This window comes from Lytechinus variegatus, chromosome 13 (genome assembly GCF_018143015.1).
Source record: "Lytechinus variegatus isolate NC3 chromosome 13, Lvar_3.0, whole genome shotgun sequence".
Classification (NCBI taxonomy): domain Eukaryota; kingdom Metazoa; phylum Echinodermata; class Echinoidea; order Temnopleuroida; family Toxopneustidae; genus Lytechinus; species Lytechinus variegatus.
The window spans coordinates 28596410-28668498 of NC_054752.1; the positions used below are offsets into that span (position 1 = coordinate 28596410).

Genomic DNA, 72089 nt, shown 5'->3' on the forward strand with positions numbered 1-72089 from the left:
GACTTATGCTGCACACGGATCATACCCTAACTATAAATACAGAGGCCTATTAACAATAGTAATGCTATAAATCAAAATACAATTTACATTCTGGGAACCCGTGGTCGAAACCAGCAATACCAATGTGCTGCCTTTGGTATTCCTTCGTAAGTTTTAAGAAAACTTACCAGGTCCACCAGAAATAATATAAAACCGTCGGTCCTCTGATTGCCCACTGGCACCCCAAAAAATGTTTTGAGATGTCAGGTAAAACGTAATTGCTGTTGATTTTCTTATAAGAATAAGCAGCAAGCCAGGAATTGTATATCATACCCCGAATTTCTAATCCCCCCACCCAGCACAGCTATACAGGGAGTGGGGGAATGGATAAGCACCCCTATGATTTTCAAAGAAGTTGGGGGATAAACAAAAGAAGTGTATCCAAAAGAAAGCTATTGGTCGTATAATTTTTGTCAATTAAAGGGGGGGGGGAATGTCGTCTTGCCACCCCCCCCCCATCAAAAGACCCTGGTTGCCGCCCTTCGTCTTATCTTGGATCTATACACAGTTGGTCCATGGTCATATCATGGTCATCACCTCCGCCCTTTAATAACTTCACCATATACCAGGCTCAATGCCAATTGAATATTCAGATGCCTTGGGAAGTATTTTTCAGAAATTTGTTTACAATTAGGAAAACCTTGTGAAATTATGCTTCGGCCTTATATTCAGTAACTATTTGGAAGATTTATGGCCACATAGCCAGACGTAAAACTCTTCCTAACTTCCTGCATATCCTGCTCGCCTGGCCTCTGTGCTTCTCGCCGGACGGGTGTAGCGGCAGATCTGTTTCCCCGGCGGATATGGTATCCACTGGCAGGTATCGTTCTTAACGGCAGATATCGTTCTTACTCGGAATCATATCTGCTAGGTTGCGCGGTTTCATTTTTCATTATTTATTTTCCAATTAAAAAAGATAAATGAAAATGGTAAGTCCTATATAATTTTGAAGGAATGGGTACATCGAGAATCGATAGCAAGAACGATATCTGTCGAAGAGAATTAATTCAGAGTCCGCCGGATTTGGAACACGATCAGCCGGCAGATAGTGTACCTATAACCGTATCTGCCTAGCACCAGATCCGCCGCTACACCGGCATAGAGATGTCAACGACGCAACAAGTGGGAATATGGGTATTTGAACATACAGTGCGTCCCAGAAAATGAAACCGATACTTAGGTCCTACATGTTTTTTTGAACCTACATCACAAATATTGACAGTCTCCTCTTTCTTGTGATAAAATTTCATGATTACTCATTTACGCATGGGTTATTAAAACAATTTGAAGAACTGATACCAAAACATTTTATGTCTTTCTGTTTCATATGTGATCTTTAATTTGGTACCTTGATCAAAGTATAATAACCAAAGACGTGACAAAATAACAAGTTTATTTGGAATAATGATTGCATTTACATAATTTCATTTATGCCTTTTCATGAATTGGTGTGCATCAGAGTGTACTCATGGCAGCGCTATTTCGTCGACACAATGGATGGAAATCATAAAGTAAATTAACATTACTTTCCACTTTGTTCTTGGGGTCATTCCATGCCAAATCAAATTTAAAAGTTATTCGCCCGGGGGACAAACTCAAGGTCAAAGTAAAGGTCAAATGTTAATCGCTCCAATGCATTATTTGATGCATATTTTGGATTCTTCTCTGAAATCCGCTTTAAACATGTATGGCACTAAAAGGGGAGAAAATGGTAGCCGTAGCGCGAGAATCGACAGACCAATATATTATCTGTTTTGTGATTGGCCCATGGGGAGTGTTATATGTACCAAATTACACCAAGAAGACTCATCGGGTCGGGTGCAACCACTGGGTGAATCCAGATGAAACGACCCTTTTACAGATTTGGGCATATTTCTGTTTTGTGCTTTTTTGTATACAATTGTAGTGCACAAAACAAAGGTTCATGAACAATGTATTTCATAACAAAGAAATAAATAGTACAATTTTCTTTGGTATACATGAATCATTAGCAAAAGAGACCAAGAATCGTCTTTGCCTCCTATACACAGCGTTCATGATGTCATTGTCTTAATTGGTGTTCACTCGTTTTAGCAATATCCTGCATGCTAGCTTGTAGACCTTGAGGACATACAATATTACAAATTATATTACATTTCTATTCATATTCCTGCCTTAATTGTGGCAATTAATTCTGCTCATTGTTATTCAGATGGCCGTGATGCCCTTTTAAAGGCTAATATTAATTCCATTCTGAATGCATTGTTTTGAGCATATTTGTACATTTATAGTAAGGGGTTCTCACGATATTTGTGTACTATAAGCAGTAAGTGGAATGCATAAAACATCTTCACAACTGCAACAACGTCCAAGTAATATTCTTGGCAATGGCTTGCCTGTGTTACAGCAATTAAAATTTATTGCCATGAATTTCAAATGTAAAGGTGAACATATAGGGGAAGGCGGGGTAAGTTGAGCATAGGGGCAAGTTGAGCCACCAGCCCCAGGCCAATAATGAATGAGTCAGACATTGTGGTGGTGTCATGTATTGATGACCCATAGCATAACCCCTAACCCCACCACATTGTTTTCCACTTTGAAACCAAAAGTAGTTTTTTAGAGGGAAAAGTATGAATTTCAGCTAAAAAAGTAAAAAAGAGTGTGAAATAGATAAGTGCTTTATACACACACACGTCTTTAAATATAGTAAAGACATCATTGACATGATAACAACATTGTTAGTCCAGGTATGGATCTTCATTCTTGTCACAGTCTTAAAAATAAATGTGTGGATAAACTGATGTATGTTTTGATTCATCCAGGAAAGTCAAATTTCGATGGAAAAAATAAATCTATTCATCTGGACTTACTTGTTGAAGCAGAGGACAGTTTCACGTCCGATCCGGGACGCTTATTCAGCTCTTCTGAACTGGCGGGAATTAAAATGTGTGGATACAAAATTATCGCACTAAGTTCGGACTGGGGTAAGTTGAGCCAAACAGCATGGGGCAAGTTGAGCCATGGTAATTCTTATGGTAATGTATCTTAATAAACAAACAAACCATAAAGATTGATTGAAATGCAGGCTGAAAGGAGCAAATTTACATGACTGCTCTTTTTCTTTTAAAGGATGTCAGTATTTATAGAGAATTAGCAAGTGAAAAGACTTAAAACAAAAAATTGACATGCTGCTTCTCCCCCATACATTTTGTACGTAGTTTTTGTGGCTCAACTTACCCCAGACGGTGGCACAACTTACCCCATATATGGGGCATGCTGAGCCATTTGACATCGTTTTTTCAAAGGTCACGATGACTTTCAGTGTGGGGGTAGAAAGTTATATGAAGGTGAGAAACGTTTCCCAAGAATCAAATTTAAAGGCAAGGTACTTATTTCTAATATCAATTCTAACATGCAAAATACAAAAAGTGTCACAACTTACCCCGCCTTCCCCTAATTATGCGTAATAAAATCTTTGCAGCGTTTTAGGATTTGGGTTAAAAATAAGATGCTGAAAACTGCGTTCTCATGGCTTTATTGATCTCATCAACATGATCAAGCAAGAATGCTTGCTCGAAAATCCATTATTTTCCTTATAAGATGTACGCTATTTTTGTTAAAGGCCTGGTCACACCGCCCGAGCGTTATTGGAGCGGTCGTGGAGCGGTAGGGAGAGAGGGTCGAATTTCGCTCAGAAAATTGGGGAAAAATCGAAAGCAAAAATTAAAAACAAAATAAAAACAATCGAAATCGAAAATGGTGAACGGTAGAGAGCGGTGGTGATTTTTTTACCTTCCGCTCCACGACCGCTCCAACAACGCTCGGGCGATGTGTCCATGCAGGCCTTTAAGGCCTGGTCACACCGTCCGAGCGGTCGTGGAGCGGAAGGGAAAGAGAGTCGAATTTCGCTCACAAGACTGGGGGAAAAATCGAAAAAAAAAAACAATCGAAATCGAAAATGGTGAACGGTAGCGAGCGCTGATGATTTTTTCTCTCCGCTCCAGGACCGCTCCAACAACGCTCGGGCGGTGTGACCAGGCCTTTATACATTAAAGCCAGGTGCAGTGGTGGCCCAATGAAAACTGGCGATGGAAGGCTGGCCCGAATTCGAAGTGTTTCGGGGGAGGGGGGGGGGGGGGGACTGTAGTAAAGGGGTCTATTCATTCGTGATTGATTTGTTTCTGGTCTTTTTTAAACATATACCATCACCTTGCTGGCACTTATGGGGGGGGGCTGCAGTAAAGGGGTCCATTCATTCGTGATTAATTTGTTGCTGGCCTTTTTTTAAATATATAGATACACCGTCACCTTGTTGACATTTATGAGAGAATTTGGATTATTATAGAGTAGTAAGATAGTGGGGAGTAAAGACCACCTTAATAGTGATCATCTGTCCCAATCTACTAATTTATAATCTTGCAGTAAGGATAAGAAAACCCTCAAATCACACTTTTCCATTATCTTCAATAGAATTTAACCTTCGCGTTAACGACTGGATTAGCAATGATTTATATCTGGTTTATCTTGCAATAATAAAACCTTAAAAGTTATATCATATAAATAGCGTGCATATCTTCACTCTTATCAGCCATCATTCACGCTGCTGTTACGGCTTTATGAAGGTTTCAACTGTCAAACGTGCATTGAATCTTCATACCATTGTCTTGGTCCGACGCCCGAGGAAATGATATCCCAAATAATGTGTATATCAATAATTTTATATCTGAATTCCCAAACGTTGCGGTGGCCTAAACGAAAAAGAAACACAACTAAAAAAAAAACTATCCTAGCATTTAAACTTTACATCTTGAAAAATCGTAAAGTTTATGGTATTCATAAAATATGTTTTACTTTCATGACCTAAAATTTCTATGATATTATTAGTCATTTTGTTTACTTGCTAAACAATCATGATTTATGTTCTAATATATTTTTTACTTATCCATTGAGCTGTCTTTTTTGTAATTTCTTTACTTATAATATTGTGTGTAGTTTAACCTGGGCGACAGTAGCTTAATAACCCCAATAACTAATTTTGAGAGGGGCAGAAATGGTGCATGGGGCCACAACTTCTGAGAAGCTGCGAGCGAAGCAAGCGAGCAAAATTGTTTTAATAACCCAAATAACTTATTTTGAGAGGGGCAGAAATGGCGCATGGGGCCACAACTTCTGAGAAGCTGCGAGCGAAGCAAGCGAGCAAAATTGTTTTAAAAAGTTTATACGAAAATCTAGTAATGTGACAGATTTTGACATACTATTTAGAAAATGATATCCCAATTTAGAAAATGATATCCCATATACTTCACAATTTTCCTTTAACCCTTCCTTCTCTTCTTTTTTTTATATTTTATCTTGGTCGTGACAATATTTTTTTTGTGGGGGGGGGGGTCCAAGGACACCGGAACAACCCTTTTTCATCCGTAGGGCAGTGGGGAATGTTGTCTATTACCTACATTACCTATATTGTTCATGATTATGTAGCTCGCAAATTATCTGATTATCAATGTATGGGTTTGCGGATGCAATTATATTTCTATAGTCTGATAGTGCGTACATGTGCGTGTATTTAAAGTATATTGAAATTATTAATCAGTGTAATATCTTTACATGTGTCTATTCATGATTCTCATGCAAAATATAATTGCTTTAAATCCCCGGGGTGTTATGACTATTGCCAATTCACAAACAGATTCCCTAAATTAGCCGGACCTAATGGTCGTAATTTGTTGAATCGAGAGTAAACAAATCCAAATAGAAAACAGAGAAGGCATAGAAAATATTTTCTCAAGAGAATAAGTGTCCCATTTGTGTTAAACATGTCAAAGACCTGTTGCATTATGGAAATATATATATGGCTTCGTGTAGTCGTCAGGGCGTTATTATCTGATAGGCAGACTGAGGTTGTTCGACTTCTAACTTCTGGACGATCAGGGATCGTTTTTTTTAACGAAAGTTGACCGAAAAAACTTCATGTTGAAGCCGTCGTCTAAGAGACGTCGCAGAAACATCTCATTTTGGTGAGATATGGGATTAATGTGAGTAAAACAACAACAAGTAATACGTCTTCACTATATCTCATTAGTCCTTCCGGTCTCTTTCTGATCTCCGCGACGTGACGGAGACGTCTGAATAATCGGGAAGTAATTCAGTCTCCGCGACGTCTCTGCAACGATGCCGATGATTTGAAAGCGTCGAGGAGACCTCGCGAAGACTGGAAAAGGACTCCAGATAGTCTTCAAAAACTCGATCATGTTCAATTCTCTTGCGATTCCTCCGACATGTCGGAGACTCCAATTTTTTAAGCAGACGTCATGAAGACGTCTCTACAACCAGTCAAATCTGGAACCTCAAACCAAAATGGGGGCAAAGATCGTAGTCCCACCTGGAAAGACACGTCACCCATTTTGACCTCGTCCATGGTCAAGACTGAATACATGTCTGGTTATAATCATGATAATTAAGGAGGCAGTTCTCCTTGTCTTTCATCAGAGTAACGTAGTCACCTGTTGGCTCCCGTAACGCTGTAGTCTCCTACAGAAGCTGTACAGAGAGTCGTTTTAATATTTTCATTAAAATTTTATAGCTGGTACGTAAAAAAATAATAAAACAGCCTTTTTCAACTCTCCGTACAGCCGCCGTCGGGGAAATGTGACCGCGGCAGTACTTAACTCGTCATTATCATGCTCTAACTTTATTATGCTATACATTTTTTTTTTGTCTCTCCAACGAGTTGTTATTGAACCGACTAGTCTCCCCTTCACCATTATTTTCTGCTAATCATGGCACTTCTGTTCTACCAATGTCATTAATCATCCAAGTATGCCAGGCCCTTCATTTTGTAAGCTTTCAAAGGGATAATCACTACATCAAGTATCATTACCACGGTATCCATAGTAACGGACTAGGGAAATTACTTCTAGTAAATGCCATGATGATTGTCATCCCCCGTCATAAAACGCGGGGATGATTATTATTGCATCATTTATAAAAACTGTTAGCCAGAGGATATTCACCATGTTCACAATAAAGTAGAACAAACTGATATTTTATTTCCACGATTACGTTTAACATGTTTAACGTGTCTAACTACAAATGAAACCGATAGCTGTAACCTATATGGTGGTCATTACTTGGGGCTTTTAAAGACAAATAAAAACACTTCTAATGGACTATGAAATGAGTCACGCTTGCTGCTATGTCAGTACATAATTGAATATACTCGGAGCTCCAAGTTATATTCAATACCATACAGAAATGTTTTATAATATAATAATATAGGATATTTATATTGCGCACATATCCACCTTGTTAGGTACTCAAGGCGCTCCTATATTACCCGGCTAAGCTAGGCGTTCATAGCGCACACAGCTTTTTAAGGAATTATTTCCTACCGGTACCCATTTACCTCACCTGGGTTGAGTGCAGCACATTGTGGATCAGTTTCTTGCTGAAGGAAATTACGCCATAGCTGGGATTCGAACCCACGACCCTCTGTTTCAAAGTTCGAAGACTAATCCACTGGGCCACAACGCTCCACATGGTAATTTTTATTGGGTGATTCAATTATGCCAAGCAAAAGATAATTTATGCGCTGACGTAGCAACATATCTGGGTAATGCCCGACACATTAAAGACCCCCCCCCCCTGATATGGCCGCCGTAAGTTACTGTGCTCTGACAAATCTGAATTCGGATTCATTTACACGGCCTTTCCTTAATGCCCTATCTCACCAACGGAGACGTCGCCGCGACAGTCTCCAACTTATCAGTCGCTGCAGTCGCGGAGACGTCTCGGAGACAAAAATGGCTTGCGCTCTCACCAAGGAGACGTCTCGATGGAACGTTTGAAAGATCATACACCTGACTTGGAGCAGGAGGAGGGATATCAGCACGCGTTCAGTCACGTGGTTTCTGAAGTGGGTCAAACAGTGTGAAGAAGTGTCGCGGAGACGTCTCCGCAATGTATTATAATTTTTTTTGGTCTCCAGCAGGTCTTCGCGATGTCTCTGAGACGTCTCTGAGACATCGCGGAGACATCGCGGCGACGTCTCAGCAGTCGCGGATATCATTAGTCTCCGAGACGTCGCAGCAACTGATGGAGACTTCTCGGAGACTAGAAACAGTCTCCAAAAATATTAAACATGTTTAATCTTCTTGCGACTCCTCGGAGACTCTGTAATTTTCATGAGACGTCTCAGAGATGTCGCGGAGACGTCTCTGCAACTAGCAAAATTTGTAGTCGCGAACTAGTTTCAAGCCCAGTGAGATACCCCCTAAAGTGACGCACCCAATGTCCATAAAAAGGGAAACAGAACAAAAAATGAAATAGATAGTAGATTTGCAGTGTTCATAAATAATAATTTTAGGTTTCAGTCTCATATTAGCTCCACGGTCACCTAAAAAGGCTGCATGCGGTATTAGGGGGAAAACTACTAAGTCTTTAACTTGTATGTTTTCCGAATGCAGTTAAGGTTTCGTTGCCGAACAGCTTATTAATCCATTGTCCATTGGAACCAGATGGTCCCTGTGTAAAGTCTATGAGGGCTACAGAATTCAGTTGTCAAAAGGTTAACTTTGATATCGTGGGATGAAGTGTATGGGAAACGATGCAGCGTGCTAGATGATACTAAACATAATAGTAATACAAAATTCATGTCTAATACGATCTACAACAGAATTCATTTTGATCTCCTTTATGTTGGCAATTTTGATCCTAAATATCTGGCATCGAATAAAAGGATGAATTTCGTTTTATATTTCATGAGGTCAATATGATATAATGCCATAGCCATACATGGCTGGTCATAAACCTTCAATAAGACCTTGTATGTTGATTTTTTTTATCTTAGGTATTAAGAAAATGTGATTGTTTAAATAATATTTCTCAACCTTGCTTTCAATTACGTTTTATTCTTTTTGACACGTGATCCAAATCAGACGACCCTTTAGGGGGACCAAAAATAGAACCATATCATTTGGGTGATACAGTTTTATCCCCTCAATAAAAATATTCTTTGTCTGCAAAGACTCTCAAAACAAAATTCGGTCAACTTACATACCCGATTCGGATTTATTCAGTGTTACATATAGTGGGCACCCGAAATACAGTACGACTGAACGGCCTTTGAACGCTATCCTTGCCGTTTCAACAATTACAACATTCATGAGTTGAAAAACAAAATATTGATATTATCATACGTCGACATGTATGGAGATAGATAAGACGTAAGCTAATTTCTTTTCGAAGATAAATGTATACAAAATTTAATAACATTAGCGAATGAAGGGTGTCAATGAAATTGTGGGTGTTTCATAAAACTGCCCGAAAGTTACGAGCGACGAACGACTGGGATCGTTTCTTGTGATAAATCATATACACTCAATCTTCATTGATGTTGAGTTAGCACATAAGAAAGGATCACCAGTCTTTCGTAAAGTCGCTTGTAACTTACGAACATCTTTATGAAACACTACCTAGGCCCCGTAAGTTGCATAAAAGCATGGAACTATGATAAAAGTTACTTTTTTATTTTTTTTCTCATAGCTATTTCATGTTTCGGTAAAATATCATATGCAGGGGACCAGTGGAGTAACTACGGGGGACATGGGGTCCAAAAAATAAAACGGGGAAGAGGAGGAAAAGAGGGAGAAAGGAAAGGAAACGAAGTGAGGAAAGAAGAAATTAAGTTCATTATAAATGTTATAATATATCATAATTATGCTGTTATATTACATAAGAAGCATTTTTCATAACTTTGTGAGTCATCATTTGCTCAGGGCCTATGTCTTTATTGTTCCAGGTGCTCGCATAGACTGATTTAACGAGATATATAATCCTGATGTACTAAAACCTCCCGTCTTCAAATCAATATACTGTACACCAAATAGATTTCCTCGCAATTCGAATTATTATTATTTCATTTAGTGACATTTGCTTCTTTTTCATGACTACTTAAAGTGATTGCCCTATTTAAGGTCTTAATATAAAACATTTCCTGTCCGTGCAAACATTCGCATTAGTTGATTGGTGAGATGTCTGCTCTTCATGAAATCCTAAAATCAGTCCTTAAAATGTCAATTTTTCTGTTCTCAATATCAAAAATTTTCAGCTCGCGCTTCGCGCTCGCATCATTTGGTTAGTGAAATACGTACGGACTTAGGTAACTCCTGCAAAAAAAAGCCTTAGAATGCCCTCTTCAGGTCTGAATTTCCTAAATTTTCAGCTCGCGCTCGTAGTATTTGATTAGTGAGATGCATAAGATAATCATGATTAGCATGTCTACAAAAAGTGCTAATTGTGTTTAGACGTAATTTTAACAAAATCAGCAAAGGACGGTACTAGCATTAGATGACTATGCTGAGATATACATACTCTAAATGGATTCCTAATGTATATTCCCTGTTTGGGGTCATTATATACAAAAATTTCAGCTCGCGCTTCGTGCCCGCATTGTTTGTTTAGCGAGGCAGGTATGTATCATGATTACAAAAAGAATTGCTTATAATGTCCCTTTTTAGATCTGAATTGAAAAAAAAATCAGCTCGCGCTTTGCGCTCGCATTATTTAATCAGTGAGATACATATCCGTTTAATGGCACTGCATGTCCTTAAAATGTCTATATTAGGTCAGTATACCTGGCAAATGTGTGCGCTTCGCGCGCTCCCTAAGTGACTTGAAAATTTTGCTGGTGCCCCCCCCCCATGCTGTGACCCACGGTACGCCACTGCAGGGGACCCTGATTACAAGCTGTGCTTCTTTGGGGTCCCAAACCTGTCATTTTTGTCAGTTCTTTATAATGTAAAAGTTTATTTTGTTAGTACTTTGTTCTCCTTTTGACTGGTTTGAATAAATTCAAATCAATTCAATTCCAAAGTTATAGAGACTTTGCCATCCAGTGGTAATCCAGTGAAATCCTTGATTTTGATTGGCTGTTGATCATCGTTACCACGGTAATTACCATTGAATTAACATAATAACATAATAGTAACTTTTTGCAACAGGATCCCCATCCTGGTATAGTAAATGCCATGACTGTTGGGATACTTTTTTCCCTCGTGCTATACGTAGCAAAGCGAGTGAGTGATTTCACATTAGTCTGCATATGTGTTAGTTTCCATAATGTTTTCTTTGATCCGTTATTATTTTCATTATATACAGATTTAGGGGGATAGGTGGCACAAAAGTACATCAATCTGATCATGAGGGTATTTAAGACCTACATGTAGGTTAACCATTTGAATTTTTTCGTTCACTTTTAAATATCAGGTTATGTAGCCTAACATTTTTCCATGAAAAGGTGAATCACTTTGGTTTCATCGCGTTACGTGCATTATAATCCTTAAATAATAATTTTGTAAGGATTCAGAAATAAACATTTTTACTTATAATCTACGGTTGGATATAATGGCATACGAACGTGTTATGATTCCATTAGCACATGTATACTGTATATTTGTGGGCGCGTCGTGGTCTAGTGGTTCTGACTCTCGCTTTTCACACAGAGGGTCGTGGGTTCGAATCCTAGCCATGGCGTGTTTACCTTCAGCAAGAAATTTATCCACACTGTGCTGCACTTGACCCAGGTGAGGTAAATGGATACCGGCAGGAAGTAATTCCTCAAAAAGCTGTGCGCACCACAATCGGTAGACTAACTTAGCCGGAGTAATATAGGAGCGTCTTGGGCACCTAGCAAGGTGGATACGTGCGCTATACAAATCCTATATTATTATATCATTTATGTATATAAATGTGACAAGCCTTGTTTATTAACGTGACATCCGACTCTCCTTCATACTTGCAGCAAAATTGGGTCAATGTATTGAGACAGATAATAAGCAAGTTCCCCTAGGTTATACATGCTTAGCAATGACTAAGAAGGTCATTTTAGTAAGGCCATTATCAAGTGGACAAACAAGTTTCGCTAAAATAATGAATAGGCATGCGCTATACGCAACCGATCTTATGAAAGTCAACGGTCTATTTTCTTTTAACAGATACACCATTAAGATAAAACATAGGACAGGGTTGGGCTAAATTGCAAGTTAATTGACCAATTTTCTTATATAGTTAATTGTAATTGTATTTGAACCTTCAAAAGGAAAGTAACTGCAATTAAAAAAACATCAATTTCTCTCGATTACTTGTATATACATTCAATTACTTTACGATAAACTTACTCATGTCAATTGCTTCAGCATCAAAGAGTGTAATCATAATACTAGGCAGAATCCGTGCTCTTTAAAGGTCAAGTCCACCTAAGGAAAATGTTGATTTGAATCAATAGAGAAAAATCAGACAAGCACAATGCTGAAAATTTCATCAAAATCAGATGTAAAATAAGAAAGTTATGACATTTCAAAGTTTCGCTTATTTTCAACAAAATAGTTATACGAACGAGCCCGTTACATCCAAATGAGAGAGTCGATGATGTCACTCACTCACTATTTCTTTTGTTTTTTATTGTTTGAATTATATACAATATTTCAATTCTTACGAATTTGACGATTAGGACCTCCTTGCATGAAGCACAAAATGTTAAAATAATGGAATTCCACGTGTTCAGGGAGGAATGAAACTTCATTTCACATGACAATGGCGAGAAAATCAAAATATTTCATATTTCATATAATATAAAATACAAAAGAAATAGTGAGTAAGTGATGTCATCAACTCTCTCATTTGGATGTAACTAGCTCGTTCATATAACTGTTTTGCTGAAAATAAGCGAAACTTTAAAATGCTATAATTTTCTTATTTTACATCCGATTTTGATGAATTTTCAGTGTTATGCTTGTTGAATTTTTCTCTTTTTATTCAAATCAAGTTTTTGTTGGGGTGGACTTGTCCTTTAACATGAATCTTCATCTTGTCAGTTTAGATTTATGTTGAAATAGGTGGTGCTAGTACATAGACAGTATAAATTGATTTCATCTATATGAGTTTCATGGAATAAGATTGAAATTGTTTGCTAATAAAAATCATAATAGACACGCTATAGTAATAACTCTATACTAGCTCAGAAAGGGCAATTTGTTACGTTATAGATTTATGAATGAGACAGGCTAGTTTTGATAGGTCTTTTGAAAGGATGCCATGCTGAAACCAGATGGGTTCGTCAGGTTTCGAATCAATAGATGGGAGTAAACTTTTAAAAAATGCCGCTCATGAATTACTCAAATAACATGGATCATTTTCCAAATACATGCATGCATCATATTATTCGTTCATCTTTCGTGATTACGTGATTCTAATTTACAAACAAACATAACCTTGGAGTACATCGAAACTGGGCCTGTAGCCAATTAAGGTAAATGATTCTATAATGAAAATTTAAAAGGAAAGGTTTTAAAAGAGTAGCAATCAAACAACGCTAGTGATATATCGAATACAGGGGGGAAATAACCAATTGCAAATCTAAGATGAGTGCTTCTCTTTCGTTTGATTTTAAAAGTAGCGCTCAATCGAGACTTCTTCTCTCAATGCCCATGGTGGGTGTTTTATAAAGCTGTTCTTAAGTTAAAAGCGACTTTAAGAACGACTGGCGAACCTTTCTCACGCTCAAGATAAGCACCAATGAACATTCAATGGTGTATCATTTACCACAAGAAAGGTTCACCAGTCGTTCTTAATGTCACTCTTAACTTACAAACAGCTTTTTGAAAGCCCCCCCCCCCGTTCTGTTCTGCTTTTGTAATGATCTAATGATGATGAAGATCATTAGATATTAATAGCTCTACATTCACAACTAGTTAATCTTCTCTTTATTCATACATTTCCTATATTCATATAGGGCCAATTATGATCAAATATGTGGCACCTTGTCATCATGTTACTTTGAGGGCTACATTTGTCAGCATGGCTGTATGATATAGGCTATAGTAGTTCCTTATTTGCATTCATGTATGTCTTCCTACCACCACTACCACTATTCAACCATGGAGTTATTGTTAATAGCTCTATGATTCAACGTTTCCTCAATATATCATACTCCATAAAACACCTGCAGAAGCACACTGTCTTTATAATGCAAATAAATATAAACTATATCTATAACAGGGGAGGGGCCTTTCATGAAACAGTAGGCGCGATAGCTCAGTCGGTAGAGCGGGGGTTTCGGATTCCGGTGACCCGCAGGTTCGATTCCAAAGTGGTGCGCTAGTGCCCTTTGGTAAGGCATTCATCCTCATTGACAGGTCCCTCGGAGAGGACCTTAAGCCGTTGGTCCCCTGGTTGCTTGCTCACAGGCATTCGTGCTTTCTCAGCAGTCAGGTAAAAAACCTCGGTATAACATATATGTCTATGTCTCCCCCCTCCCTCTGTCTCTCTCCCTTTCCCTCTCCCCCTCCCCCCTCTCTCACTCTCCTCAATTCTCTCCATCTCTCTCTCCTATTCTAGAAAACACCCATCACAGAATCACAATTGATTTAACATATGATATAAACTGCCATGGATCATAAGCAGAATTATTACGTAATGTACACACATCTTACCTCGACCGGTCCAGCTGCCAGTTCCCTGTAATATGGCAATTTACTGAAGTTATGAACAACGCTCAATATAAATTCCTAGTCAGATATTTCCGTCAGTCGGCTTTTTAACCACAGCAAACTTGTCTTTTAGATAAAAAAAACAGCAAAAATATTTCAATTCACGTAATCATATAGGGGGTTTTGTAGTTGACTGCCCGAAATCAGGTCAAGTGCTGACACCTAACTATGAAAAATCTGTTACTGTAACTTCATTCCATTGTTTTAGTCGTATCCAACTTCAAGTTCAACAACATTTCGTTTTTACTTTCACTTCGTTATTACTTCCTGATGATAAAATGAAATGGGATAAGCCTGTCAATGGGCAATGCGATACAATCATATGCAGTGATAAGTGTGAGCGTTTTCCTCTAGATGTTTTTTGTTGAATCAGTCAATGCAGAATCCTATTATTTCCACAGACCAGGGATTCGAATGAAACTGACTTACGCTGTCGACTGAGACGTCAACTAACAATTCCTTCAACTTGTCAAGGCTTAGGCCTATTCCTCGGATCGGACTGCTCGCCGAAAAAAAGTATGCAAACCACTTATCATTAAATCCCGAAATCCGACGTTCATTTAGATCCGGGACGCGATGAAAGTATGTATCCTCACTCGGTTTTCCTAATAAAGATTGGCGTTAAAATGGTCATCACTAAATTCACTCTCATGAAGAGTAGTGACACAGATACCCTCGCTCGACAAACGGCGAATCGAACAATACACTGATGTTGACAATGGTGATGATTGACTGCTATCGAATTTTTCGGTGTATCTTAAATACCACAGCTTCGCGAGGATGATTACTTCATTAAGTCATCAGTTGGACAATAGCACATGTCAGATTAACTATTGTGCGACTTGAACCAGCGAAGCGAATACGGCGAGGCGTATCATTATGTTTGGGTGCGTGCGGTAGTGTCAATGAGCCGTGTTTTGACTGAAGTCGTGTGCTGTTCCTTTCGCTGCGATACCCCAGTATTGTGTCGGGAAGAAAAGTAAGCCAAAGTGCATTCTTTGTGATTTGATCCGCGGGTTTTTTTTGTATCTCCAACCTTGAAACAAAATATGAGGATCTAGGTATCAGATGAGTGGACAGGGTAGCGCCACATGGGTAGGCAGGGGAGAACAACTTTTGAGTTTTAATGGCGGTGAAAGAGGGGTAGGGGGAAGGGTTTCACTCAAAATGAGAGGTTTGAGCATCGTAATACCCTGGATGTTGTCTCATAGAACCTTGCGATGACTCTATAATACTCCTATAACTCAATGGATAAAAATGTGACGTCATGTTATTCGTCCTAACTGCCCCTCGATCCCATCAAAATTTAGAGAGGCGGCGCGCCGCCTCTGTAAACGAGATAGAGAGAGGTACATCGCCATTGATCTAATCGATGGACCAGTCGAACATGTATTTATCCCAATGGACTCTTTGCCTCATGCGAAAGTGTGTCATGCACCTGTTGTATATTTCTTTGTTTAGCGGGACAATCGAAGATGTTTTATTCCAATGTTTTGCCTTGATGCGAAACTGTCCCATGCAGCTTGTAAATCTATTTGTTAAAGGAAGTTCACCCTGACAAAAAAGTTTCTTGTAAAGCTAGTAAAAAAATATTAGAAAAAATGAAAAAAAACATTAATGATTTTAAAGTTATTAGAAAAAAATAAAATTCTAATATCTTTTGAAATCTTTGATGGATTCCCCTCAAACCTTCATATTTCTTTTTTCATTTAATTATTAATTATGTGTCTGTTATTCTTACAGTAAACCTTTTGTCAGGGCGAACTTCCCGTATAACTATACCTGAATAAATTGGGAGCCCGGATGCATAAACTAATTCACAGTAAAACGTGTCTGTCCCACCTTACTTTAGTGTTTCATTCAGATTGAATTGTCTATAAATCATAAATATCAATATTTCAGTACCCTGTATAATAATAATTACCATAACTTGCCATACCTTTCAATAATTTTCACATACATCAGACGCCGCCCTTTTAAATTATGAAGGGTGATTTTTTTCCACGAAAAGCTTCGTTATATAAAAGTTATAAGTTTCGTTCGTATCGGAAAATTGGCTACAACTCAATTCACTGCACATAATAGGGGATGACCGAAGAAGTTCTATAACTTGAATGAAAGGAAAAACACAACAAGAATGTCGTAAACATACAAACCTACTTTTCATTAAAACAAAATGTTATTCCTTTCTCTGAAGTTCTGGAAAAATAAGCATATCAAATTATCAAAAAAAATGCTGGTATTGCCATCATTCATCATGTTCATGCAATTGTTACAACAGTCAAAGTCCATGCAAATGATTCCCATATAATTTACGAATATCATTGAAATATACATTCAGAAAAAAAAACCGAAAGCGTCATTTTTATTTCGCTGCAATCCACTTTAATTGTAAATTTTCAGATTAGTTGAAAAGAGACAAATAAGAATTATCCCCCTTTTTAGGCATTTTTTAATTTAGCGAATTATTTTACTTCTTTGTCGTGAAACTAAAATACAACGTTGGCATATTTCATATTTCATTTTTCTTCAAATCAGCAACTGTAAAAAGACTGTCATTTCAAAACCTTGAGAAGGAACTTAAAGGGGAGGTTTATACTCTGACAATTGAAAAGAAAAGTTTGTTGCAAAAAATACTAGGATTAGTAGTAATAATAATAAATATTTGAGAGATTTCAGGAAAATCCATCAAAGATTAAGAGAGTTACTAGAATGTCATATTTAGGGTGTATTCATACAAGCAGCTGTCCAACAAAACAAAATGTGCAGATTTGATTCCTTAATGATTTACGACCCCCCCCCAAAAAAAAAAAAAATATATATATATATATATTATACAGATATTGACTAATAGGGTGTGTAATATAAATATTCATTGGACCGCCGGACGAGAGAAAATATTAATCCTTTAGGTGGTTCGAAGAATGTTTTTTGTAAACATCCCATCAGTCAATATCTGTTATATTAGATAGCCTCTAATGATCATGATGATGAAGATAAAGTTAGGCCTAACGATGCGTGCAGCATGTTTATGATATTCACAGTGATTGATTGAACTGGTATAGATCTAACGTTATTCTAACGCAGTGAATGACCCCTTTCTATTCAAATCAACTTTGTTTAGGCCTAGCCCTAGATTTAAATCTAAGTTCGAGCCCAGTCAAGGTCCAGGACGCGCGTTTCCGTTTTACACCCTGGCGAAGGCATTTTCCGGAAAAGTAGCCAAAAAGCGACTAGTGAAGAGTCTACACACGTCGCTGGTTGCATGCAGCGTGCGACACAGGCGAGTCCACCACCGCATGCAATTTGCACAGTTACTGATCAGAGCACAGAGTTCCTCGGCACTTCATGTACAGAGAGAGCGGCAGTCAGGAGTGAAATCCGAACATGCTTTTGCAGTCGCGTTGTTTATGAGTTTTTTTTCTAAAAATAAATTATTAACTAAATGAATAGAATGACAGACAAATCAAAATAAACAGATACTTATAATGGAAAGACAAATTGAAGTTTGATGGATTGATACACTTAGAAGCTGCCGAAAGATAGAAATAGAAGACTGATAAATAGATAAAGACAAGATAGACAGATATGATAGATAGATAGAAATAGAGAGAGGGGGGGGAGAGAGAGGTGGATAGATAGATAGAAAGAGAGAGAAAGAGGGAGAGATGGATAAATAGAGAGAGGGGAGAGACAGAGAGGTCGATATATAGAGGGAGAGGGGAGAGAGAGAGAGAGAGAGAGGATAGATATAGAGAGGGAGAGATGTAGATAGAAATATGGACGGACAAAGAGAAAGAGAGAAAAAAAACAGACAGATGCTAGAGAAGGAGAGAGATAGAGAATTTGAGAGACAGATAGATAGATGTTAGATAGATAGAAAGATAAAGAATGAGAGAGACAGAGAAGATAGACAAATTAACAGATAGATAGATACATAGATAGATAGATATATAGATAGAGAGAAAGACAGACAGATGGATAGATAGAGATAGATAGATGAGAGATAGATAGATGTTAGATAGATGAAGAGGGAGGGAGACAGAATATTAACAAATTAACAGATAGATAAGTTAAAAAAATAGATAGATAAATAGAAAGAGAGAATAAGAGAAAGACAGACAGATGGATAGATAGATAGATAGAGAGAGAGAGAGAGATTAAATAGATAATTGAAGAATGAGAGAGACAGAGAAGATTATTAACAAATTAACAGATAGATAGATACTCTAGTTAAAAAAGTAGATAAATAGATAGAGAGAAATAGAGAAAGACAGACATATGGATAGAGAGATAGATAGAGAATTTGAGAGATAGATAGATGTCAGATAGATCAAGAATGAGAGAGAAGAGCGACAAATTAACAGATAGATACCGTAGTTACATAGGTAGAGAGAGAGAAATAGAGAAAGACAGACAGATGGATGGATAGATAGAGAGAGATAGAGAATTTGAGATAGATAGATGTTAGATAAAGAATGAGAGAGACAGAGAAGATTATTAGATAGATAGATACTGCAGTTTCATAGATAGATAGAGATAGAATTTGAGAGATAGATATATAGACAGATAGAGAGCAAGACAGACATCAGCGAATCGGCAAGGCAAATGATCAAGGCAAACATTCGTATTGAACCTGGAAAGTATAAGCTCAGCTGCATTTGCAAGTACGGTATGTTCTGCGGATATTAAACTTCGGTGCGGACTTTGGATCGCGCGCCCAGCTGATAATGTAAACAAACGTAGACGTAGACTCTTCACTAGTCGCTTTTTGGCTACTTTTCCGGAAAATGCCTTCGCCAGGGTGTAAAACGGAAACGCGCACCCCTGCCTCTGTCCAGGACCCAAGGCAGGCCGATAATGCATGGTAACATCTAATCCATAAGAGGGCGCCATACACGTACAAAAATATATTCACGGACCGGTTGGTCAATATATTCATCGAAGGGGGACCGGCTGGGAAAATACATTGATTTCGATCATATCACGTGACGCGTTATGGACCAATCGCGCTTGGCTATCTGTCTTGGCTATCTTATATATATATATATATCTTTCATAGCGCGTGTGAAATAATTTGTCTGCCAGTATACTGAAGGTTCAGTAAGCACGTTTCAATTTTTTAAAGAAAATTAAATTTCACTAATATTTTTTTTTTTAGATCTTTAATGGATTCCCCACAAACCTAATTTTCTGCTACATGTATTTTTACCATATATCTTTATTCAGGGTGATCAATTTCAGGCTCCTTAAATGGATGGTCTGGGCTGAAAATATTTATATCTAAATCAATAGAGTAAAATTTACAAAGCAAAACGCTGAAAATTTCATCAAAATCAGTAATAAATAAAAAAGCTATTTTGAATTTTAAAGTTTTTTTAAATATTGTGTGAAAATAGTTATATGCACATCGTCAAGAATATTCACTAGGTGGGCTGATGATGTAACATCCCCACTTTCTTTTTTTCTTATGTTATTACATGAAATAACAAAAATTAAGTCCACTTTCTCATACATGTGTAAATGATGTGTCTCCGTTATGATAAAATAAGTAATGCACTTGATCAGTTGTCAATCCATTTTTTTTATTTATTGGTAGAACATTTTTGAATAAACCTAATTTGTTATAATAAAATACAAAAAAAAAAACAAGTGGGGATATGACATCATCAGCCCACCTAATAAATATGATAAAGATATGCCTAGAATTGTTTCACCGGATTAATTCAATTTTTTAAAATTCAATAACGTCGTTATATTTTATCCGATTATTACCAAATTTTCAGCATTTTGCTTTGTGAATTTGATATAGAAATATCTCCAGCCTGGACCATCCCTTTAAATCGTTGGTGACATAATAGACCAGAAAATTATGCACATTATCCCTTGCTGATGAATGATCTGGTTACATAATACAAGTATTACACAATACCGGTGCCTGGAAGACGCTTGTCATTGTGAGTCATATTGGGGATGTCAACTCTGTCAATTTATGACCGTGCATCTCAGAACGGTGACACGACATAATAAGCCAGTTCGGAGTTCCATTCTGCGCATGATTAGAAGGTCATTTGGACAAAAAGTGACATGGTGGTTTAATATCTAATGAGACAAGCACCAACTCTGATGTCTTGATTATTCATATATTCTTTTGAATTTCGTTTTTCATTAGATCCACACACAAAAAAAAAACAGGGCGTCCACTGCGACTGGTATTTCAAATTTTGCCAAGTACATTGTTGTATATAGCAACTTGTTAATGCATTCAAGGAGATTATCTCCTTGATGCATTCAAAGTGAAAATGCAACAAATACTTTCATAGAGCGTTCGTTGGACTAAGAGTGCTATTCTAGTCTGGGCTCCGTAACACAAAGGTTTGCGATGGATTGCAAATATGAAAGAACCGCACTGATTGGTTGCTGGTCGGTATTTTAAACCAAATGCGCGTGTAACATTGATATTGATTGGTCAGTTCATTTAGCGATTGATCGCTAATCTTTGTGTTAGTGAGCCCAGGTCTATACAATTTCTGCATCCTGCTATGTAAGGCATGTTTACATAACATCTTGCTTTAAAATCTGCCTAGCATAATGAAAAAAATGAAAGGTCATTTGACCAAAAAAAAAATCCCATGAGGTAATTCCGAACTGGTCTATTGTATTGTAACTTAATTTCATCGAAGATGTGGGGTAATACCTTGGTCACATTTGCTCTTCGGCGGACGTACGGCGAGTTGAAAACAGCCGTTCTAACATTTTTTGTACCAGGTGCATAGGTGGTTTGAATTAAAATCAATAAAACGGCCGTTTTTACTTGCCGTACGGCCGCCGTAGAGCAAATGTGATTAAGGTATTATAGGGTTAAGCTTGCAATAAGGTTTTCAGTTGGGTTAAGGGTATGGGGTAGTGTTAAACCCCCAAAGTTGAAGTTGGTCACTCGACTGTTGTGTGAAATTTAGAGCGGAGCGATTGTCGCCGGAGCAAATTTCATGGAATCATCGAAAGAAATACCTTGGGAATTACCATCAGCGCTTTCAGACGCGTAAGACTATCGTATCCACACCAGGGCCGTAGTCAGGAATTTCTATGAGTGGGTTCCGAATTACTGTACAAAGGGTGAACCGTTTCTAGTTCATGATCAGTTCCGTCACTCCTCGGGGTTGATCCAGCTATAGACCAGTTCGTAGTTACTTCATGGACAATTTTGGTAAAATGACCTTTCATTTCGTTCATTATGATAGGCAGATTTCAAAGCAAGATATTACGTAAGCTTGTCTTACATAGCAGGATGAAGAAATAGACCATGTGACTAGAATAGCACACGAATGAAAAGCCACTATTCAAAAAATATATATGAATAATCAAGACTTATATGTTGGTGCTTATCTCATTAGATTTTAGACCACCATTCTCGTTCAAATGACCTTCATCTGATACCAACTGGCTAAAATCATAATTTCTCTTATTTCATAATCAAATCATTTAGAGTTTTCTCTTGCAAATATTATATAGACTAGATAGAGCAACGGAAGAGTTTTTTTGCCATTTCACGTGCGGAAACATTGTTGACTGAAATACTTGAAGTGGAAAACTGAATGGGACCAGATGTATCTGAAAATAGATGGTAGTAAATGGTAGTGATTTTTTTATCTGATTACTAAGAAAGCATGATTGCTTCTAAGCAAGCAACCAGAGGACCAACGGCTTAAGGTCCTCTTCGAGGGACCTGATATGACTTACCATTACATGGACCTATCCACGGAGGATTATCTATTCTTACTGGGGTGCTGTGACAATGCTCAGCACCCCCAGTAACAATAGACTAATTCTCCGTGGATAGGTTCCTGCTATACCAAAAGGCGCTAAGCACACCAATTGGGATAAAAAGGGATAATCTGCTTCAAATAAATTGATCACAATGCTGTAAATGATATGCCAGCCTATAATTTGTAAAATAATGATTGCTATGATTAATAACCATGCCAGCCATTCCAAGCAAGATTACTAAATCACTGCAAACTTAAAGTGCTCAATTTACGTGTTGCGATTTCGATTTTAGAAAATCATTCTTTCGTTTGTTTCTGATACAAAATACCCATGCAGCGGTGTGAACAGATTACGGTTCACTGTTATTAAACACTTGATAAAAAAATAATTGAAAGCAAGAAATCAAGGGTTTATAAAACATCAAACAATCATTAAACATTTAATGCAACGTCTTTTATACAGCGAGAAAATAAAAACGATGTTTCACACGTTACGAGAATAAAATTACATTCGATAAATATATATTACTAAACCCAAACTTAGATACTATAGTACAGTGTCAATTTGGTCACCTTTCAAACTTGGTATATCATCACTGACAAAATATGATCAAACAACTGCAACAGACACATAAATATACATTCTTTACATATATACATACATGTTCCCGAGGTAACGAGAGCAAATAATTCGAGAGGTAATGAGACAGAAATGCATATTTCCAGCACAAACCTTCAAGGTACGTAATTTATATACATGCAACAGTACGTAATCTGTATGGCGTTAACCATGGACCTACTAGAGATGCGTTCACCAACTAAACAGAGTCTTACCCCGAGGTCTGAATCGGAGAGATTCGTTTTTATCCGAAACTCTACGATGACATTTCGGATTATTCTTAATGTACGTAGTGTTTGTGTGAAATTGAGTATTTGCAGACATGTATCAATCATAATTTACGACTGGGATCGACATTAAAATGTCATTATCTGAAAGACGTGGCACTGGGGTTCGAACCTCGAACCTCTGCATCAACTCGTAACCTCCTCCGTGTAGCTTGGATTAAAGGCGCGCACCATCAAGGCCAAGTGTGTCAAACATTGTCACAATATTTTGCCGAATTAATTAATGTTATCTGATATAAACTTTGATTTGATAATTTTGATTTATTTAATTACCAATAATATTCACATGTTCGTGGTATGAAAAACTATTAACCTTGAATTTGGTGATATTTTGTTTTAATTTATTGAGCTTTTGTTTTTAATCTATGAGCTAAACTAAATACAACCGAAGTGAACGAGTCTCAACCCGTACGGATGGGGAAATAGTCACCAAACTTGTGAACTAAGTTGATTTAATTTGTACTTACAATAATACACAACTATACAAAAAATAGTTTTATATACATTTACCCATCAACATTAATATAACTACGGCTACACCAAACAAAATGTATACATTTACATTATCAGACGGCTTTTTTTACATCATGTACATATTTACATCTATCATGTGAATTATGTGATGGAAGTATAAATAGCTGGATGAGAATGGGACAAAATTAAGCAGACAGACACAAAATGACACTTCCAACTGAACAAGAGGAAACCAAATGTATTGTTGGGCTTGACGTAATCATTGTGATTGCCTTGAATATTATAATGCTTAGTTGCGATGTTAAGTGTAATTATATACAATAAGAGATAATAATCATGCACATTGTTGTTATTATTATAATTTTCTTACCAGTTATTGGGTTTGGGTTGATTTGACTTGAGTATTTTGATTTATTTTTTTTCATAATCAGGGAGATTTGTGAAGTAAAATGTTTTCAGCCCTTCAAAATCGATTTAGCGAGACAGTATACGGTCAACCCATTCCAAATCTCACTGAAGCACTTGTCATGCTGTGAGTCTCAGACCTTTTCCCCATCCCCCGTCGACCTATTTTCTTCCTCGTAACCCACGTGCCTCACAAACGGAGCAGATTCGATATCGGCGTCCGGACATCGCTGATCACGATGGAAATTGTTAGCGTTGACGTCCTCCTCCGGCACATCCTTCTGCAACGGAGTCGCCTCCTCGGCGTCGCGCCCGAAGCAGATCGGTGAGGAATTCGGGACGTCGCCGTTCCGCCGATGTTCATGCGCGTCGCGGTCGCCCTCTATTGGCGGCCGTGAGTTATTAGGATCACTGTCTTTGGATGTCTTTGCAAAGAGGAGGATGTTGGGCAGAGATGGTTTAGACCCGTTTCGAGTTGACACGTTGGAGAAAAGAGTCTTATCCTCCCGCAAACTCACAAAGCGACGTTTGATAAGTTTATGGACCTGCAAAATACATAATATACAAGTTACATACATCCATATTGACACATTAACTTTATTACGAGAAGTACAGTCAGACCATAGAGCTATTACAGTAATAATATACTGTAATAGCTGTATGGTCAGACCCTAGGACCTGCGCAGGATAATCATAATTCTGTACAATCTCCTTCTAAAAAGGAACTTCATTTGAAAAATTACAGTGTTTTGCAGGCTAAGTGGATTTAAATCCCCCCCCCCCCGTCCAGCAATGCACTCTTTCTACTTACTTCTGGGTTCAAGAACACATAGAAAAGTGCTACAAAGAAGCCTTGTGTTGACTGCAGGAAGGTCAGCAAGTACCGGTAGATGTGAGTCGCCACAGTCGGCTTCTCTGGGGTTGGTTCAATCAGGAACAGGAGGTATGCTGCCCCGAGCAGTGGGGTCAGGACTAGAAGCGCCCTCAACGGTTTCCTAAGGGTAGTGACAGAACAAGAGAAAGCTTTTTGTACGTCCGACCCCCATTTTTCTCAAGTAACTTACTTCACTTCATAAACTGACCATGTCAAGGACCCTTGAGAACATTACTGACTGTCAAAAGAACAAGAAATCAAAGACAGAAAATTTCTTGAAGGCCCCACATATAGGGGCTCGGACGTACGTATTTTATGGAATTGCCCATTTGTTTTTGTCATTTTGCATAGCACATTGTGACTTTTGAAAAAAAAAACTTGTATAAGAAGTATTATTATTTTCAATAGTATAATGATAATAATATCCAATTTTTTTATAAAGCACTTTTCCCAGAAGGGCTCAAAGCGCGTTACAGCATATTATGACCCAGGTCATTAGATTCATTTCAATCCTGCACGACAAATGCACAATTTCCACTCCCTTGGGAGCATTCCTTGCATTCATTGCAGCCTCGTAATAGCGTTGGCAAATCTTAACATCTATCGCATCCTACCGGGTACCCATTTAGCACCTGGGTCAAGAGTGACAAAGTGTGGATTAACGCCTTGCCAAAGGACGCTAGACCGCGGTGGGATTGACACGACCCTTTGTTTACAAGGTGAGAGTCCGGAACCACTACACTACGGCTCTTCCACACGGCTCTTCCATTATTAAAAAGTGTTTCATAATCATCAACAAAAAAATTCTTGAGGCAATCGCAAAGCACTTTATATATTATAGATAAGCTAAATGGAATTGCTAACCTGTGTTGTTGATCAGAAGACGATCTCTCTCTATGCACAATGACGACGAGTATGTGAATCAGGAAATACACATTTATCTATGAAGCAAAACAGGAAACAATAGGATAATGAATAATTTGAAACAAAACTAGCATTGTTACGAAAGGTCTTATATAGACTTTAGCTACTCTTTATCGTATAATTTTTCTTGTTCACGTTTCGCTTACTGAGGCTTTATTCAAAAGTGTAATGGAATATGAAGTGGAAGGGGCTTCACCAACTCTTGACATGCACGAGACTAATATTCCAGCTATACAACCTCTACAAAGCAAGGTTAAACTACTTCATGCATAGATTTACATTTATTCATTTTCCGTTTACAAAGCACAACAAAATCAAACAATACAGAGTCAAATTTAAAGTACAACATCAATCGGAATAAGGTATTAACAATTAAAACTACATGTAATGCAAACTAAAGTAATAATAATAAAAAATAATATAGGGTATTTATATTGCGCACATATCCATCACCTTGTTAGGTGCTACTGGCGCTCCTATCGTAAAATAATAACATGGTTACGTTAGCAAACCAGAAGTACTACTCACCAAAACAATGAGAATAATTGGAACTCTGATGATGTAGTCCGCATTGGTTCTCGCATTACATCTATAAATGTACCAAAAAGAAAAAAAAATGGAGCTAAAACATCTTTACTGGTGAAATTATAAACAATATTGAACCCGCTGAAGGAGTGATGTATTTTTTTTCATTTCATTTTTTTACATGAGACGGTTATTCTATGGTGGCATTGATGCAGAGAACAGCAAAAACAAATCAGTACATTGTTAGCAATGTCATGACTTCCCTGAATATTAACATCAAATAGCTAACGGGAAGAAGATTTTTAGAATAAATTCTCCTTAAAGAAAACAAAAAGATAATCATCAAAGCGTAAGATGGGGAATGGAAATTGAAACAATTTCGACCTTTAATTAACTAATAACAGTTAATGCGAATGCAGATGAAATGATACACAAAGAGGTAAAATGCCTTTAACAACTTACATTGCAATCGGTTAAAGGTTGTGTTATTTCATGGACTTAGAACAGGACCCAATTTCATTAAAGATGATAAAAACAAATTTCAATGTTATGTTATTAGACATGACCGGTGTGTTGGCTCAGTAGGTAGAGCGCCCGTCTTAAAACCGGCATGACCGGGAGTTCAATGCCGCTAAACGTTTTTCAGAGTTGGGGGGGGGGGCTGAGCCGAAAATGGTGTGGGGGCTGTCCATAATAATTAAAACCAGTTTTTTTTTAATACTTTTTTTTACATGTTTATTGAAGAAAGTGGGGGGGGGGGCTGCCGCACCCATTATATCCCCCGTCCCACGGTTCCTGCTAGAAATAAGATCTGGATCTTACATTTCACTGTTGGTATGGTCCCCTCGCATTGCTGTGAGTAGAACAACAAGATGAATAACCGACAAGATCACAGGAACAACTGAACATAAGAAAAAAAAAATCAGTAAGTTAGTAAGTCTCATTTTATAAATAACGTCGTTTTCACTAACTGTATACAGCAACATAATTGAATGCAAATGTTTTAATATTTTGCTTTCATTCTATGTCTTTTTAAAAAGCTGGATTTAAATAAACGACCAAAACCCTTTAAAATAATATATTATGTTTATAAAGAATTCCATTAGGCACTTTGCCACGATCATTATCATAACCGAATATTATTATTTCCAAGTATCTCAAGAACCACAAAGCAATTATCACCGGGAATATTTTGATTAAAAAGGCATGCTAGTTTATTTGATTATACATTTTTGGTTTCTTTTACTTTGAATCATTCAATGATTACATGTAAATATAATGATTTTTAATGACTAATGACTACCTTTCATTTAAACAAAACAAACACAAAAGTTGAAATCATACTGTCTTACCCCAGCCGATGAGGGCGTAGAGCCAAAGAGTCTTGGGCGCCACCGTTACACCTCGAACCAATGTACAGAAGAGGTAGATCCCTTCCACCAACATCCAACAGAAATTGGCTAGGGTTGCGGCAAAGATAACGGTCATGGTTGGACAGATATACCACTGTAAGGTGGAGGAGGGGGAGGGGATGAGGGCGAGGAGAAAGATGAGGAGGAGAAAGAGGAGGAGGATAATGTGGGGGGGGGGGGGGGAGGAGGAGAGGCCAAGTGAGAGGGGAGGGGATATCGAAACGATTGGGTGGGTGGGGATCGGGCGATGGAAGGAAAGGAGAAATCGAGTCAGGGAGGGGTGAATGAAGAAGAGATGATTATTTCATCGACATGTTTGATCAAATCTAATACATGTAACAACATATATCGACAGTGATAAATAAAGACTGAACGGGAGAAGAATAGGAAAGCTAAGCATGAAAATAGAAAATGAGTTGATAAAGTAGGAATAGCGAAAAACTAGAAGGCTCCCTACAACTCATTGTAAAATAAAAATAAAAATATCAGTTAATACATAAAGAGATAAAAAAAATGAAATATTAAATAGATTGGTTAATCAATAAATACATGAATGAAAGAAAGATCAAGTAAATAAACAAATAGGTAGATGAATAATAAATAAATGAATAAATAATGAATAAATGAAAAAGTAATACAGTCCTGAAGATAGGTACCATCAAGAACACGACGATAATAATCTTAAGTCGATCAGCTGAATAGCAACATCACTCTTATAATGAAACAAAGACCATTGTCAAATGGATATCAAATGGAAATTTGACAAAATCGGCAAAAAAGTTGTCAAAATTTTATATTAGAAAACATGAAATAATTGATTTCATGTTCATAGATACCGCTCATAGATACCAGAAAAATAGAAATATGTATCAACAAAATGCTTCAAAAGTGCATGCGAAGGGCAACTTCTTTGATTAGGAGAATTCAGTTTGGACTCATTTGCTGTAAAGAAAATAAACATAATGAAATCAGCAAATGAATCCAAACTGAATATTCCTAATCAAAGAAGGTGCCCTTCGCATATGGAAAATTATGGAATTATGCGTCAACTTATTATCATAATCGCCATCAATTATGTCCCTAAATTTCCTTGACGTAGGATTTTTTTTATAATGTTCACACTTTTCTGGGCCATGAAGGAAAGAAAAACAGACAATGGCCGTGATGATGATGATGAGGGATTTGACAAATTGTAAGACTTTCCTCTTTTGTAAAAAGTTTCTTTGAGCAAATCGCAATTTGGTAGCCGGAAAATAATTTGGTACTATTATTCTTTGCTCAATGACTATCACGTTCATTTGACACGTTAGTTACTTCTTCCGTCGTATGAAATGTCTGACCAAAATTTCATTTTAGAAATAAAGTAATTGCAAATCAATCATTCTCAGTCACGTATTTACCAAACAACGAAAAAAAAATTGTAAGAAATGGCACATGATTCAAAAGTATAGGCACAGATATATGCACGAAGCAATTCATTTCAATGGAGTACAAAATTTCATAGTGCCTTTTTGTTTTAATTTTGGCGCAAGCCATTTCTAACACCTGTGATAAAAGAGGGGACGTCGGCTAAAGCATGAACATATGTAATTTTTGTGTCATCTATTTGAGGGGAAATGAGACCAATATGAAACAAAACTATCACTTGGATTCGGAGACATTTAATCGTTAATACCTACACTTTCTGGACCAAAGCTTGAATCATTTCTTGCAGCTAGTAAGACACCGAAGAAGACTACGGAGATAATGATGAAACTTAGCAAGAAGTTCATATGGATGTAGTTCCGTAAACACCACATAGACCTAAAGCAGTGCGGAGAAAATGATTTCATTAAACACAGTGCAACGCTTTATCCAAACTACCATGAAACCGATAATTAACTTTAAAAACAAAATGTTTAAAATGTTAACAGTATGTTTAAAGCTGAACAGTGTTGTTTAAATTATAAATCACTTGTATTACTTTAACTCTTAGTCTAAAGACCAACCGTGAGGCCATTAGTCCGGGTTGTGTGAATAGCATACATGTTGCTTAATTCAACTTTTACTATGTGCTTGTCGAGTGACTGTATTGGGAATTTTTAAATCTCTGAATAGTAAAGGAAAACTATATTCAATGCATCATTTGAATATCAATATTTCACTGATAAGACTTTGAAAATAACAATTAGGTAATAACTAAACGTATTTATTATGCCTTCAAGATCACCCTGCAAAACTTATACTCAAAGATGTTAAATGTGACAAAAAGTATAATTTCGGGGAAACAGACAATTAAACGGAAAGCGACCAAACACTAAAAAATCTTACCTGCATGTGATCAGGATGATCAGCGCCCCCAACGTTGTACATAGGGATATTGAGTAACCGATATTGCTGATTATAGAGAGCCTGAAGAAGTGGAATTCTGATTCACCAGGCTAGAAGATAGAAGAGAAAGATTAAACACATATATATATACATATACATATAAAAGAAAGCTATTTAATATACACATCACACTATATGATGACGGTGCAAATATCAAATAGTAATAATTATTATGATACTGACACGCTGTGCAAGTCATTAAGAACTCGAGTGCACTGAATGGACAACGAGTAACAGAATACAATAAACATTAAAAAAAACTTCAGAAAAAAATGAAAACAGTAATATTTAATATCTAAAATGGGCTTTGCCATAAATCAAACGAAGTTTCAAACATAAAAGAGGTTTGGGTGAACAAAAGAAAACGAATGTTTGAAAGAAATGTGGCGTGGGTAGTTAAAAAAAAAACTGGAGTGGGTATGTACAAAATGACATGAAAGATCTTAGAAGCTGTTCTTCTGCCTAAGAAATTAAGGCATTATCTTTCCTACTTTTGATTCTGGGGTCGTTTCATAAAGTTGTGACTTAAGAACGACTGGTGATCCTATCTTACTGTAAGTGGTATAAACCAAAATGTTCATTGGCGATGGTTTAGAGCGTAAGAAAGGATTACAGGTCGTTCTTAACCTTTGTTAACCGTTCTTAACAGCTTTATGATCCCCCCGATCAAGTATTATTCGAAGGAACAGTCAAAGGAGTCTACGGTCACAATGGTAAGACTTTATAACTGCCCTTAATTACTCCAATAGTCTATCCTGACTCTATATACTCTTTCAGGTAAACGTACCTCGTCAAAGTCGACAACGGCCCTGCATCCCGAGTAGTCAGATTTATTGTCGTTTCCCCATCGTCCATCCTTCAAACAGACACGTGAGACCTGATCTAAATGGAAAAAAAATGTAGAGAAAATTCCTTTTCACTGTGGGGTGTATTTTAATGAAACAATACTTCTACAATATTTTTGTACCGTTCTCCATGCTTTCAAGTATAATCATAATAAAATAGACCCAATGTGATCAGTCGACATTTTCCCTGTGGTATTTACTTTCCCAAATTTGAAAAGCCCTGTCACTACAGCCATTTTCTTCAAATTGAACAAAACCAAATTACCCTTAAGTGACAATATTAAGGATATTGAAACTGCTCTGACTACATTTTAATATATCACAGGTGTCAGTTGGATATTTTTATGAAGATGTTCGTACATGTATTAAGAAATGTGGTTTCTTACTTTCGTATTTCACACCATTGAACAAAGCCGGGCATGGCACGGTCACATTTCCAGGTGGAGAGGCATTCCAGCACTGTATCTCATCGTAATATGAAGGACAGTACCGATCTGAAAAACAAAATCAATATACATTATGCATTGGACATCATAATCTCATAGCGCCCTCGCTCAGAGGATATATAGGAATACGCGTAAACGGAGTTGTCAGAGGTGCGCCGGCGGCAGATAACCAACACATGCCATGCCATTGCTTCAGCCTGTATGATGAAGATTTGACTTTTGAGATATATTTATTTCCGTTCACGAAATACAATCGAATTAATGTCAATTAAATTTAAAAAATCAGATAAAAGAAATAATTAACGGAAACAGCATGGGGTGAACCAAAGTGACTTCGGCAAAGATAAGATTACGATAGTCGTACATCCAAATAGTAGCTATAAACTGTTTGCATGAATTCATGAAAACAAAGGGTGGTGGAGCGCGGTATCCCCCGCATTTGCATAACAAGTATTCCGATGGGTTAATGCATTTGTTTCCCCATTGTTATCCTAACTGATTTCATAAAGTTTCCCGTCCTTCCTTCCACCCGTCATCCCACCTCTTTCACTTCCTTGGAAAACGCCACCTGAATCCCAATTCCACTCACCTCCTGAATCTGTTGTGAAGTTGAAGAATGTTGGCTCAAGTGAATGGCGGTAATTGCATATCTCCAACGGATTGTTCACATCCGCACCTCGAGACGTCATGACTTTTTCGACAAGCAGATCAAATTTCTTCGTGCTGAGTAGGTTGGAAGTGCCCGCACCGTTAGTATCTCCCAGTTTCCCGTGGGTCTCCAATGTGGTTGGTAGCGGATGGACAACATTTCCTTGGACCGTCGTAGAGGGAGTCTGACTCCAGCTGCATCCGAGTACGGAGAGGAGTACAATAAGATGCAACGGCATGGTAATGGAGATCTACAAAATAACGAACATGATATCATTTCGAATTTTAACCATTATATTAACACTGGATATTGCAAACCAAATTACTCTGTATGAATGTTTAAACCCCCATGTTCACACTTCAAGTTAGGTTGTCTCAATCTCATCATCACCCATCAGAGTTTGATTTAAAACGATCCGAAGTCAATTGATCGATTACGACAGCGAAGCCCTCCCTCATGATGGCATCAGCCCTTGTAAATATTATCTAAAAATGCCCTCTAAGAAACTCAGATGCGATGGTTCCAGGAGCTTAAAAAAACTATTAGCAAAATTTACTGCGATATGCTTCATGAAACCCGCCCCTGAGGTTGGCATTTAGATGATTGAAGAACTCAACAAAAGCAAGCCTGATGAAAATAAGGAAATGGTTCTGCCAATATACACCTACTGGAATGAATTGGGTCATGAGAGTTCAAATAAACAAAGTAATTTCCCCCACGAAGCTGCAAGCTTCTATTGAAAACACAACGAAGATGCATAGGAAACCAAAACCCAAGAAGAGGAGCAATCTTATCGGAAAGAGTAAAATGAGAGGAACAATTAAAAAAAGAGTTTCATCAAAATCGAATATGAAATAAGCAAGTTATGTGAGTTTGAAAACTTTGTTGTACTTTCTATGGGGATCCTCAAATTGGCAAACGTGCTTCAAATGGCTGATTTTGTGGACAACTCTCCATTTGTTTTGTACACAAGTTTTCAGATTTTCCTCATTATCTTTCAAATTGCATCTTGCCTCCTCCTGAGCACAACGTCATAGGAAAACATAATTCACATCACATGTGTCGAGTTGAGGAGGAGATAATGTGAAATATATAAAATAAAGGGGGAAATCTGAAAATGTGTATACAAAGCAAAGAGAGTTGTCCACAAAATCAGCCATTTTGAAGCACGTTTGCCAATTTGAGGATCCCAAAAGAATGTAAAACAGTACTTTTTAAATGTCCATAATTTACTTTTTCATAACCGATTTTGATGAAAGCTTTTTAAAATTGTTCCTCACATTTTACTCTTTCCAATAAGATTGCTTCTCTTCTTGGATTTTTGGTTTCCTTTAATGAAAGTGTGAATTACTTCAGAATCCATGAACAAGGAATGTGTTCTATAGTTGACAATTATAAAAACAAAAAATAAGCAAACACGTATATACGAACCAAACTGAACACAATTCTTCAATAAAACAATGAGGTCATTCAAGTTAAAAATGTCGGTATATGTTGCTGTCATGGTATGTTCTCATTCCGTGTAGTCCTTTCGATTTAGAGTATGCCAATTGGTAAGTAGAAGAAGTAGTAGAAGTAGTAGTAGTAGTAGTAGTAGTAGTAGTAGTAGTAGTAGTAGTAGTAGTAGTAGTAGTAGAAGAAGAAGTAGTAGTAGTAGTGGTAGTAGTAGTAGTAGTAGTAGTAGTAGTAGTAGTAGTAGTAGTAGTAGTAGTAGTAGTAGTAGTAGTAGTAGTAGTAGTAGTAGTAGTAGTAGAAGTAGTAGTAGTGGTAGTAGGAGGAGGAGTAGTAGTGGTAGTAGTAGTATAGTAGTAGTAGTAGTAGTAGTAGTAGTAGTAGTAGTAGTAGTAGTAGAAGAAGAAGAAGTAGTAGTAGTGGTAGTGGTAGTAGTAGTAGTAGTAGTAGTAGTAGTAGTAGTAGTAGTAGTAGTAGTAGTAGTAGTAGTAGTAGTAGAAGTAGTAGTAGTGGTAGTAGTAGGAGGAGGAGGAGTAGTAGTAGTAGTAGTAGTAGTAGTAGTAGTAGTAGTAGTAGTAGTAGTAGTAGTAGTAGTAGTGGTAGTAGTAGTGGTAGTAGTAGTAGTAGTAGTAGTAGTAGTAGTAGTTGTTGTTGTAGTAGTAAGTAGTAGTATGGTAGTAGTATAGTAGTAGTAGTAGTAGTAGTAGTAGTAGTAGTAGTAGTAGTAGTAGTAGTAGTAGTAGTAGTAGTAGTAGTAGTAGTAGTAGTAGTAGTAGTAGTAGTAGTAGTAGTAGAAGTAGTAGAGTAGTAGTATGAGGAGGAGGAGGAGTAGTAGTAGTAGTAGTAGTAGTAGTAGTAGTAGTAGTAGTAGTAGTAGTAGTAGTAGTAGTAGTAGTAGTAGTAGTAGTAGTAGTAGTAGTAGTAGTAGTAGAAGTAGTAGTAGTAGTAGTAGTGGTGGTGGTAGTGGTGGTTGCAGTGACATTTAGTCGTAGTGTATTCATGGTATTAGTTGTAATAAACACGTGAATGAGTTCTCGTATAACCGACGTTGAAAGGTATGGTTGTAGAGAAATTCATTTTTCTAAATGTAATGTTCGGTAAACTGTTCCATTTATTGTCAGAACGTATTAAGTATTTCAGATCATTTTCCAGAATTTTTTTTAAAGAGATGTAGCACCAGTCTACTGATGTTCATAACCACCATCATGACTATCAACATCAATATCATCATCATCACCGTCGTCATCATCATCATCATCATCATTATGATCATGATGTAAACTAAAGGTTGTTTGTAATAAAAATGTTTATTTACAATATTTATCCTTTATCACAATTGATTAAAATCAAGACGAATCACTTCCATGAATTTCTCATGTGTGCAACTGGTCACAATTGATAGTCAGAGAAGAATCATGAGGTCGGTCATGTGACGAGCTTCTAAATTATAGTATTTACCCCCTTGGAAGCTTGGGAACAATATTGTCAGACCCCCAGCAAGGAATATGTAACAAAAGAAATGTTACTAAACGCACGCTAGATGGAGTGAAATAAATCGTTTCGCAATACAAAGGAGGGGGCGAAACGGGGGGGGGGGGCTACTCTAATAACCTGTTCATATAGTAAAAAAGAAAGAATAGACGGAAACGAAGGAGAAAGAATGGAAAGGAACAAAGTGGAATTGCATTGTCATTGAAACCAATGATTCAAATGTTTTTATTTTATTTAAAAGAAACAAACATAAAACATTATACAATCGAGCTGATTTGTGGATCCTTATGGTCCCCTCAAAAAACGAGAACAAACGGTCGCCGCTCCGTAATGAAAGTGCGTGCACTCGTTAATTACATGTATGAGGTGTAATAAACTTCGGTACATTGCGCTTAATGACCAAACATTTTGAACAATTACTTAATAAACGAATTTCTGGGGCGGGACAACAACAGAAACGAAGAAAGAATATGGTTGATTTAAATTCGTTTTACTGGCGCCCTATTTCTTTGAAGAAAACGAGTTTGAAAAGGTGACGTACTCATGTTAATACCAATTAAATTCGCAGTTTCTGTACGCTCACCACGCTATGAATGAACTTGTTTGAAATTAATTTGAATCAATACTTTGCATGAGAGTTCAAAACAGGTAAACAAAACAGAAGAGGGAGGGGCCCCATTGCATGGTCCTGGACCCCCCCCCCCCCGGTTTGTAAGAGGGTGCAGGGTATGTTATATACTATAGGTTTTTTGCTCGTCAATTTTTTCCCAAATTTAGCACCCCCTCTTAAAATAACCCTTCCCAGGGCCCTGCCCCGTGGTGCAACCAAACATTATACATATAGCAAAGCAACCAAACAGATGGTCGTCTACCCCCCCCCCCCCGTCATGAAAAATAAATCTCCGTTTATGTCTATTGCTGATCATCAACTTCACCGTTATGAAGCGCATTAAATTAATTCGGTCCAAATGTCAACAAACGATTCTGAATTTTCTAAATTTGGTCTCTAGTTTTCAAATAAATGTTAGTGATGAATCATGTTCGGCAATTTATCACGGCAGGGGGTATTTTAATTATGCGTGTTGGTATTTCAGTATTTTCGTGCTATTTTCGTAATGTTTTTTTTTGTAATCCTATTGCCTTACAATTGTGCTTATACGGGTATTGAGGGAACAGATTGGAAGCTGCCAGAGTTTGTTGATAGGAAGGGAGGGAAAGGGGTGGGGTGACGACCGAAAATTCTTTGAACATGTTGAAGTTCATTGTGTTGTCAATGAAAAGACACGAGTACCACAATAGCTCCAAAAGCTACACTTCTCTTCTTGAAGAAAGTTAATGTGTTTCTTCATTATTCTTACTTGCCATCTTCCATTGCATGGCATGTCATAAACTGCTGCCCCCAACCCGGATGTAAGAAATACACACATACTCAATCAAATGTAATAATCAATATCTAAATAGCCACAACAGATTTACCTATACACAGGGATCACTTATTATTCTTTAAAGTTTTATTTACAAAATGTAACCGAAAGACATACTTATCCCTCAGTGAAGTGTTCCTACATTATCATGTTTTAAATCCAAGTTTCTTCTTAGCGACTGGCATCATTACATAAATCAAGGCTGAATAATGCTTAATTTCGGTCAAATCAGCGTTACGCTGCCCTTCGTGTAAACTGAAATGGGCGTTACTTCCACGCATTGTTTAGCGGTTTTATACGAAAAATCATTATCTGAAACAAAGCACGACCTCGGATCAGACCTTGCTATCCCTTTTCCATTATTGATCTGTTGTGGAGGGGGATACTTGTAATATTTATCATATATAAATGTGCTATATTCTACTCCATAAGTATATGCAAAACAGTGGTATGCCTATTACTCAAGCCTACAAGTTGTTTTGCTGATGAATTCATTCATTGACAACCCAATGATGTTATGATTTTGAAGGTGGATGGGGTTTAATTTTAATTACACTTAGTTCCATATAATCACATTGTAAAAAAAAGTGATGAAGAAATATATACTCTCCCTTAATCCATGTTAATTTTGCGTCTATTTCGGGAAATTCTGATCGGTGTGCTTGTTGTACGATTTAATTACATAGAAAATTAGAAGTATTGTATAAAATCCCTACGCAAATCACTCAACATTACATTATGCAGAAAAATGTTCAGAAATTACGAAACAACTTTAGTTTTGCATAGCAATGATCCTCGATACAAATTATTTTGAGCAAGTTTTACAGATTGAATCACCAATTAAAATAAATAATTACTTTCGCAGGTGAAATTGGTAGAGAGAGAGAGAGGGGGGATGTAAGGAAGACAGAAAAAAACAAAGAAGATGGAAACGGAAGGGCTGAGGCTAAAGTATTTCCAAATGTACAGGTAACTTAATCTCTTCTTTTCTCATGTGAAAAAAAGCGAGAAAAAAATCTCTTCTGACTTCGACTGACCCCCCCCCCCATTTATTGTTTCATGCAATTTCCTGAAATATATGGGTTAGGAAACTTATTTTCAAGTTAGATCATGATCTTGTATAGAAGGGTAATTTCCCTTCTTCGATCGGCCTCAAGGGTCATCTTTGAATATGCGTCATTACCGGTTACCATGGTAACGAAGAGGTGATGAAGAGCCCTCATGAGTTCGGTGATCAGTAAGAGAAAGACGGACGGAATAAATGGCCTGGGAGAGGTGTAAAGGGGTGATTTTGGCAACAGTACCGCTGATGGTGGTGGTGGTGGTGACGATGATGATGATGATAAAGATGATGACGATGTTTGTGGTGTTGGTGGTGATGATGATGATGGTGGTGGTGGTGGTAGTGATGATGGTGACGTTGGCGATGGTGGTGGTGATGGTGGCCATGGCGAAGATGATGACTCTACATATGTTTGCGATCATGACAATAGGGAGTTTTAGGCAACTATCCAATGACCACGATGGCGTGGAATGTTATTTCCCAAGACTATGCACTGTTCCTCCTCAATCATGCGCAGTAAGACTGGTTTTCGCAAATCTGAAGATTATTCCAAGTCACTGATGATAAATCTAGAGCTCTCTAATATCGGAGGTGTAGAAGGCGGTAGTGATGATCACAAAAACCCTGTTGATAACAATGCTCATCATGAGGAGTAAAGGAGGGGAATAATGATGATGATGATGATAATGATAATGATTTGGTGGTGATGATGATGATGGTAGTGGTGATGGTGATGGTGATGATGATTACGATAAAAAAAATAAATCTGCTTCTGGCGAAAGCGTAATTGTTATCAAGGATGGAATGAGTAGGATCGAGGCCAGGGATGATGGCATCGATGATGTTGACGATGGTGATATGATTATAAAAAAAAATGATTTTGAGGAGGAGGGTGATGATTACGATTATCATATGAATATAAAGTAATGTTTTATTTAAAAAAAATCATGCATAAAAAATACTAACTATAAACTCCTTAGTGCTTCAGATCTGATTTTGGTAACTGCCACCCCCCTCCCACACACACGTACCTCTCCCAGGTCTCCTTTTTATATACTTTTTTGTAAGATGGCCTTTCTGTCCATGCAGGGATTCGAATCATGCTAACTGCGATCTCACTATCTGGCCATATCTCACAATAACCTAATTATGATCAAGCTATGTTGTTTGGAATACATTGTGGCTTCACCGCGGGTATTATTTTTGCAGCTTCCGTATCAAGCAGTTGGTTTGCAATTCTGATGGAATAGACTTGTATTGCTTTGCCTATCAAAATAAGACCATCACGCAATCGCGTTTTCAAATGACAGTTCAAACGCTACATGACAAGTGTAATACACAACCAAAGATCATCCTATTCCAGCGCCATGCAGTGTAAGAGGGGGTGTTGCAAGAAAATATTTGCGATCAATTGCAAATATTCTGTTGCAATTTCACAACTGATAGATCAACGTTAGCTGTAGCAAATCAGATTAAACTTCTTGTTTCAAGGATCAAATTAGCAATCAATCACTAATTTGCGATTAACTGCAAGACATATGATTGATTTAGGGACCACAAATTGACTTGCAGTTGATTGCAAGGTTCTTGCAACACCCCCATAAGTGTGATACCACTCGGCTGGGAGTTTTTGCAACTACTACGCAAACACTTTCTCGAACGCAGAAAATCTATTGTCAAAAGCCCTTCATGACAAAGCAGCCTTTGTCGAAAAATTGATGACTCAAAACAGCAACGTCGTCCTGGGGCCGATTGCACGAAAGGGTCTTTCCAGGGACCGTCTTTCGTGTCGGCCATCTTTTATAACGCTATAGGCGGGCTGTTTCTGAAATTTATGATAAAGAATAAGATTCGTTAGTTTGCTTTTGAATCAAATTTTATACAATTTCATGATATATCACAACATTTTATAAACAAATATTTTGTTTAATTTAACGGACGAATGAAATATGTTTGCAGATGACTTATATAAAATGCGTTTCACATGGCGCATCATAAAAGATGGGCGACACGAAAGACGGTCCTTGCAAAGACCCTTTCGTGCAATCGGCCCGGCCTGGACTCTGGACAAACGACGAATTTACGATTTTTCGTCAGCTGAGAATCTTACGGCGATCAGCTCTCCCAGTTCACCAATTTTCGACAAAAACCTCTCTGCCGTTATTGGATTTTGACGGGTATTTTCAATAGATTTAATATGCTTTAGAATATATGTTCCCGCCGTAACTGCAAAAACTCGCTAATCATTAAATGAAAAGGCGCACTTTCAGTGATCAAATTGAAATCGTAGTTTGCCAGCCAACCGCCCTGTAACCCATCCGTTGTAAATTCAGAGCACTGTAACTTCTCTACCATAATTGAGGGGGGGGGTCCAAAGAAAAACGCTTTCATTCGGTTGAAAGTGAGACGGGTGCGCTGCCATGTCAGTGCATGTATTATCTTTTCATGTTAGGCACACATGAAGTCCCCAGCTGGAAATTACTATAACAAATTTCGTCCAAAACGAATTGATGTGTATAAATTGGAAGGGAAATTTTAATTGTGCAAAAGAAATAAACGTTAAAGCGGTTCAACGCTCAGTGAACCGAGACCTTTCTATTCTCTGTGCTGTCACACTCGGTACGTACCTTTATTCGAAATTGTAGCGTTGTTTGACGAAGCCATAAAAAAAAATCAGGACACGAACAAATTATCACACACATATTTTTCTAAAAAAGTTAAGTAACCTTGAAGAACACCCAACTGTTTCTTGACTTTTGTCAAAACGAATGTATAAACACTTGATCCCAAATTGAAGTTCCTGTGGGTGTGAATACCAAGCACTTGTCTGTTAGCTCAATTTTCTATTCATCAAGTTCTGGGAATTTCATGACTATGGAGGAAAACTTGTCTACGAACAATATACTTCAATGTCGTTCGAGTTTATTGCAAACTGATAAAAAACGGTACATTTTATCGTTTTCCTGGCATTTTCAAGAGAACGTGATGAACGGTGCCAGAAAATCTCAATGCATCATACAAACTTATGCGTTCGGCCACTTGGGTCAAATGCACTTTGTTAGATGTCACGCAATACCAAAACAAATTAAAAATCCCATGATAACATCATCTACAGATCTAGTTGTCCTTAAATTTCTCACGAGTTGTCAATCATGAATATACCATTGGGACCTTATATGTTCACAACAATAAACACATTCGCGACACGATATGGTTATCGATTTATTTATTCTTTTAACTCATTGTTTCATTTCATTTTTATCAAAAATACAAATCAAATAAATATCCCCCGTATAATAAAAATCAAGTCATTACGACAGTACCCCAATCTGTATGATCATTCCAGTTGAAGTAAGTACACAATCTTGCATGTAGCAAAAGAGGAATGACATAATAAACAAAAAAATCATAATATATAAAATAAAAACAAAATAGTTACGTCTATCTTGTGAAAAGGAGAGCCACACTGAAGTGCCACAGTTAAGTGCCGAGAGTAAAATTGTTCTTTCTGGTCTCTAAATAACCTAAGCTTATCCTCTTTTCAATCTTGACAGATTATTCGGAGCTTACCCGCCAATGATGAAGATTAAAATAGTGTACCAACCATGCTGTAAATATACAATGATTATAATCTGATTTGGGATTTTATGATGAAAGTGCAGAGGAAACAATTATTGAGGGTATAAATTTACTGGTCCACTAATATTGTATGAGTGTTGTGTATCGTCTACCCAGTGTCAAGACCAAAGCAAAGGTCTGACCATCAATGTTTAAGATCAGAGCCAAGGTCTGACTGCCCGAGGTCAGGGACAAAGTCAAAGACAGACTCCCAAAGGTCAAAGTCATAGCCAAGGTCTGACTGTCCAGTGTCAAGGGGTCTATGGATAAGGCATCTGATCTACGTCAAGGACATGTACGAGCCCAAGGACAAGGCAAATGTCACCCATTATTTCTCTAAGAGCGCAGCACTGTGTCACGTATATTGCATAATGTATCGTATTTCCTTAAAAACTTCGAATCAAGGGATACCTGGGGAATATGTCATCAACAGTTATGTTCGACAAGTAGTCAGATCTGACATCTTCCCTTGATTTTGATTGGCTAGGAAGCACAGTTGCTATGGTAACTGTCGGATAAAACGTCCGACTAAGTCCTTTCACGAAACGTTCCCAAGATTTCGATGACATGTCCGACCGTTTGAAATTCTACTCAAATGCTGTCAAGATAAAGACGACCTTGTCCTGTACAACATCGAAAAATTCTACCTGGCATGTATTCAAGTGCGTGCGATGTACATGCATGTCCCCACTGGAAGGAAAGTAATGTCCTAACGTATTTACCTGCCACAAAACTTCTTCTGAACTTTATGTCACCGAATTCGTATTTGTTTGATATTCCATTATCACAATTATTAATCGTTCGAACTTCGAACATTGGTCGCGTGCATAAGGTATTCATGCCGGTGCGATAACCTATATACCAATCATATAATGCTGTCAATATTAAATGGAACAAAAAAGATGTGTTAATATATTGCTATGAATGGTATTCAATTGAAAGCTAGGTAAGTAAAGAGATGTTAATATGTTCATACACAAAACATGAACCGATAATAGCAACAGCTTGTTTATTTTCCTCATATCATGCATCATACCAAGAATGGTTGCTTTGCTAGGTATTCCTCTAGAAAGCATTAAGGATGTTTTCCTTTTTTTTCTTTCTGAGCATTAATTTGGCATAGATATGGTTCTTCGTATGGTGTTTACTCTAAATGCATTGTCTCTCTGAGGTTTAGATAAGCATAAACTATCTTTTGAACTACAAAATTTTGAATATATTTGTCAAAAAATATTAACAAAAATAGTCGATTATACAAATTGTATTTTTCTTCTTTTCTTGGTTAGACTATTTATCAACTGGAAAGCTTTCAGATGTCTATAACGAACTGATTTTTTTTAAGTGGGGCTGCTGATGTAAAATTGAAAAGCAATAAAGAAAGAAAGAAAAAGTTTTCACTACAAAGTGGATGTGAAATTGGTCCCAAGAAATTTAAAACACACACATAAGGGGTTTCACTACAATATGGATGTGAAAGTGGTCCTGAAAAATTTGAGAAAAAAAAGGTTTCACTACAAAATTTTGTGATTTATTTCAATTTGCTATAATAGAAACAGAAATAAAAAATAAAAAAATGAAGGTAATTCTGGTTACATTTTCCCGTTATTACATATCTTAAAGAAAACATGGGGGTGCTGCCTATGAAGAATAATACACGCAAGCACCCAAGAATATATATATATATATATACATTTTTTTTTTTTTTTGGGGGGGCTTCAACGCCTCTAGCACCCCCGCTTCCCAGGGCCATGTGGCCTTGATGAATGCATGAATCAAATATTACGGTTGTTTGATCTTTGAGCTTTTAACTGTTAATATGGTTATGGTTGTATCACTGCCCTTTGAACAGACTGTCACGTTGATTAACATGATTTTCAGAGGTCGTGACAAAGTGTCTGACATTCATTTCCTTGTAATGCTTTTATTCATAAGATTGTATGCATTTGTTTATTTATCACTTCAGTGATGAAGTCATTTTCAGCAAGTTGAATATACAGTCTCCGTTGGCTTGTTTTGTTCGCTAGAATACGAGAAGGCTATACTGCTTATTGCTAAGTTATTTTGATGCCTTTCACTTTGTTACCGACAATCTAGTGGAACTGAATGTTTAATTAATTCAGTGATTGATTAGTACGAAAATATTTAATAAAAATTTCCAATAACAAACTTACAGATAAAGGTGAGCACGCATTATGCTTCTTTTACACTTGGTCAACGATCGTCGTAGGGTGTCCGTAGAGTGTCCGTAGGATGACCGTATCCTAATGATCCATACTGATATCTTTAGATTTGCATACGACGTTTAGACGATTTTTTTGTGAATCGTAAGATCGTATGATCCCTTGTAGGGGGATCGTAGGATCAGCGCAGGGTATTTGAACGATCGGCATGGAGACATCTTACGATCTCCTACGGCCTCTGCACGGCTTTATCTTTTGACCTCTACCATGCCAAAACCGGGGGGAGGGTGGCGGTTTGGGATCGGCAGATGGCCAGGATGTCACCTTGTTTTATCAATGACCTTCTAGTCCAATATATTATTTTTCATAATATATATTTTGCATCCTTCTTCCTCAGCTTCTTTGAAATAGAAAATCAGAAGTGGCGGCTACCCATGTCACCCATGTACACTGCAAAAACTCTGGTGTTAATAATTTAACACCAGCCCGGAATCTATTGTGTCCACGCCAGAGAAGTGTTAAAAAACACCAGTTTCGTTTTGGTCTAACACCAGATAGGTGTTTATACAACACCGGTTAGTATTAAAACAGCATTGCTTTGATTCCAAACTGGTGTTGTTTCAATACTTCTCTGGTGTGGACATATATAGATTCCGGGATGGTGCTAAATCAACACCAGAGTTGTGCAGCGTACTTGTAGCGCAACTACTTTGCATTATACGATGGAACACCCCCAATACCCCTGACCCACATTCGAATTCTTTGGATATAATGATGTGATAGATATCGTCCTCTGACATCAAGTGAAAAGCAAGCGCCCCAAACTATCATAAATCTTTCTTCTGCATGTGACCCGTTTCCAATACCATTTCTGTACTCGTACATCCCTACTCGTCAATTTGGATAGATGAATTAATGGTTTCTATTCAAGAGGACGTGACGGATTTACGGGAGGGCTGTACTCGAAATTGAGATGGCCTTCAATTTGGAGGCGATTGCTTCCATAATGAAAGATATAAGGTATTCAGAATACCAGAGTAAGGGTTGAAAATTGAATTGAGAATGGTACAAAATGCAGCCCAGCATTATGATTATGAAAAAAAGAAAACAAGCTATCTTTCTGGCAAAACTCGTGAAAATATACAGATGCAAAACAAAACATCAATAATCGAGATAGCGAAAAGGTCATTTGCGCCCCTCGAAGCCACATCCCTCCCCTCCTGCATAAATTAAATGTTTAATCCCACGTAAGTTGCCCAAATTTCCTAAAGATAGCTAACATAAATATATACATCGGAGCTGTTCAGAACGTGGCAGTTGGTGCCCCCATTAAAAAAAATGTAAAGAATATAGGCCCGCCCAAATGAGTCCATGGATTAAGGTTCTGCTAATGGCAGAAGTATTGTAAAAACCCTAAAACCACGTATGATAATTGATTTTAAAATACCAGTTGATATTTTATACCCCCTCCCCGGGAAATTAATGTAGGATTATCAGGGTATAGGCATGTAGTTAATTCCAGATGGGTCAAACTAAATATATTTTCCGGCGCTCTTTCATCATAACACACTGTCGTGACAATTTTGCAATTTTAAGGAAGCTATTCAAGAAATGCCGTATTCTGTCAGGAGGAAACCAATTGGATTTCATGACGTGCGATCTCTTTATTAGAGATTAAAGAAATACTTCGTTACATAACTGTATTATGTAGGTCACAGGATATAAACGTCAAGGATTAGAAATGGTTACTTAACATTTCTTTGAATATTGTCACGATTGTGTACTTTATCAAAAATGTTATTTAAGTGCAATGAACCGCTTTGAATAATTCTGGTCTTTTTAAGTCTCTTTAGAAATAAGGTCCTTTTTGTTAAGAATGACCGGAGATAGGCCGCAGGAGGGAGGGGTGAGCGGCCTGACCTATTTTCAAGTACGTTATGAAATTATTTCTCAGTTCATTATTGGATAGATATAGACATCCCCGGTAGAAACATATAAAGGGATATTTTAAAACAAACAAGCAAATAAAAGTGGGAGATTAAAAAAAAACATCCGAGAAAGAGGGTAATGAAAAAGAGAGAAAATGAAGAAGATTACTTTCTTTTTCAAAACTCTGGGTCTTATATGTATGATAACCTTGATCAGTACAGAAAAATAATACATCTAATTAGACCTGTCATCACCCCTATACAGTGGCATATTAACAAGTAAAAAATGTTGAGGGAGCTGTAATACCGTATCGGGTAAAAATTTATTTTTTAAAAGTTAGAGCGAAACAAGCAAAAATTTCGACATTTTATTTTTAAAATCCAGTTTGGTGATATATTTTGTCATAATATCCAGAAAATGCCATCATATTTCACCCTTTTTCTCTTTCGCTTTCTTTCCTTTTTTTTTGGGGGGGGGGGGCAAGACTCCCCAAGCCACCCCCCCCCCATCTGTACGCCAGTGCCCCTATACCTAATGAGAAATATAACCTGTCACAGACCTATACACTGTGATAGAAAATCGATATGATGTCAGATTGTTTCAGGAGCCTTTGTGTAATCAAATCACTAATTGTAGGCTAGAAACTATCTTTAAACTGATTTCACGTGTACACTCACAAAATCAAATATCGGCCAATCATTATGCAATAATAACAACCTTGGGGATCGATGCAAATTACACATTTTATCATTACTTACCATTATTCATGTACGCCTATGTCCTCTTCTCCAAAATATTATCTTTATTCCCAAAACACCGATGATCCCTCTATATCTCCTGCCAATAATTGGAACGGCAACAGACTTAACACCAATAGTGTTGAAACTAGATAGAAAAGCAGCCAAAACGACCGAAACGTTTACCCCGCGACAAAGAACGTAAACACCTGCTAACTTGAACTCGTACCCCGCTCGCTGTTTCTCCCTGCAGATACAGAAAGGAAATGCGTGGCATTCGACGTACACTACAAATCCGCCGCTCTTGCCTGATGGCCCCGCTCGCCCCTGGATTTCGGCTCTCAACAATGTCAAGTACGGGTCGTTTAAGTGGCGTGCAGAGGTTGTTTTATTATTCTATTGGCATATTGGGCTCCGGCGAGTGAGCAAACACAAACCAATAGGTGCGTTTCCGACATGCCGAATAGCAGCCGAAATAAAGGGGAAGTTGTCTATATGGTGATGAGGCGTATTGCGCTCCCTCAAAACGTATGTTTCCAATTATTGAAAAGGTGTAAGTTATGAAACATCGGAGTTAAGAATTGCGCTTTTTTTTTTTTTTTTTTTTTTTTGTTGGGGGGGGGGGGGGTTGTTACACCCACAAATGTAATAATCGCCCACAAATGTAATAACGCCCACAAATGTAATAACACTTTACCCACAAATGTAATAACGCCCACAAATGTAATAACACTTTACCCACAAATGTAATAATTTCACCCACAAATGTAATAATGCTCTTTACCCACAAATGTAATAATTTTTGATCGCCCACAAATGTAATAATGACTTTACCCACAAATGTAATAAATTTGAAGGGATTTTCGGCAAATCCGTTCTAAGCTAAAATCGTATAGTAATGCGTTCATTTAGCACAAAAGTGCAAAGTCTCATTTCCTGACCCGGTTAATTAACAAATTATAATATAAGTCCAAAGTCTTTATTCCAAACCCGGTTTTTTCAAAAATTATAATATAAATCAAAAGTCTTTATTCCAGACCCGGTTGTTTCAAAAATAATAATATGAGCCCAAAGTCTTTATTCCAGACCCGGTTGTTTCGAAAATAATAATATGAGCCCAAAGTCTTTATTCCAGACCCGGTTGTTTCAAAAATTATAATATGAGCCCAAAGTCTTTATTCCAGACCCGGTTGTTTCAAAAATTATAATATAAATCCAAAGTCTTTTTCCAGACCCTGTTGTTTCAAAAATTATAATATGAATCAAAAGTCTTTATTCCAGACCCGGTTGTTTAGAAAATAATAATATAAGTCCAAAGTCTTTATTCCAGACCCGGTTGTTTAAAAAATAATCATATGATTCAAAAGTCTTTATTCCAGACCCGATTGTTTCAAAAATGATAATATAAGTCCAAAGTCTTTTCTCCAGACCCGGTTGTTTCAAAAATTATAATATAAATCAAAAGTCTTTATTCCAGACCCGGTTGTTTAAAAAATAATCATATGAGCCAAAAGTCTTTATTCCAGACCCGATTGTTTCAAAAATGATAATATAAGTCCAAAGTCTTTATTCCAGACCCGGTTGTTTAAAAAATAATAATGCAAGTCCAAAGTCTTTTTCCAGACCCTGTTGTTTCAAAAATCATGATATGAATCCAAAATCTTTTTCCAGACCCGGGTGTTTAAAAAAATCATGATATAAATCCAAAGTCTTTTTTCCAGACCCGGTTATTTCAAAAATTAGAATTTTAGTCCCAAATGAGATACATTAATGATATTCCAGTGGAATAAAAATGAGAATCGAGCTCAGTCTTTTCTCCAGACGCTAATGATAAAGAAAATCAAGCATAGTCTCTGCTCCAGACCCAGTAACGAAAAGCTGAAACTTTAGAGTAATGTGTTTATATAGCATATAAATGCGAAATCTTTTTTCCAGAATTGGTTAATTAGAAATTATAATATAAGTCCAAAGTCTTTTTTCCAGACCCATTTATTTAAAAAAATATAATAATTATAAAAAAAAAATCAAAGACCCACGATCCTATTTATGTTGAATAAGATGGAAATGTAGCGTAGTCTTTCTGTCAGACCCAGTTACAAAAGTCATTAAAAACACAACAACAACAACAACAAAACAAAGACCCTGCAACCATTAAAGGTCAAGTCATCTTCAGAAAAATGTTGATTTGAATCAATAGAGAAAAATCAGACAAGCGCAATGCTGAAAATTTCATCAAAATCGGAAGTAAAATAAGAAAGTTATGACATTTCATAGTTTTGTTTATTTTTAACAAAATAGTTATATGAACGAGCCAGCTACATCCAAATGAGAGAGTCGATGATGTCACTCACTCACTCTTGCTTTTGGTTTTCATTGTTTGAATTATACATTATTTCAATTTTTAAGAATTTGACGATTAGGACCTACTTGCCTAAAGCACAAAATGTTAAAATAATAAATTTCCACGTGTTGGAGGGAGGAATGAAACTTTATTTTACATGACAATGACGAGAAAATAAAAATATTTCATATATCATTTCAGAAAATACAAAAGAAATAGTGAGTGAGTGATGTCATCAGTTCCTCATTTGCATACCGACCGAGATGTGCATATAACTGTTTTGTGAAATGAAGCGAAACATTAAAATGCCATAACTTTCTTATTTTACATCCGATTTTGATGACATTTTCAGTGTTATGCTTGTTGATTTTTTCTCTTTTTATTCATATCAAGTTTTTGTTGGTGTGGACTTGTCCTTTAAAAAAAATAATTTCTTGTATATTGCTTCCTTTTTTCTATGAAAAAGACCTAAATAAAAAACATTAAAATACATATGAAAAAAAAATGAGAAATAAGATATTAGTAAACAATAGGGGGATTACTTCCCGAAAACGATAAAGTTGTTGATTGACGATCTATGATATATTATATAAAAGAAAAACATTCTAACAAGAGGGGATAACCATTCCATTCCATGTTTTTATTTGGCAATAAGTCATGATTGACTATTTTTGCCACCCACTGTATGAGAAGTAGGGTAACAATTTTATTTAGTATTATTTTTATTACTTCTTTTTGTCTCACCTGCATAGCAGAGTGAGACTATAGGCGCTGCTTTTCCGACGGCGACGGCGGCGTCAACATCAAATCTTAACCTAAGGTTAAGGTTTTGAAATGACATCATAACTTAAAAAGTATAAGAACCTAGTTCATGAAACTTGGCCATATAGTTAATCAAGTATTACTTAACATCCTATTAGAGTTTCATGTCACATGACCAAGGTCAAAGGTCATTTAGGGTCAATGAACTTAGACCATGTTGGGGAATCAACATCAAAATCTTAACCTGAGGTTAAGATTTTGAAATATCATCATAACTTAGAAAATATACAGACCTAGTTCATCAAACTTAGACATAAGGTTAATCAAGTATCACCAAACATCCTACATGAGTTTTACGTCACATGACCAAGGTCAAAGGTCAATGAACTTTGGCCATAATCTGTTGAATTACCATCATAACTTTGAAAGTTTATGGATCTGATTCATGAAACTTGGACATAAGGTTAATCAAGTATCACTGAACATCCTGCATGAGTTTCAGGTCTCATGATTAAGGTCAAAGGTCATTAGGGTCAATAAACTTTGGCCGATTCGGGGGTATCTGTTGAATTACCATCATAACTTTGAAAGTTTATTGGTCTAGTTCATTAAACTTGGACATTAGAGTAATCAAGTATCACTGAACATCCTGTGCGCGTTTCAGGTCACATTACCAAGGTCAAAGGTCAATGAACTTTGGCCGAATTGGGTGTATCTGTTGAATTACCATCATAACTTTGAAAGTTTATGGATCTGATTCATGAAACTTGTACATAAGAGTAATCAAGTATCACTGAACATCCTGTTTGAGTTTCAGGTAACATGATCAAGGTCAAAGGTCATGTAAGGTCAATGAACTTTGGCCATGTTGGTTTTTTTTTGTTGAATAACCATCATATCTCTGTAAGTTTATTGGTCTAGTTCATAAAAAGTGGACATAAGAGTAACCATGTATCACTGAACATCTTGTGCGAGTTAGAGTAGTATTCAAAGTCAGCACTGCTGCTATATTGAACCGCGTGATGCAGGTGAGACGGCCAGAGGCATTCCACTTGTATAGTTTGGGAGATGCTGGTGTCTAAGTCTTTAGATTAATCTTTTGCTTAATTTGTATTTTAAGAGAACTGGATGTGGGGGTAAAGACAACTCTCTAAACCCAAGCATTTTAACTGGGTTTAATTTTAAAGATTGGTCTTAGCTTTGATTTTTTTCAATATTTGTTTATCTTATAAATAGCTGGGTCTAGACGAAGGTCTAAGCATAATAATAATGTTATTCAACAGGAATAAGTCTTATGTTTTTAAGATTGTTTGAATTAATTTCTAAATGACTGGGTCTGGAATAGAGACAACGCTCTAAACATGTGCTTTTGTACTTGGTCTTAATTTTGGAGGATTGCTGGTTCTTAGATTCGTTGTTCGGGGTTAGGTTTTATTGTTTTGTTTTTTCTTGAAATAATTGTGTCTGGAGGAAAGTCTACAATCGATCTCCATGTTATTCCACAGTAGTTAGATTATTGGGTATTTGTTTTAGACAATTTTATTTTTAAATAATAACCAAGTCTGGAAAATGGACGTTTTCTTTGCAAATGCATAATTACAATGTTTTGTAGGGGTCTTAGTATTATTATACAAAAGAATCTGGGTGTGGGGTACAGACATATTTTTTACTGGGTGTAACTTTTGAAAACTGGTTTTAGATTTGATTTTCTTTTTAATTCATTTCTTAGATAACCTGGTCAGGAGGAAAGAGTACGTTTTACAACTCATGTTATTCCAAGAGAATATGTTAGGGTCTTATGTAAGAAGATTTTTTTTCGTAATTTTTGTAATGATTAGGTCTGGAATAAAGACAGCATTTCAAACCTCTTTTTAAAAACATGTTCTTAGGTTCAAGGATTGATTAGTATTAGATTTGGAGTTATTTTTATTTTTACTCTTAGCCTTATTTCGAAAAACAAATGACTGGGTCTGGCTGAAAGACTACGCTATATGTCCATGTTATCCAGCATTAATAAGATTATGGGGTCTTTATACGGTTTTTGTTGTTGTTGTATTGTTATTTACAATTTTTGAATAACAGGGTGTGGAGAAAAGGCTAAGCTCGATTTTCTTTTTTTCCACTGGAATATCATTATGGTATCTTAGTTTGGACTTATATTATAATTTTTGAAATAACTGGGTCTGGAAAAAAAGACTTTGCACTTACATTATAATTTTTGAAACTACTGCGTCTGGAAAAAGGCTGGACTTTTGTGCTATATGAAGGCATTACTAAAGGGTTTTAGTTTTTAGTTTTAAATAACCGGGTCTGGAGAAAAGACTATGCTTGATTCTCAATTTACTCATAGCGCGTATATTCACAATACGTTCAGTATAATTTAAAACAACAACAAAGACTTTGTTTCCACCATTTTTAATTAACTGGGTCTGGAGAGAAGACTAGGCTCGATTCTCATTTTTATTCCACCGGAACATCATGATAGTTCGGACTTATATCGTAATATTTGAAACAATCGGGTCTGGAATAAAGACTTTGGACTTATATTATTATTTTTTAAACAACCGTGTCTGGAATAAAGACTTTGGCTCATATTATTATTTTTGAAACAACCGGGTCTGGAGAAAAGACTTTGGACTTATATTATCATTTTTTAAACAATCTGGTCTGGAATAAAGACTTTGGACTTATATTATCATTTTTGAAACTATCGGGTCTGGAATAAAGACTTTAGGCTCATATGATTATTTTTTAAATAACCGGGTCTGGAATAAAGACTTTGGATTTATATTATAATTTTTGAAACAACCGGGTCTGGAATAAAGACTTTGGACTTATATTATAATTTGTTAATTAACCGGGTCAGGAAAAGAGACTTTGCACTTTTGTGCTATATGAACGCATTACTATACGATTTTAGTTCAGAACGGATTTGCCAAAAATCCCTTCAAATTTATTACATTTGTGGGTAAAGTCATTATTACATTTGTGGGCGATCAAAAATTATTACATTTGTGGGTAAAGTGCATTATTACATTTGTGGGTGAAATTATTACATTTGTGGGTAAAGTGTTATTACATTTGTGGGCGTTATTACATTTGTGGGTAAAGTCTTATTACATTTGTGGGCGTTATTACATTTGTGGGTGCAACAGGGGTATAGATGTAATTTGAATTGTTCAATTCATTTATTCATATATTCCATTTTAACCCATTCATTTATTTTGAAATTTAATTTCATCTTATTTACTTATTTATTTTGTTGTATTTTATTTTATGTATTCATTAATTAATTTTCATTTTATTCATTAATTTATTTGTTTATTTATTATTCATTTATTTTGGGGGTCTTTTAGTAGGATTTACAACAGTTTTAGGGTAACCTAACTATGACCTTTAAAGCCTGCTTATAGGTTATTAAAAAATACAACTTTATTCAATTCTTGTTTACATTAATGTAATCATGCTTAAAGGGATGGTCCGGGCTGAAAGTATTTATAGCTTAATAAATAGACTAGAATTCACTGAGCAAAATGCCGAAAATTTCATCAAAATGGAATAACAAATAACAAAGTTATTGAAATTAAAGTTTAGCCATATTGTGCGAAAATAGACAAAAAGTCATCATGAATATTCTTTAAGTGGGCTGATGATGTCACATCCCCACTTGTTCTTTTGTATTTTATTATATGAAATTAGGTTTATTCAAATTTTTACCTCCAAGAACTAGAAAAATTGGATTGACAACTGATTTAGTGCATTAGATATTTATTGCTGCAACCTATTTCATTATAAGGGAGACATATTATTCACACAAGTATGAAATGATGAAAAATTATGATTTTATGTAATAACATAAGAAAACGGAAAGGGGAGATGTGATATCATCAGCCCACCTAATGAATATTCATGACTACTGTTTTCACAAAATATTGCTAAACTTTAAACTTCAATAACTTTATTATTTGCTATCCGATTTTGATGAAATATTTGGCATTTTACTCAGTGAATTCTACTCTATGTATTAAGATATAAATATTTTATCCTCGACAATCCCTTTAACGGGACTCCGGTGAAGAATTGTACACTGTAAAAACTGTGGTGTTAAGACTGACACCAATTGGTGTTAATAGAGGACCACCATCTGAGGTGCTAAATAACACCCTAGAGATTGAACATAACACCAAAGAGTATGTAACAACCATAGGTGTTGTAATAACACCTATAGGTGTAAAACTAACACTACCAATTTAACACTGGTGTAAAATAACTGGTGTGGTCCTCTATGTACACCGGTTAACACCACAGTTTTTGCTGTGTATTTTCCTCTCTTTTCAGTGTCATGATTTTACATGCTGAATTATTTTTATTCTTGATATTGAAAATGAAAATCCATTCATATATCAAGAATCTGTTTGTCAACAAAATTGCATTTTTTATCAGAATAGATTTCTTTATCCAATCAATAAATCTGATTAATTAATAGACCACATGACGTCAGCATACATTGGATAAAAATAGTACAGGGAGTCCTTCTTATATTTGTTTTATAACTATGAACCTACATGTTTCGCTTGACTTACAAGCGTTCATATGAATTCATTTTGTTTTATTTGCTACTCCTGTTTAAACATGTTAAAGGTTAAATAGACATAATAAAATGACAGACAATATAAATGTCAGAATAACAATTTGCTTGTGTTTAAATTGAGCTTCATCCTCGATTATAGTATCAGCGCATCTCAAAGCACATTTTGATTATTTTGATTTTTTTTTACTTCTTGTCTTTTTTGATAAAATATGGATTCAACGTAAAAAAATGTACTATATATATATATATATATATATAGCATACATGTTGAGTATGATATGTCTTTGATTTTTCTTTCTCTTTATTGTCCCCGCTTAACAAAAAATACAGACAGCATGCATACTGTTTTTTTTATTCATTCATAGACCATCCTTGCAATACAAGAAATAGAGAAAAGCGAGATGCGAATCTTTACCCTGCAAAAAACTCCGGTGCTGATTTAACACCAGCCCGGAATCTATATATGTCCACACCAGAGAAGTGTTCAACAACACCAGTTTCGTTTTGGTCTAACACCAGAGAGGTGTTTGTACAACACCAATTAGTATTAAAACAGCATCGGTTTAAATTCAAACTGGTGTTGTTTCAATACTTCTCTGGTGTGGACATATTTAGATTCCGGGCTGGTGTTAAATCAACACCGGAGTTTTTGCAGTGCACAAAAATAAAGCCAATGTAGGAATCAGTTTCATTGTCTGGCCCTACTGTATGGAATCATCTGACTAGTAATATTAGAAACAACCCGGTTGCAAAATATTTAGCAAATCGTTAAAACTATAATGCTGCTGGAAGAATATGATTAATCAGGTATTGTACATACTGCTTAAAAAAAGTTGTATATAAAAATATTTGTGAATAATTAAATTATTTTCTGTGAATAGCGTGAATATGTTTACTAAAATGACAAAAAATGCATGTTTCAGTGATAAATAGAATTAATACTGAATTTGATGCACAATATTGTCATTTAGTTGACATCATTGCTTAAACTATGATAATGACATCGTTTGGGGGTAACTTCGATTAGCATCTTGCTAATAATATGTTAATATGTGAGCTCAAATTGCCGAATGTTTTGTTCATATGTGAGGTTTTATTTCATGTAATGGTGCCTGACATTGATATTGGGTAATAAATTCAATTCTTTATTAAACTGCCGCAATCCATCGCGAATGCTCCCTACGACCCCCCCCCCCCTCTCTCTCCCTACACCCCTGTCCCTAACCCCTCTAGCCTTTTCGAGCACTTGAACATGTTGGATCGTTTTACCTACACAAAACAAAATGTTAACAAAGTGCAATAACCCGTGTTTAAATGTGCCCCCCCCCCTTCATTCAAATCGGAAATTGAGTTTGGTAAATTGGCATTTTATGTTCCTGTTTATCATACTTGGCGTCCCCTTCCATGCAACTTTTTACCATAAACAAAAGTTTCGACAATTGTGATAAGCTTCTGAACCATTTTGATTGGCTGACTGCAAATTGTCAAATTTTACGTCTTATTGATGAAGTATTGTTAAAGATGGCGGGTAGGATCGAGGTTCTTAATGTGTTGCACTTGTTGATTTGTAATTTAAAGTACATCAACAACATCACATATTCACATGCATCGTACTTATCTTATCAAAATAAGTGAAATTAATGAATTTTAGATTGAATTTTAAGTTTTTTCTGTCGTCTGTTGGGGGAACACAACCTGACATGAGGTGGAAGAGGAGGATGAGGAGGAGAAGAAGAAGACGAGGGAAGGAGGAGGGTGGGGGGATACAAAGAAGAAGAAAAACAAAAACAAAAGAAAAAGAAGAGGGAAGGAGGAGGAGAAGGGGGAGAATAAAAACAAGAAGAAGAAAGAAAGAAAGAAAGAAAGGAAGGAAGAAAGAAAGAAAGAAAGAAAGAAGAAAGATAGGCGTAGGAAGAGGAGGACAGCATGAGGAGCAGGAGGAGATGGGGGTGGAGGAGGAGAAGGGGGAGAACAAAAACAAGAAGAAGAAAGAAAGAAAGAAAGAAAGAAAGAAAGAGAAAGAAAGAAAGAAAGATAAAGAAAGAAAGAAAGAAAAAAAAAAGAAAGTAAGAAAGAAAGAAAGAACGAAAAAAAGAAAGAAAGAACGAAAAAAAGAAAGAAAGAAAAAAAGAAAGAAAGAAAAAAACGAAAGAAAGAAAGAAAGATAGGCGTAGGAAGAGGACATCATGAGGAGCAGGAGGAGATGGAGGGTGAGGGAGGAAGAGAATAGAAGATCAAGAATAGAAGACAAATTGAAACGAGAACGTTCTGAGCCTTATATCATATTCCAGTCATACTTTCAAGGGGCAGCCGTGTAGATTTGATATCTTCAAAGCTCCATCGAACCTTTTAAATGGCTCTCATTTTCTCAATAACAAAAAAGGAGAGTACAAAATGACACAAAAAAGAGAGAATAAAACACAATACCAACTCCAGGCAATCCTGTTTAAATCAGCTTTTAATGCATTTATCCTCCAGACAGAAAAAAAAGAAACCCAATTTCCCCATTCGATCAATACCATTACTGAACGCAAAATTTTACCACATTTTATTTTGTTCTTGGGTATATTTACAAAAGACCACTTCAATAAGCATCCCCTTCAGCAATTCCTGAAAAATATTCACCATGAGAAAACACGCTTACAACATATAGATCGGATACATTCTTTTGTACACGAATAAAAGCAGAGTGAACAAATGCTATACAATTTTATGGTAACAACAATTATGTGTGACATCACAATGGATTTTTTATCGACAGAGATAACAAAGTTGATTTCGAAGATATTCCCCAATAAAACCACTGGATAACTTCGTGTTCGTGAATTCATTTTAGTTTCTACGTCATTTGTGTTCATTCGAAATAATGATGTGTTTGTTTCATGAAACCGATTGTAATTTTACGCATGAATAAACGACAGTTGTAAATGTTGGTGGTATAAATACGATTTTCAGTCAGTTTGAATCCAAGCGAATCAATTATACATTTACCAGTGGCGTACACGTGGGGAGGGGGTATTGCCCCTCCCCCGAAAAAAACAACCCAATAATAATGACAAAAAAATAAAGAAAAGAAAAGAGAGGAGGGTGAAATATGACATTATTTTCTGAATGTTATGTCAAAATCTATCACAATATTTGATTTTTTGTAATAAAAATGTCGAAATATTTGCTCGCTCTCTTTGCTAGCTTGCTACTTTTTAAAATAATTTTTGCCTGGTACGCCATATCTGACCCCTTACAAATTACTGGCTCATTAATGTTATCTCATAAACACAACTTGGTGTTTACATTGTCTAACCATTCGTTAAATCACGCAAAAAAAACTTTATGAAACAACTTTCTTCAGTATGAATTATTTGGAATATTTGCCGTTATTATCAAAATACCATTGCGGTAATCTTGAGCCAATTCTGGTTATTTATTGACCTGAACTTTCAATTCAAAGTCCCGAAGTCGATACTTGAAGATCCTATTACAAATCTTTTCATTTCAACCAATCCCATTTTAATTGGTAATTTCAATAAAGTTACAGTTATTAATCTGTTAATTGGAATATATTTGGACAAAAGTAAGTTTTCTTTATCCTGTCTATAATGTGGTCAACATTTGATTCTTGCCAATTTTGTCTGAGACGGATGGACTAAGCAACTCCTTCAAATGCTTATCATTATCTAGATTGTCACGAGTGGGTTCGGTGAACGAAAGAGTACAAAAAACACACATTATATTTGATTTTCCAATAAAACAAAAACATCAGCAACGGCAAACGAAACTGCAACAAGTCTGGATTACATTTACAACTTTGAATAACAAGTTCATTGTGAAAGCTAAATGTTGTTTTTTTTAAATATTATAACTGAAGCCACGATACGCATCATATATGATTATTAAGTGAATAGTTTAGTTTAGCTTTTCAATGACGCCATTACATTGTAACTTAACTACGTCATCTTTACACAGTTACATGCTGCTTTTTATCCAAAAAGCAAAAAACATACATTGATAACGTAACCTTGACCAATAATGTCTAACGCATCAGTCTTGCTCCAATAAATCACATGAAAGTTTTACTTTCCAACCTCTTGTAGCATAAGTCAGAAATATTTTGAAGAATATTTCGGATACAACAGTCTATTTTGAGTAAGTCCCCCGGGCGAGATAGGAACGTTTTGTTTATCCCTGTTTATAGGCGTATTGATTTCGAGCAAAAGAAAAATGAAAAGTTCGGCAGGCATGGAAAGATGTTTTCAGAAAAAGGCGCAAAATATACGATAAGAGATTATGGTCTATGAAGATGGTTTGGATTATAAATTTTCATTACTCTTAACTCATGGTCTACCACTGATACTTAAGTATAAACAAAATATAATTAATACAAAAACATGGAAGCAATTCAGTGGCAACACAATTTGACATCAATATCGAGTGTAAATAGAACACTCTCTCGTTATCATTCAGAATCAAAGTACATTATCTCGTTCATCGTGAAAGAAGTCATTTGATGTACATGGATTTACAGTACATCTCATCGCGTTAGTATAAAATCAAGAACTAAAGATTGCCCAAAACCTTTGTGAAGACTGTTTTCCAGCATGACATAGCTCATAAAACGACAAAGTTTTTTGCGACATTCTTTCCATTCATCTGTTTTGTCGTGTCATTATTAAGAAAAGAAAGAAAGAAAAAGTTCTGGTCAGTAGAGGAAACAGAGCTGTATGGAAAATCGAAATAGTAAATACGTTTGACAGTGTCCATGAGCATTGTGACTGATAATCTGGTAACCGAGCCACATCGCCTGGATTTAAATTGTTATTTTTTTCACTTAATTCCTCACCCCAACTTCTATCTGGAAATTAAATCTTCTTATCACCATCTCAGCTCTACTGCACAATGGATGTCAAAGCCGAGCATGTAATTATACATTAAAAAAAAAGAAAATCTTCTTTCACAATTCGATAGTGATAAAAAATATTTTTTCAAATAATGATTTTTTATACAAAAAATACACATGATTTACAATGAAAAACATGGTAACTGACAATATATATATATAGTATATTCGCTATGCATGATAACAATATGTTATGATTATAAACAACTGAAACTGTAAATCAGTTATGCAGTATCCTCAAGATCAAAGTGATTGAGCGAAGGCTGCCACCATCAATAAAGTACTTGTTGATGATAGTTGAAAACGACCTCTTTGCAACGGATACAATCTCGGTAAGTGAAGGCAGCATTGTAAATGTTGTATACATATTTTTACAGAAGTGGCTTTTGGCATTATTCATCAGCAACACCCAATTACACATCGATCTGACATTCACAAAGGTATTTCCTGATTAACCCACAGAAAGGTCAGTCATACGTGAGCGCATGTACACCTCTTTTTACGGAATGCAATACACAGTATGTGATACACTTTGACATATTTCATCGTCACAAATCATGATAAATTTCCCTTTATCTAAATCAGTACTGTAACTATGGTAACAATAACATAAGATAATACTCATGACTTTGAAATGTACATCATGTAGCTTACAATGCTACATAATTTCTATACAAAAGCATGTTTCAATATTTCAGTAACGTCATACGAGTGTATACCAAGGTATTCCAGCTCTCTTAATTAAGCAAGAAGAGTGGAGTCTGGATTCGGTTTGGGGTACATAAAGGAATGATCTAAAATCGGGAGGAAATATGCTGCTAAGGGTCGTGAAACGAAACGTGACTGTTTTATTCAAATCATCCTACTATTTTTCAAAAAGACAAATCTACCATAGGTCCTCGAGCAACGGCGGGGGAGGGGGGCATAAATAATGGTAGATGAACATCAGCAGACTTTAATCGATCTTCAATACCGAGGAAAACCTCTTCACTCATCATGCCAACGCAATCAGTAGTGACTCTTCTGTTTTGCGGATATTGAACAGACCCCCAAAATAATCAACAAAGGCAATAAGACATGCGTTTCAATCTGATTTCGTTATAGCTAAAGCTAGAAATACATCGGAACCGAATCAGCTGCGAATTCATCCGAATACACGTATTCGGGTGGTTTCGGGAGTATTCTGTACTCCCTCCGCGAATGAGAGAAAATTCGGGAAGGATTCGATAATATTCGAATCCACCGAAACAATCCGAATCAGGCTGTATTCGAGCAGAATCGATCCGAATTTATTCGGGAGAATTGGTTTGGGTGTAACCCTAAGCTGAAGACATGTGTATTAAACCAGATTTCATTATAGCTTCGTTAAAACGTGACGACGAATTTCCTCCCCTATTGCGTTACAAATTTGTATCCTACCGCAATTACGATAATTAAAAGAAATTGGCAAAAATAAGCAACTCACAATCAAGAATGATTTCACCAACATGATTGCAAAATGATAAACAACAATCAGATTTGTTTCTGTGTAAATGAAAATGTATATACGTTTATGCCTGTGTACATAATTAACTTCTAACAAAAGAAAAACGTTTAAATTTCTAAACAAAATCTCAAAAGCCAACAAAACAGATCTTGGAGCGAACAACAAAAAAAATAAATAAATATCAAAACACAACAAACTAAAAAACAGGGTGATAATATCATTATCGTATTGTTTGATACACCATTTCATAAGTATTAACAAATTCAGAGTTTATTCTTGACAATATGGAAGCTTATCAGAGGCTAGTGTGATTGTCGGACATCGCAGCAGGTAATGCTTTCTTAGTCGATGATAATACCATTAATAAATTGTTTTGATGTTGAATTCAAATCCATTAACTTTGAATTCAAATCAGTGAACATTTCACTATTTAGCCTTCCAATGAACCTTCAAGCCAAGTATCGTTAATTCTTGACTACAATGAAACAAGGAGAGGTCAATTTAAAAAAAAACTACGACATAATAGGAACGCACTGGCCGGAAATATTCCAACATTAAAGCCACGCCCAGACGTGGACTCCTACCATGCTAGTCGGAATGAAATTCTATTAAACATGTATTGAATTCATGATATTTTTTTTCTTATCAAGACCAAGACGTAGGCTGTTTTAGTCGGAGTAGTGCCCGTCTGGAGAGAGTTGCTCCAACCTTCCTCCGACCAAGATACTTCTACTGATTCTAAGCGCATCTTGACCAAACTGGGTCGCGATAAGATATCTTCGGGATTGTAATACATGCATAACAAAGGATCCCTCGTCCTAACGAGGCTATAAAGTGCTACGTTTTCATAAATATAAAGTTGGACGTTCATGATTTGTGTTAAATCGATTATTTTTATGAGTTAAGCATATTTACAGCGACACACTTAAGGCAATCAAGATTATAAGGATATATCTGAATCTAATTTACAAAATAAAAGTAATATGTCATCGAGCCCCTGATAACCGAGCATCTAAACTATTTACAAATAGTCTACAGGACATCTACTAAAGTACGGAAAGGTAATTTCTGTCACCATTTTTGTTTATTTTAGCAGAGTGCCCAGCGTTAAGTCCAGCGCAGGCTGTAAATATGGAAACAAAGTACATACAACTGGAGAAGGTTGGCCACAGTAAGACCCCAAGACAGTCAATGGTAGTTAAGATGACTGCGCAAAATCCTCACATGAAATCTTGCCCGAAGTGCAAAGAGTAGTCACATTCGAAACAAATGACTGGTTCCAAGATGTTCTTGTTTCAATGTAAAGACCGCTGTGTTGCTTGGCGAGACCTTAGTCTGATAAAAAAATAATGATAATTCACCAATGGATTTGATAATGGTTTTAACATGGATTTGGAGGCACTCAACCAAGACTTACATGACCAGTTTAGGGAATTGCATTCGGCGTATACATGTAGTCCTGTCTCTAATAGTGTTTTGAAAGAATGAGTTCCCAGGTAGCACAGTCAAGTTTATAATGGTGCCATTGCCAATATCCTGTTCCGCCCTTTGTCTATTCACTGTATAAACTCCGATTTCACAGTCCTTCCCCTTCGATAGGGCAGCCGAAGAAATCTTTAAAGGCCGTTTCATTGAGTACAGATTTGGTGCTTCTCATTGGTTCATGTTGCAGAGGTAATCATGCCCTTGAAACAAACGTCAAAATGTCATAAAATAAAGTCGCGGCTTGGTACATCGTAACCGTCCACTTGCGGAGCTAGTCATACAGGAGTCCCCGCGGGCGATTTTGGAAGCTTGATTCGACCATTGCGACCTTGGTCACCAGATGACGGACGCACTAATCTTTGCGAAGCGGGGCTCCCGTGAAATATTGGTCGTTTAAAAAGAATCTTTGGGCTCCATTTTGACCTGTCGCCTTCCCTCGTCCACGGGTCAGATGCGATGGTGCTGCACGTGTAAGCGGCAGATTGCGGAGAGAGTTCTATAGATTGGTTCGCTATGAAAGACGAGTCAGACTCAGAGTCCTCAAAGAACTGTTGATGGGGCGGAACGTCCCCAGTGATATCTGGACACACAAAGGCAACATGTTTCTTACCAGCGGAACAATGCCTCTCGTTTGGGGCTTTCAGTATACATGGAAGCTGCGTGTTGTTGCTATTGTTTTGGTTGCCTTCCGCAGGGACACTACCTTGCACATTTTCCTTACTAGCGTTCAGTGCACCAACTTGTCCGGCCAATTGATTCTCATCAGACCCATTGGCCATGGTGCCGTTTCGCTGTAGGTTATTGTTCTCACGCGTCAGTTTGTCTTGAAGAAATAGATTCTGTTCCATGACAGGCGTGTTCCCGTGGACGATCAGCGCTTCATCAGACCCTACACCAACCGGTTGGTCATCAGTTATAGAATTTTCACCGCTTCGGAAACCGTTTTCCTCATCCTCTTCAACTCTTTCATTTTCAGGCTCAAAGCCGTTGACTTTCTCATCCGGAAGCACCTCTCCTGTTGTCAGTGCAGTTGTCTCCTTATCAATGATCGTTGCTGGGGAGTCCGAAGCCGGCCAATCTGGTAGCTTCTCGTTTCTACCCTCAGGGACTGGTTTCAATGGAACCAGCTCTTCTCGTCTTCCTACACCGACGTAGCTCGGAACTTTGCCGTTGCCGACGTGGTCTCCGCCATCGTGTTTGGAGTGAATGGTCGTCTTGACGGTGGCGCACGTATCCTCATTGGATCCTCTCCTGAAATGAGAAAGGTTGTTCGCGAGGCTGTTCTGTCGCGAATTGGAACCCCTTCTTGAAATGTTCCGTTGCGATGGTAGCGTGTTCTCTTCTCTCCATCTCCTCAGCAATCTCTTGATAACATTTTGGACCTAAACGAAGAAGAGAAAAAGATTAACTTATTGAACGATCAGGGATGGCTGTCCAGTAGTAAAGGGAGAGCCATCAGCTAGGAATTGCCCCAGAAGTGAAAAGAGCAAAAAAAGAGGAAAAGAGGAATGAAGAGTATAAGAAAATAAATCTGGTAATTCAATCGAGAAAATATTCACTTAATGCTGTCATGTATTGGCAGTGTCCTTATCAAAGCACACTTCTTGATGCTAGTGTTCAATATTGTTTTATTGGTCCATGAATGCTAAGCATACAGAAAATATTAGTTTCCAATGGCTTTAAACACATAACATACACACAAAAATGCAAAATACAATATATCATAATCTAACCCTACATAACAATAAAGTGATAACTTTTCTGCAAACCCCTCAAATATAGATGGTCGGGTATGCTGTTTCACTGCCATGTTCCATGCAATTACGATACCTAATTGTAAAATTGCACAATTTTATGTACAGCTTCATTAAAGGTATTCATTTTCGGAATTCAAGAGGGAGCTTTTGGACCATTTTGTTGCATTCTGTTCAGAAGCCGAAGCAAGCGCGCACTAAAATTCGTCAGAGGTCGGGCGCTCTGGATATGGCATCTGCGTAAGCGTCGTATAACGTGCATGGGTCAATGGGCAGCTGGCGAAAAACCGCACCCTCTTAAATCCCGGGAATGTGTCCCTTTAAACAGCCCTGAGATTTGAAATATAAGGAGTCGTTACCTCTTGATTCATATAAACATAAATGATGGCGACGAAGAAGCCCTGCGTGGATTGAAGGAACGCATTCAAGTACCGATATACATAGGTGGAAACGTTGGGCTTCTCCGGGCTTGGCTCCAGGAGAAGCATGAAGTAGGATGCTCCGAGCAGAGGCAAAAGGACCACTATTCCTCGGACACCTTTCCTGCAGAAGAATGTGTAAGGCGACAGGGTCAAGCAAGGTATCCAGAATGTATCCAGAACGGTACAGGGACGTTGGAACAAAAATGTACATTCAATCACAAAGAGGGGGGGGGGGGGCGTGACAACTTCCTTGATTTTGATTGGCTGGTAATCACTGTTTGTTACTATGGTACATGTTGGATCAAACAATTTTGACGGATAAAACGTCTGACAAGTCATTTCATGAAATAATCCCCTAGTGGCGAAAATCGCTTGAAGAAAAGCTCGATAACCTCCTTTGTCATGATAAGGTTGAAACGACCACGAGATTAAAATTGCATGTATTATAATTCAAGTCACAGTGTGCAAATCCAGGATAGACCGAGGTCTTGTCGCACATACCAACAGAGGTATAATTTGGTAGTAAACATAATTTCTGCACTGGGAAAAAAAACAATTTAATATTCCCCAATCGGTATGATAATATGGACTTTACCTTAAAATGACATGCACGTTGACCAGAACGCTAAATACTACAATAAAAGTCAGCGACCGCGCGAATTTCCCTCACAAAAGTTCTTAACAGTATTTTGTCTAGAGGTACACCATGAAATTGCATAAGACGGCAAAGGGTATCGTTGTCGCATGTGCGAAACAGGAATTAATTTCGTTTATCAGTTTTTTTTTTCAGTACATACTTATGTAATAATTAGCGTTCTCATTGAAGCCCCTGTTCTGGAACACAAAATGAATCTCGGATGATATCGGAACGGTCTTGTTGGAACTTACCTGTATTGTTGCGTTTCAAAGGAATGCGAAGCCCTTAATTTGGTGACGAGAATAACCACTATATGAACCATGAAGCACACGTTGACCTGGGAGAAAACAAGGTAAAGACGAGGTGGAAGTCATGCATTTTATAGCCATCTCGTCCTATTCCAGTTGGTCTAAAACAAAGATCCGTACTATCCCCAACTATCTAGCTGTTTTTTTTGTACATCATGATCATAGTTAGTCTAATAACACTCTTTGAGCAGTAAAAAGGTGTTTGCAAAAAGGAGCCAACGCACCGAACATTAGGCCAAGAATTTCCAAGAACTAAAAGTAATAGATGGTATAATGTTCTTCAAGTTTTGCACAAACCTTCTTTTTCAACTTTGAACTGTTGAATATAGCACTGATTTCCAACTTTGATGTCAATGAGTTTGCTCATCAGATTAAACCACGTCGGCAGTTTATACTTACGAATGGTGAAATTTTGCCGGTCGATTTCTTTTTAATCAATGGTCCCGCACCAGCAAGTGTCACATACGGCAGCATTACCCCCCCCCCCTTATGATACCCACTGGGGTATTCGTCGGGTGCGTCGTGGTCTAGTGGTTCTGACTCTCGCCTTTCAAACAGAGGGTCATGTGTTCGAATCCTAACCATGGCGTGTTTTCCTTCAGCAAGAAATTTATCCGCAATGTGCTGCACTCGACCCAGGTGAGGTGAATGGGTACCCGGCAGGATTAATTCCTTGCATGCACTGAGCACCGGTGATGGCAGCTCGAGCTAAAGCCAGGGTAATAATAGCAGCGCTTTGTATCCTCAGGCAAAAGGCGCTTTATAAATACCGCTATTATTATTATTATTATTCCTACACGATTATGATTCAATACTTACCAGTATAACTACTATGATAGGCACTCGAATGATATACTCTGCATTGCTGTTTTGGAAACATCTGTGACACAAAAAATATTTTGAAAAAATAGAATATGTAGATAAAAACAACATCATTAAGAACAGTTTAATTCATTATAAATACTATTGACTTGAACTAATTTAATAACATGAGAAAGTAATATGCTTTTTGCCTCCACGAACATAATACAGAAAATGTGTAGAAAGAAAACATAGTTAATGACAAAAACCTTTTGTGGTCATTATAATGTGAATGGTCCACCGAGTGTTTCGATTCCTTGGTGAGGGTTTGTCCTATTAAATGCAAAACATTATAACTATGATTGATTTCAAAGAAATGAAAATCCTGATTCGGCAGAATTTTAATGATGCCGTCTCTGAAATGTTTAGCCGAGGTGATTCCTGCAATTAAAATGTACCAATCGTTTTTCGTGAACAATGCCATCTACGTTCTTACGTGGATAGATGGCAACAATTTTCATATCCGACCTTACAGCTGCGGAGGGGGAATCTATGTATAATTTTCAACTGGACTGCACTCTAAAAGTCCCTTTATTAATATTTCAATAGTTGCATTACTCACTCGGTTTCTGAGCCTGAAGCCAGTATTGTCACAGTAATAGCATAAGCTGCTGAAAATATGACCGGTAATCCTGTGTATTGTATAAATGAAAATAAGGGAAAATCCTTGTAAAAACTGAAGAAAAAAAAGAGCGTACGTGTATTTCATGTAGTAAGTTACCTTTATCAAAACATGAATTATGATTTTTTTAATGACAATCTACATTGCAATCTTTCTTCCTCAACTACACTCTAAAAACAAGAAATGTTAACTTAACATTTGAAAGGTTGGAGGAGTGACAACATTTTCTAAATGTTGCATTTACCACTTTAAATGGTTCTACCCAACACTTAAAATGTTGGACTCAGCTTTATACAAGGTTGGATGTAACATTTGCAAAAGGTTGTCACTCCTCCAACCTTTCAAGTGTTGATTTAACATTTGAATTTTTAGAGTGTATATCAGCCTTCCATACTGCAATACAAAAAAAGTACAAGAGCTGCCAACCAGGGGCGCATTGTTTTATTTATTTATTGTTTTAGAATAGTGCACTTGCACCTTGAATAATAATCCCTTCCAGCAACTTCAAATCTACCCCCGCATGAAAACATTCTGTGTATCGCTGCGAAGTGCGATGGTGGAGTGATTAGAAATTTAACTTATATACATTAAAAGTGAGCGTGCACCGTGCAAGTAATAATTCAGTACCTTTCAGAAAATCTGTATGAAATGTGACTTCGTGTAAAATATTTCTCAACATTAAATTCATTACTTTTGTACAAAGAACCGATGTATGATCTGATTATCAGAAAACAATGATCAAGGCGTGAATTTAGCGCCTTTTAATCGGTCCTTCTGGTGTGACTGGGTTTGGATGAGAGGAATATCTTACCCCAGCCTATGAGACAATACACCCAAAATTTCTCTCTTCGAACGGTGAGGGCTCTCACAACCATGGTGTGGAGATAGAGACCTTCTACGAACATCCAAAAGAAGCTGGTCAGATTGATGTAGAAAACGGCCGTTGCCTGCAACCGGCAGTACCACTACAGAAAAAAAAAAAATATATGCAATACGCATAATGAGGGAATTGGTAAAATCCGCACACACACACCCACAAGATGAATTTAGAATATGGACTGTTTCAAAGATAATTATACTAATGACCGGGTAAAATTATGTATGTTATATATTTGTAAGAGGGCGATGTGGATCCTTGTTACTTGAATGAATAATTTCACCGCAAAACGATGTCCGGTCATTAGACTTTGCTAATGACCGTTCGTTCATCACCGGTCATTAGTGAATCTACGCATTAGGCCGAATAAATGACAGGTCACGTGCGCGCACGCAACTAATAATATCACTAAAATCAGAGATTTCCCATTAAAAGAAATCTGACTGACTTAGGACTGTAAATGACATGAATGCCTCCGAATTGGCAATAGTGTCTGTACAAGCAATGTACAGCCGAATGAAAAAAGCCTGATGATAGACAGTGTTATTTGTTTCCGAGATGGGTAACACAGTCTAGACTACCTTTACTTTGCCTATGCCTTATTTCCTTTTGGTCTCATTGCCCATGGTCAAATCCTAGTTTGTCTACAACCAATTCTTGTGCTAACAAATTTGGGTCAAATTCTCATTTAACCCATTTATACCTTTTGTCTATTTTTTCAGTAAAGCATTGCCAATTTTGTTAAAATTTGCAGCAAAAAGACAAAGTGGAATTTATATCTTATATCTGCATTAAACAAAATATGCTAAATGACAGTTAGTCCACAGAGTATCAAAGCACCCAGCGGATCAACCAAGCAGGTATCGCACGTAACATGCATAATACATATGAAAATTAGACCAATCTGCTAAGTAGACCCAGTGGTTACAAAACTGGACACTTTAAGTATTTAGTGCATTGTTACTGATGCTATCATTGAACTAATTAGCTGCATGAAAAACAAAAATCCCGAGCGCCCACTTTTGCCAGCGATCAGGAACATGCATAAAAGAAATACTTACTGCTCTTTCGGCCACCTCCGAGAAAGTACTAATAATGATCATGAGGAAAAAGATGAGATATAGAAGTAGAAAACTGGTCACAAGGTTCAGATGAATGTAATTCCTTACACATCTTAAACTCCTGTTGGATATACAGAAACGGGAAAAGGGAGGGGAAAGAAAGAAAGAAAACAAAAATAAGAGAAGAGACAGTCATAAGTTAGGAAAAGAAAATAAGTGAATATCACTTTAAAAATATATATATGTTTGAAGTATGGTATATGTAGAAGAAAAAAATGAAATATTAGATAACACAAAGTCAGAACATCGATAACAAAAACAAAAGAATTACGTTGTGTTACGATGAAATGAAAAAGAGAGCTGTTATTCTATGCACGATATAAGAAATTTGTTTTTCTTGAGGGGTTTTAAAAACGCTTCAAATGTTTAAAATTGAGATAGTAAAAGACAACAGAAACATTAAAGACAATATTTTTCATCTAAAATATCAAATAAAATGAGATTATAGTTAAATATATAATGGTATAATTATAATTGATTCCTAAAAAGATTTTCCAATTCATATTCAACATGTTATTTTCTTAGAAGTTTATAGCTCCATCACTGATATACATGTGCATACATTGTCATGGAGTTTTATATCTGTATACTTACAAAACCAGGATACATATTTCATAAAATCATTCATAATTCTCATTAAAAAAAACAACTGTGGGTACCGATTCTTTCGGTAAAGAATACTTGCGAATTCCATTTTAAGAAGATAAATCACCATAATTATCGGAACAAAATGCCACTGTGCTGTAAATGGCTGCGGGGCTAAAGCAAATATATCCAATCGAGCGCATAGGGACACATTTGGCAGTGATATGCGCTATATAATTATGTTGGTATTATTATCATTATTAAAAATTGAAATATGAATATCAACTTACTTAAAATAAACAAGAATGACAAACGCCCCCAGTAGGGTAGTAAAGGAAAGGCTGTAACCCGTATATATCAGAATATCTGCAGCTTTCTCGTGTGGATTGGAGTCCTAAGCAGGGACAAGATAAGATATAAGACAAACATTAGAAAAATATATGAAATTGAATCTTACCTTAAATGTAATTAGTTTAGGTTTTAGTATTAATTATTGTCTTTTTTCCTTTCAAGTTTTCAATCGTCCATTTGGCAATAACGCCCTTTTCTCTTCCATTTACTTGGCTATCAAAAATGCTATTACGAACATGGATTTTTCCCTCCAAAATAATTTATTAGATTTATCTGGTTCCATCTAAGACAGATAATTAAGTTATTTCATACGAAAAAATAGATCGCCAATCAGACTTAATCTTGATAATAGAGAGTTGCAAATATTCTCTCAACATTTATGGTTAATATTGTATCTACAGCTTTCGTAAATATCCGATTAACTTTAATACAAGAAAATCCAGTAAGAGATCATTAACAAATTCAACCATAAAACTGAACAAAATATGCTAAAGATAAATCTAGAAATACGTATCACCTATTTCTTTCTTCTACATTAAACGTCAGTGATTTTTTTTTAGTTCAAGCCTACTCAAATGCTGATATAAACAATTACGATTTAAACGTGCCTTCAAAAATGAATGAAATATATTGAGGAACATCTAAACGAAAATTCAATACTTACATCAAAGTCTGTCACTGCCTTGCATTCGCTGTAATCCGATTTATTATCATTTCCCCAAGAGCCGTTGAATAAACACAATCTAGTCACAGTATCTGTCAAATCAATTATAATTATCACAATAAAATCATCAGCAACTGTTGTAATAACCAAAACGACGATGATGATGTTGATGATGAAAATAATAATAATAATAAAAAAATAATGATGATGATAATGATAATAATAGCATTGTCAATAATAATATTTATAATAATTATCATTTTAAAAGGGTGTAGGCATTTCGAAATTTTACGTGAATCGGATTTCAACAACTATAAACTCATAAAGACACTAGATCCAACTACCAATAAAAGACACAACGTCATTTTATTGAAGAGAAATCAGCTGATATTATGTGAGATAAGGTAACTTTGCATCTGGCAAATATTCCAAACTGCGTGTTTGCAATTTGAAGTTCCAGTTACCACTGATGATGACTTATGGGTATATTCCATTTCATTAAATTGAACGTCGGAATAGTCAAATTGAAAAAAAAATCATATTTGCACTAACCATTGGTGTTGTAAAAGATACCGTTGAAGAATTGCGGACATTGCATTTCAACAAGACCTGGTGGGCTGGCCTTCCAACATTGGATCTCATCGTAATAGCTCGGGCAGTATGTACCTGCAAGATTTAAGAAAAAAAAAGTTCATAAGTGATACCTGGGCCATACCGCGGAGACCATTCTCCGTAACATAGTTTGAGGGGTGTTTCATAAAGCTGTTCCTAAATTTCGGACGAATTTATGAACGAATCGAAATGTGCTAATCACATGAGATCCCCCTAAATTCCCCTTATTTTTTAACAAAGTGGTACTGACTTCTCTACAGCTTCAAATGCCCCCCCCCCCCAATTCAATATGACAAAATTATGAACGTTGCATTCAAATATTTTCAATATAATTGCATTACTCTTAACAGATTCCAAACAAACATTTTCTAGAAAAAAAAGCACAAGAACGCATTCAAGTCTTAGTCAATTTATACGGAACTTGACGACCAGCTTTTGAATATCTAAACTTAATTTGTTCTCGCAACTTTCAGACCTCCGGACACTATCCATCATAAACGTGGTCTTGGACTGTGATGGATTGCGAGTGGCGATCGATCTCCAATCACGATAAAGGTTAGATTCATCACGTGCAATCTATCACCACTGGTGATTGATAGCGCGCTATCGATTGCGAGTGGCGATAACATCCGCAAGGGGGGGGGTGATATACCGGTCGCATTTTATAGAATTTCAGTGCCACTTTCAATCATACGTAAACCTTTACGAAACAACCCAAATTAACCTTTCTTGTAATTGAATCAATTTTAATTGGAACATTAGTATACAGCCTGTCCACATGTGACTTGATTTGGGTTTTCATTTGACAAACTTCCTATGTAAACTTTTAACCAATAGAAAACGAAAACTTAAGTTCCTATTGACCATCAGCACATCCGCCAGAGCACGGTGATTCTTTCAAACAGATTCCTCAGTACGCTCAAGACCGGGGAAAATGCCTACTATGGTCATGATGATCTCATCTGCTTGCTATTTCTTATTCCTGACAAGATGTCCGCAGGGTATGCCATTGATCTTCACGTTGAAATTCCGTTATGGTACTAACCAGGTAACCCGATTCATCTAGAGCTTTCGGCAAGTTATATCAATCAAGTTGCACGTCGTATTCATGGTATTGCATGATACGTTACCTTGACTTGAAAAAATATCTTTGAATGTTTTCCAATTTTTCACGAGTCCCGGATATTTTCTGTAACATTTTCTCCTAGTATTCTCTCTTTTTTTATTCGTAAATGAACATGATTAACAGTGACTGAGAATTCTACACTATGAATTGCCTGAGGAAAATCAAATGAGCCATGAGGTTCGATATATCATTCCTGTTCGGGCTGATCTGAATTTTAAACAAATATAAAAATGTATTTCTTTCATCTAAACAAAAAGTAAAACAAATTATCTGCGGTGTCAAATTCATCGAAATATTTCCGAATTTCCCCACAATCAGACAATCAATGTAGACGCCACTAAAATATGTACTATTTTCTGTTGCAGTCAAGGAGATTGCAATGAACAGGTAACGAGTAACAATGATCCCGGGCTTAAAACCGCAGCATAATACGACAAAGCCAACCCTGCAAACCAATTATATGAAATAAAGCAGGTCCCATATTATACAGAAATGAAAATGGGAACGCAAATAAATCATTGAACATGAGCCGTGAG

The 72089-nt window shown here is 36.6% G+C and overlaps 2 protein-coding genes across 2 annotated transcripts in view; both read right to left on the reverse strand.

Moving 5' to 3' along the window:
- Positions 1-22549: 22549 nt before the first annotated feature.
- Positions 22550-46498, reverse strand: LOC121426537 (corticotropin-releasing factor receptor 2-like). Its single transcript, XM_041622882.1, has 12 exons — positions 46076-46498; positions 32101-32410; positions 31452-31559; positions 31008-31102; positions 30161-30270; positions 29530-29653; positions 27791-27944; positions 27261-27339; positions 26442-26502; positions 25854-25930; positions 24927-25110; positions 22550-24660 (listed from the first exon to the last, which is right to left on the reverse strand). The coding sequence occupies exons 1-12, from the start codon at positions 46076-46078 to the stop codon at positions 24250-24252; spliced, it is 1716 nt and encodes a 571-aa protein (XP_041478816.1). The 5' UTR covers positions 46079-46498; the 3' UTR covers positions 22550-24249.
- Positions 46499-60779: 14281 nt separating this feature from the next.
- Positions 60780-72089, reverse strand: part of LOC121426305 (PDF receptor-like) — a 12674-nt gene continuing 1364 nt past the window's right edge. Inside the window, exons 2-11 of the mRNA XM_041622546.1 lie at positions 70368-70481; positions 69816-69907; positions 69091-69194; positions 68156-68276; positions 67029-67182; positions 66158-66227; positions 65554-65614; positions 64678-64763; positions 63727-63910; positions 60780-62995 (exon numbers count right to left, since the gene is read on the reverse strand). Coding sequence (XP_041478480.1) covers positions 61889-62995; positions 63727-63910; positions 64678-64763; positions 65554-65614; positions 66158-66227; positions 67029-67182; positions 68156-68276; positions 69091-69194; positions 69816-69907; positions 70368-70481 — 2093 coding nt within the window. The 3' untranslated portion in view covers positions 60780-61888. The remainder of the gene's footprint in view (positions 62996-63726; positions 63911-64677; positions 64764-65553; positions 65615-66157; positions 66228-67028; positions 67183-68155; positions 68277-69090; positions 69195-69815; positions 69908-70367; positions 70482-72089) is intronic.

Excerpts from the sequence above, each read along its gene's own strand:
- LOC121426537 (XM_041622882.1), bottom strand. Across the intron at positions 27,340-27,790 it reads CTACGCCCTCATCGGCTGGG|TTGTTCCTGTGATCTTGTCG; the intron begins GTAAGACAGTAT and ends TCTTATGTTCAG. Across the intron at positions 26,503-27,260 it reads GACCATACCAACAGTGAAAT|ATGTAATGCGAGAACCAATG; the intron begins GTAAGATCCAGA and ends GTACATTTATAG.